This window comes from Dendropsophus ebraccatus, chromosome 12 (genome assembly GCF_027789765.1).
Source record: "Dendropsophus ebraccatus isolate aDenEbr1 chromosome 12, aDenEbr1.pat, whole genome shotgun sequence".
In the NCBI taxonomy this organism is placed as follows: domain Eukaryota; kingdom Metazoa; phylum Chordata; class Amphibia; order Anura; family Hylidae; genus Dendropsophus; species Dendropsophus ebraccatus.
In genome coordinates, this window is record NC_091465.1 from 65,827,208 (window position 1) to 65,899,296 (window position 72,089).

At 42.7% G+C, this 72,089-nt stretch overlaps 1 protein-coding gene across 1 annotated transcript; it reads right to left on the reverse strand.

The window, feature by feature from the left end:
- Nucleotides 1-10,051: 10,051 nt before the first annotated feature.
- Nucleotides 10,052-40,182, reverse strand: LOC138769230 (paired box protein Pax-6-like). Its single transcript, XM_069947557.1, has 7 exons — nt 40,068-40,182; nt 31,168-31,326; nt 13,538-13,620; nt 13,258-13,408; nt 12,396-12,493; nt 11,870-12,017; nt 10,052-10,358 (listed from the first exon to the last, which is right to left on the reverse strand). The coding sequence occupies exons 1-7, from the start codon at nt 40,180-40,182 to the stop codon at nt 10,273-10,275; spliced, it is 840 nt and encodes a 279-aa protein (XP_069803658.1). The 3' UTR covers nt 10,052-10,272.
- Between the last annotated feature and the right edge of the window lie 31,907 nt (nt 40,183-72,089).

The window sequence follows — 72,089 nt, forward strand, 5'->3', positions numbered from 1 at the left end:
AGTCTAATTAATTTATGGAACATGTAGTTCACTTGAAAGGGATACCTTAACATTTTGCGTCAAACAGGGGGGTGCAATTCATGCCAAAATTTTGGAGGACGTTTTGTAAGAGACTGGGAATTACTATGGAGTTTTTTTTGTCTGTCTTCTATCCTTAAAGGAGTTATCCAGGATTAAAAACATGTCCACTTTCTTCCAGACACAGCATGACTTTTGCCTCTAGTTTAGGTGGGGTTATGCAACTAGGGTTATTCACTTCAATGGAACTGATTTGCAAAACCACACCCAAACTGGAGACAAGAGTCATGCTGTGTCTGGAAGAAAGTGGACATGTTTTTCTATAACCCCTTTAAGCTAATGGGCAAACTGAAAGAGTCAATGAATCAGTTGAGCAGTATTTAGTTATGTGTCTGATCTGTTTTGAATAACCATGTTAGCCATTCTACTAAGGTTTAATTTTTTCACTTCAGTTATGGTGTTCCCCATTATTATTGCTGGTTCTCTCACTTTAGGTGTCAAATTCCAGAGGTGGATTTTAACATTATTTGCACCATTAGAACATACAGCACCAGGGATTAATGTCTATTGACCAGACCGACACCCGATTGATATGAATGAGCACTGTGTCATGCTTTATTTTTCCTGTGGGGGCGCTGCAGGAAAATTGAACACTTAGGCCTAGATTAATCAATCTGTTAAAAACAAAAACTGGTCTGATTTGCCCATAGCAACCAATCACAGCTCAGCTTTCAAAACTTAACCAGCTCTGCAATACGTAAAGTGACCTGGGCTGTTATTGGTTGCTATGGGAACCATTGTTTGGTGATAAATTTAGGCCTTACTGGCACAGGTTTCTCTACAGATTATAGCTCCCTCTAACAAGTAGGGAGAACTAGTTTAGAGGGGGCTGTGCTGACATTGGTGGGATTGTTGTTTGCAGACAAGGGATGTGTGGGATACTCTGTCATTAGCTTTATTCTGACGGTGCTGTTATTATATACACTTTGGCTATTGTGAGGAAATAACCTGTACTTTTATATACCACATTTTACTTAGCTTGACAGTAATTCTTAAATAGGCTTTATAGAAATTAAAAAAAATTAACAAAAAGCAAAAAAAATTTTTTTAAAAGTAACAAATACTGCAGCGATGACATCACATATATCATTCATAGGTTTGCCACAGCCAATAAATGGCCTCAGCAGTCTCACGCTATACATGCTGTCACTTCTGAGGCCAGTGATTGGCTGCAGTGGTAACATAATGATGTCAGGGTTGACCAATGGAGGGGCAGCACCGGAGCTGGCGGGGGTGCAAGCTTAGAGGTGACTTATAGGAATTTATTTCATAATATTTTCAGCTATATATGCTATTTTCTTCTCTTTCTATTAATTTAATGACTGAAACAATGATATTAGATCACAAACAAAGAGCAACTTCTTTTCCTTGAAGTCATGTATTAATGCTATAAAGCATGAGTTTAAGTTATGTTTTGATTGTCTTGGAAGAAAGTCTCAGCTGCATACTAGATACTGTCTGTTTATTCTCCGCTGACCCAGCCTCCATGATATGGGAAGAATTGTATATATAGCAAGGACACTGGAGTTTGTGTCTTTAAAACCAACATGAGGGCGGCCTGGGATGGCGAGCCTGGGATGTCGAGGTGATGGTGATTGTCTATGACATCCTTCCTCTCTCTGCCTCGCTCCTACCTCCCCCACTGCTCGCCCTAGGGCCAGGATTCTGCTCCTGTCGCCTAACACCCATTCCGCTGCGCCAGCTCCCTCCGCTGCGGTGTCAGAGGCAGAGCACAGGATGGGTGAAGGGAAGGGAGAGAAACAGAGAGGTTATTTTTATAGAGAACATGACCTTTCAGAAAGGCCCTGGAAGGAAACAGGAGCTTGAAAGAGCAATGAGGAATGTAAATACATATATGCTCTTTAACCCATGGCTACTGGGGGGAGGGGAGGGCATACAGATTCTGGTGCCCAGTAGCTTAGAAAATAATCAAACAAATACCGTAGTAAAAACAACATCTACATTTCACTGTAGCTAAGCTAATAACCATACACAGCTTTATTATGAGTCAATGAACTGCAGCTGTGAAGGGGTTAATGGGGCACTGCATTACACTATATGCTATACTATATATCTTGAGTCTCAATAATAATTACTGTAATGATTTTAAGCAATTAAAGTGAAGAAAGCCGTAAAGGTAAGGTAATTTTTATCTTTATAGTCTATGGGGAAGATTGAACAAATGTGGAACAGCTGCCCATAGATATTAAGATATAAAGATGAAAAAAAAGTTCTTAGTTGTTTCTTTTTAGCACTTTTTTTTCTTGCACTAGTTTTAATAAATGTGCTGAATTGTGTTGCTTACAATTGTTTTTTTTATGGCAATGCTCTATTGGAAAAGAATATGTAAATTAACTCTCTTCCAGAAGGAAGAAACTGTCCCTCTAGTGCCACCTATAGGTAGTTAGCCTGTAAGTCAATGTGAAGCCTAGAAAAGATTTAAAAAAAAAAACACACAACTAAACCACACCTCACACCATGAAACCTGACTGGGAAGAATGTAGAGGATGTAGAGGATTCTGCACATGCCAGGCACAACTCTAGTACATGGCCTTTAGTGCTACACACGTTGCTATACTATAGCCATAAAGAACTTTATTTCAGTCAACGCATTTCTAGATACAACTGATCTCTTTATAAGGTCTATACCAAAATTAAAACATGTTGTCCAAAATAAAGTTCTTACCAGCTATATCATATGGGCAGAGCTTCTGTAGACAGCCATCTCTTGTAGTCCTGGATTATTACAATCCCAGAAAAGATCTTTGAAACATAGAATTTTAAACCAACCCAGATCCCCATCTGTAGACAGTTTTGTGCCTCATCAGTACAGAGTAGGATACAGGTTGGCTGGATAAAATCTTATTTAAACCAATACCACACTCTGTACTGACAAGTGGTAGGAAACATGAATAATATGTCTACAGATCAGTTTCTGATCTTGCTAATATCCATAGTTATGCTACAAGGTGTTCCATTAGCTGGGCATGTAGCCCTGATCCTCAATAGAGATGATCGAACAGCCTTCCAGGCAGTACCCGGGCTGTCTCCTCCTTCACTGCAGATTGGGAAGGCATCAGGAATCAAATGCGGAAGGTCCTGCAAGGTTTGAGTTACAGCTAACCTAAGATTTTCGGTTGTTCAATCATCTCTAGTCTCCTATGTGAGTATAATGATTTCATCCTACCTTGACATTACTTGATTCAGCCAGCTACATAGCAAGAAGTGAGCTCAAGGAAATGTATTACTGATACTATAATACAGGTAATGGTCAACGATGGTCCATGGTCCATATGGGTAGTATGTGAGCCCCCTCAGCTAATGGCCCTTTTAGCAGTATACATTTTCCAAACTACTAAGGAAGAAGTTACATTAAATATTTGCAATGATATACAATTAACTTATATAACAGAGACTTTTTTTAAAAATTACCTTACTTTTTTACTTACTTTACCTTTTTATTTGTTTTACTGTTTAAGGCTGGGTTCACACTACGAATATTTCAGTCAGTATTGTGGTCCCCATATTGCAACCAAAACCAGGAGTGGATTGAAAACACAGAAAGGATCTGTTCACACAATGTTGTAATGAAGTGGATGGCCGCCATTTAATGGCAAATATTTGCTGTTATTTTAAAACAACAGCTGTTATATTGAAATAATGGCCGTTATTTACCGTTATATGACGGCCATCCACTCAATTTCAACATTGTGTGAACAGATCCTTTCTGTGTTTTTAATCCACTCCTGGTTTTGGTTGCAATATGAGGACCACAATACTGACTGAAATATACATAGTGTGAACCCAGCCTAAGGCTGTTCACACAACGTAAGAGGCCGGCCGTTCCGTGACCCCGGGGCACGGAACGGCCGGTCTCTGCACGGATCATCCCGGCCGGTATTTAAGTACCGGCCGGGTGATCTTTCCGGCCGCGGAGCACTGATGCGGGAGCATTAGCGCGCGCCCGCATCAGAGCTTCCCATAGCCCACAGTGAAGCAAGCGGCCCGAGCCGCTCGCTTCACTGTGTGAACTGACAGGTCTTTCTGCGGCCGGAATTCACTGAATTCCGGCGGCAGAAAACTGACATGTCAGTTTTTTCCGGCTCCGCATGGGATCCCGGTTGGAGCGTATACGATGTGTGTACGCTCCGATTGGGATCCCATTGAAAATAAGGCTATGTTCCACCCCTCAAAACTACGGCCGTAGTTCTGTGGCGAGAACTACGGCCTAATGCTGCAACACTTTAAACAATCTGTGGCACCAAATAAAGTGTCCAGGAGGTTGTCTCACTAGCTTCTCACCATCTGGCTCGGCTTGATTGATACGGTAGGTTCCCCTGGCTTTGTGTATAGGTAGACCAACCAAGCCAAGTAGGGAGAATCCAAGGAGATCGCCTCCTGGACACTTCACTTTATGGTACTTCTTGGCTTAAAACTAAGTGAAACTTAGCTGTCAGCAATGAGGGATCCTGCTAGTCCTGATACTGTCTATGTGTCGGGTATCATAATCTGCAAACAGACTCTGCTATAATAGCATACAGCTTTCAAGGATGCCTATGTTGAAAAAACATAGCTCTTTTCATACCTAATGAAATCAGCCCAATGAACTTTTATCCCTCACCGGGTAGATGGAGATTTTCCAGAATATATGCCAAATACAGGGACATCATCCATGATGTTAAGGGAGCATAGTAGTGACAAGGATTGAGCGCCATGTATATCAAACAGTTGCAACTATTTTGCAGACTCCATTTTATTTCCAAATATTGCTTTGTTTGGTAGAGACCTGACTTTATGCTGTTCAAAAGGGATTCCATTCCATTTAAGAGGTCAACTACTACACTATACATTGTGTAAGGGGCATCCACGGGAGAAATCTATGGTTGGTTGCCCACAGTTTCCTTTGCCTTATCAGCGTTTTCCTGGGGGCTGTCTTTGAAGATCTTCTCCCCAATTGAGATGATTCCTTTAATGTCCAGTTATACACAGCTCATTACTGCTCACAGCGCCTAGCAATTTTCTTAAAGAAGTACTCCGGGCAATATATAAAATAGAAAAGGCAGAGGGTGATGGGAACATAACCATCAAGTGATACTTACCCATCCTGGTGCCCCCACAGCGTCACTGCACATGGGTACCTGCTGGTGTCTCACAGTTCTTTTGTCATTACTCCACCACAGGAACTACCCATTTCTGAGCGGAACCATGACACTACAGGACTGGGAGACCAGAGGGTGAAAGAAAGTGGTGGCGCTGCACTGCAGGGGCATTGGGACGGGTTAGTATGACTTGACTCTTATATACCCACATTTGCCTGGAGTTCTTCCTTAAAGCGGTTATCCCAAGATTTAACATTAAACCCTATCTACAGGACAGAGGATAACTAGCTAATCGGTGGCTGTCCAGCCACTGGGGCTCCCATTATGAGAATGGAATACTTGTGTCTCCTATTATCTATGGAACTTAAGACCATTGCAGACCCTAGGGCTACATTCAGCTACCTTAGCCACCGGACTCCATGCTCAAGTTGCATTTATCTCTGTTGTCTTGGCACCATACTGAGTGAAACAGCTTATTAGATATGGTATAGGTATTTCTAACTTGTATGACAATGTAATATCTGTAGGGAGGGCAATATCTGGACCTGGACTACTGCCCCCCCCCCCCTTTTTTTTTCTTTCTTACCTCAGGATACAGCATACGAACCCTCCTGTGCTATTAAGTGATACACACCACACACCCTGTAACATGCGGTTACACTACAGGAAATAAACATGAGTAGTTAGAGATCAGAGTTTAATAGGATCACAGTGCAGAACAGAGAGGGCAGGTCATGCTATACACTAATAATGCACAGCAGGGAGATGATGCATGCCAACCAGACTGTATCTGAAACACAGCATAGGGGCGTGTGAGCGGCACACGGGCAAATCCTACAAAAACAAAGCAGCAAGTTCAGATGCCGAACCCTCTCAGCATCTCTGGTGAGGACCTGGGTGCTGTAAGGGTCGAATTTCCCAAACATTATACTCAAGAACACAAAAAAAAACACATTAAATACAGCTGTATACAACATTATATCAGCATACTGAATGGCACACAATTAGAGATATACCCTGTCACCATAGGGTGCATCGGGGACTAGTTTAAAAACGTATTTTTTGATTTACAACACATATATTTCTGTTGAACTAAGAAAAAAAGTTAATATAAAAAAACATTAAAATCCTTAATAATAGGTGAAGTCTTCGTGAATATTAAAGGGATATTCTTAGCTTCTTATGGCGTCTCACTAGGATACACCATACCATTGACTATAAGAATGCTGTTGGCTCTACAATGCAGCACTGCTATCCATTCACGGTGCAGCACCATTGTAGTTTATAGTAGTAGTAGTGTTGTAGTACCCTGCGTTCTAAGGTGGATGGGAGTGCAGCTATGGTATAAGAAGCTGCAAAGGAGTTGTGGCCTAGTTCTTCTGAGGATCCTCAGAGGCTCAACAGTCAGTCTCCCAACAAACAGGAAGATAGGGCACATCCTAGCAGGAAAAAGTTCATCCTTAGATCACCATGCATTAAAACATCAGTAATATTGCAAATTTGTAGGGGAAAAAAGTCTAATAAAGGAGGACTCAGTTACTGAGACCAATTGATATGTAGAAGAAGACCAAAAATAGGAAATATTAGTAGTGCAAAGAGATTTAAAGGGACAGTCTACTCCTTTTTTTTTATTATTATTATTATTATTATTTTACCCCTCGCAGCAAGATTGGGCATATACAGTCCTTACTCAGGGTATGTACACACTAGGGAATCCAGACAGATCACGCACGGGGGATTATGCCTCTTGCCCCCACTCCATCTGTGCCATAGGTTCCATTCTATGGTAAGGCGGATTTCGCTGTCCACCCGAAGAATGAGCCTTTGGGTAGCTGGTGGGCGCCCCTATAGCACAGAGCGCAGATGCGAGCGGAAGAATCCCCGGCAGGTCATCCACCTGGATTCCATAGTGTGCACATACCCAAAGGCTGGTAAGGATATGCCCAACCTTACTGCCAGGAGTGAAATAAAAAAAAAAAAAAGAAGCAAACTGCTTTAAGCTCTCTTAATAGGGGGAGGTCCCTTGTTCTTTACCTTTATATGTGAGCCAGAGGGGATATGGCTACATAAGATGTCTCTCATTGGAAGACCTATCACATCTCCGCATTGCATGAACAGCTTAGATGTGTAATGTTAACTTTCCCCTATAGTGGTGCTGCATGGGAATTTAAAGAATTTGCTAAATAACTTAAAGAAAAAAAAAAAAAAACTTTTTTATTTTACATTGAATAGTAGCAGTAATTGGCAATATGGCCCCTTGACTGGCACCAATGGCTGAGTCAGGAACTGCAGGGTTGCTTAAGCCCTGGTCCCGAGACAGTAACATATTGCTAGCGATGCCACAGTGCTACTGACACAGACTGATTCCCCAAGTGTAATGTCTATTTTAAAGCCCCTATTACACGGGGCGAGTGAGAGGAGCAAACGAGCTGTGTCAGCGCTCGCTTGCTCCTCTTTCCCCCACTCGCTGCAGGTGCTGTTACACCCGTCAGCAGTGAACGGGGGTGAGTACAGGGGAGGCTGTGGGGAGCTGGCTGCCTGGATGATCGCTAGATTGTCCAAGCAGCCCATAGCATATAGCAGCGATCTGTTGCTGCCGCTCCTATTCCATGGTGCGACGACAGCAGATTGCTGCTATATTTGTTAAAAGACAAACATGTTAAAAGACAAACGACAGCAACAATCAGCCAACATCATTCATGTCATCTGTTTGTTGCCATCTATTACACAGGACGATTATTGGCCATAACGGCTGATATTGGCCGAATACGGCCAATAATCGTTCCGTGTAATAGGGCCTTTAGGCCAACAAGCATTAGAACAGACATCAGTGGAGGCTTAGTATGTAAATGGCTGGAATGAGGGCTTGTGCGGTCCTGCAAATAATGACACAGCCATTGGAGGTAGCCAAGGACCCTTGTTTCCATTTACTACTGCTACTTAATACAAAAATGTAAAAAATTTTATACATTCTGTTTAATAAAGTTATACTACAAAGTTATATAACCTTATTAAAGAAATGTAAAAGCAAACAAAAAAATGTTTCCCGCTAGACTTAAACATTTGCTTTTAAACTTCCATTACACTAAAAACCCTGGAAACAGTTTACCATCGACCATTCTACAAAACAAAGTCATTGTCCAAAGTGGACAACCCCTTCTCCATTTTGTATCTCTTCCCATTGAGAAGTCTCATATTCCATTATTCCCTCCTTTGTCTTATAAGTAGCTTCCATTGTAGTTATTCAAGTTACAGGTAAAAGATGTCGGTAAAGTGACATAACATCATGGGCTTTGTCCACTAATCGTTTCACACATCATCCCCTCAAATCATGTCTTTACAGCATGAAAATAATTTGTGTATACATCTCAGGGGGGAAAAAATCATGAAAAATATGTACATGTATGTGTTATATGTCCACGTGAAGTGAAAAGATCCTTAAAGTGCACCATATACTGGATGATGTCCGAAGAATATCCCTTTTTTGCCATTTGGTAGTTCAGGACATTAGCGGTAGACAGGATGGACGGTGGCTTTATCTAGTTCTGTCATAGAGTAATAGTAATGGATGTATCTATTTCCAATGCTCCAGTTTCTGGTAGTTTAAAAGACGACTCTCATTATTGTATTCATACTGTTCTCTTTCATCCTTTCGTGGTCACAGAAGTTTATATTGCCAACTATAAAAATTAATGGAGACTTTCAAAAGCCTTCTCATGGAATCAGTCCGCTTCTATTGAAGGTGTCCTCCACTATATCATAGCGTTGACCATGGTCCCCCTCAGTAAAGCTATGCCGGAGCAATTTTTTTTAGAGCTGCATAAAAGTAGTTATTCCGTAATTGGAAAAAAAAACACACACACAATATATAAATATATTGAGAGCATCCAGCACTTCATAAATTACTTTGGAACCTGTCTGGGAAAACAATCCAGACATTAGGATAACAGGGTTAATATCGAGAAAATATTAAGAAACAAAATGAAAGGTTATCTCCAGTTCAAGAACTAAAAATTCAGGTTGCAGTGCAGTTAAAGGGGTTATGCAGGCTTGTCCAGAAAACCTAGTCAAACCCAACTTTCTTATGTACCCACAGAATAGTGGACAAATATGAGATTGGGGGGGGGGGGGCTGTGGATAGCAGACAAGTAAATTTAAATCAGCAAACCCCTTTAAGTATTGGCTCTACAGTGTGAAGGATCTAAATTCCCTACCCTTGGAGCGCCACTGAATTCTTAGCCTGGTGGCCACCATGTCAGTTTTAACTTGGTTCCAACGAGATCCCAAAGTATAGTTTGGGAGTGAGAGGACGGAGATATCTGATACTGAAGCCCACATTTTCTAGTGGAGATGAGAAATCAATACTATATTGCCATCCAACATTGCAAACATCTGGATTAGACATATGTAGAAAAAAAAAGTTCAATGCCAACTGAGTGCCATGATGGTGTCATCTTACCGTCCTTATAATAAAACAATGGCCATCAATCCAGATGAAAAATCTCAGTGCAGTACAACATGCCAGTGCAGATCTACTTCATACAGCACTGGGTGGTGCAACGTTAGACGTTCTTTAGGTGTTACATAACTGATTTCCTCTTTTTTTGTAGTAGGGGTTAAATGTTGAAGAAAAAAAAATACTGAAAGCACTGTTCTTCACACCAGGAACATTTCTGACGTCAGACAGCCTTTAAGACAGCCGTGCGGATGTTTAGACCTGAACTTAACAATATCCATTTGTGTAACAGCTCTGTTCAGCTCAATTGGATTCTTTGATCAATTGTAGAAAAAAAAAATCTTCTAGTTCTCGACTGAGTTTTTACCAGGAAATTATATTCTATGGTGACATTAGGGAATAATACATGGGAAGGGGAGTGATTTCAGGTTATGATGAGCAGCCATCTTGGGGATAGTTCAGAGAAGGTCACTATAGACATCATGAGGTTGGGTGTTCTTGTGTTGACAGGATTAAGAAGTCCCATTTAAGAAAGCTGGTGAATATGACAGAGTCTTCCTGCATTTCTGTTGATGACAGTGATTGATGGTTCCATTACACAAGCTGTTGGAGCTGACAGTCTTAATCTATACTTGTCCTTCACTGAAGCCTGGGCCAGTATTGAGTGAGATCCGGGTCTCCTCCCGGTACTTGGACAGGAACAGAAACTCCTGGAGAGATCAGACCTGTATGGAGAAATAGAACATTCAGATTATTCTGTTAATCTCATACTATTTTATAATTGAAAACAGCCAACAGCGTCATATTTGCCTGTAGGCGGCAGTGTTGAGGGTGTAGCACTTAAGTGAGTAAAAAAAAATATGTAAAACTACTTGATATATACAGTGGTAACTTGACCTTAACTTACAGTTTTTCAAGTTTAGGAGCATTGCTTTGGTTTAAGAGCTCCTTGTACTGGGTGGGAGGGGGAGCGGGGGAGGGGCAGGGTCTGCAGCGGTCTACAGGGGTCTACAGCTCTGTACTCTGACACAAAGTCTCCCTCACCTTCCAAATCACAGCAGATCCACTTCAAGCTGGGGCTTGCATTAGGGGACAGGACTGTGACCCCTCTCTCCCCGGACAGAGAGTGCTGCATTTATGTGCCCACATCTGCCCTGTTCATTCCTTCATGCTCCCTGGATTCTCTCTCCGCCTTGTGTTTCCCATCCTCTCCATTACTGTACAGTAACTTATAATATGACATATTCTGCTGTTTCTAAATGGTTGTTTCATTAGTTTTACATGTTATTCAGAATTTTAAAAAATCATTATTTTGAGGGGGTGGTACCAATTGTCTGCAGTTTAATTATTTCTTATGGTAAAATTTGCTTTGGTTTAAGAGTAATTTGGATTACAAGCACAGTCCTGGAACGAATTATGCTCGTAATCCAAGGCATCACTGTATATATATTTATATATATATATATATATATATATATATATATACTGCCATTATACTGTGGTCTGGAGAAAACATCCCATGGTTGAATCCACATGGGACAAGACTGTTTCACTGAAGCCCTCAGCATAACATGTTACATAGTCTTCCATTAATTTGAATGGGCTCCTTGTTATACCACATTTCTCCAACAGTGGCATGAGAAACATGCAGTGTTTTACAGCTCTTCACAGTAATAATAGTTGATCGCTTGGGTCTTTACTTCTATGACCCACAGTGATCAGCAGGCCCTCATTTACAAAAATGGTGTCAAGATAGTAAAACCCCCTTAGAGAGTATTACCACCAAAACTACGTGATCATTACTTTTTATTTCCATTACAGCCTTTACACGGTACAGACCTATAGGATTAATCAATACGTAATTAGCCACCTAATACAGCAATATAATAAGTAGTAACGCTCATTTGGGCAGATTTATCCTTAAAGCAACATGGAACAAAGAAAAAGAAATGGAGAGAACAAAATGTACCTAAAAACAGCAAAAATAGAATAAAATACATAGGGGGAGATGATATGTGAAGGACAGTAGTAAGATCTAGATGCTAAGATCATCATTGGATCATGGTTCACCCATTAAAATCAATGGAAGACCTTACACCCCACCCCCACCCATCCACCCATAAGAGCCAGCATCCCCTCTTATATGTATTTTCCAAGTTATTGTTGAACTGGTTAAAGAAATTTGCCCAACCAACTTCCTATAAAGAGACCCATGTATGTTGTGAGGATTACTTGCCTGTAGAGCCACTAGCGCTGGACCCCAGATTCTGGTTATTCATGTGAGTTTGGAGTTGAGGAGGTGTATAGGCGTCATAATTGCGGACACTGACAGAAGGACTCGTTGGTATCATGCAGGAATAGGAGGAGGTCTGACTGGCTACCGGCTGTGAAGAAAAAGGGAAAAATAAAGGATATATACATATCTATAGAAATAAAGACTGTGAGACTAAACCCCTTTTACGTGGGCCGATTATTGGCGTTGGTAGAAACTCCACTTTGACCAATAATCAGCCCATGTAAAAGTGTCATGATCAGCCGAGGAGCAGGAAAACGTCTGATTGTGCATGCGGCCCGGTCACGTGATTACTCTGCCTTCTGAAGGCACTGCAGACGAGCGCCGATCTCACTCATCAGTGCTCGCTTACGTCCTCGCACAGCCCCATATCAGGCCGTGTAAGAGGACGTTTAGATAGATAAATAATTTAAAGCTGTGACTTTAGAACATCATGGCGGATAAGGTACCGTCTGTAGCATCTGCTCACCTGGATGGGGAGGTTATTCGGCATAGTGAAGCTTGGCAAAGGAGGAAGAGAACCATAGCTGTTGGTTATAGCTGCTTCACTGCGGCTCAGCATGGACCCTAAATAAAAGTAAAGATGTAGATGCGGTGAAGGGAGCCCAAATCTGACCATACAGAAGGTGACTTTAGTATGACGTCACCTAATGCCTGGCTTCTGTTTCTGTCACCAGACTTTCTTCCAAGGAAGAAATATTTCCATATCTGGTAAGGAGTGTAAGGATTCAGTAATGGCATCTGCTGGTGTACACTTAAAGCGGACCTGTCAGCAGCTTTTTGCTAACTAAAGTAAATGCAGTGTATAATAAGGCTTCTTGTCCTGAATCAGGAGATATAACTCTTATTTCAATACGTCGCTCCAGTGCTGAGATACAAGCTTTAGACATTTTATATAAATTGCAAAAGCCCAGCAACGTCTGCTCTAACAAGCACAGCATTTGTAAGTATTGTTTATTAGGGAATCTTTTAAAGACACTTCTAATACATACTAATACAGTATGTATTAGAGTATACAGTACTAATGCTGTTCTTATATCTGATATATTCTATGTATCCTGTGCCACAACTGTTCGTTATTTCTTAAAGAGGTACTCCAGAGTCTCAAGACACCATAGCTGGGCAGTGATAACTACCAGGGGTTATTACCCTACATAATGATGCCTATATTGGGGATATTATTCGCACAGAGATGCCTAACTGCTATATGGGGGGCACATAGGCACCTAACAACTAGATGGGGCACAGTACCTAACTACTATATTAATGCTCAGAGAGGCCTATGGGAGAGAGTAAGCCGCTGCCAGACATTCCCTATTCCTAAATCTTACCTGCGCTGCTGGGCTGTGGTATGGACTGATAGACACTGCTGGAGAATGAACTGTTGATAGAAAGATGGCTGGACGCGTTACCCGCCTGTCGTCTTTGATTTCGTAGTTTCTCTTCTCGTCTCCATTTGGCTCTTCGGTTGGAGAACCAGACCTGTAGTATAATGTTATAGGTCGGTCACTGTATCAATATCTGTGTATGCTCACGTTCTATAGGAAAGCTTCTACAGTGTTAGGTGTTCTATGTTCTATTCAGGGTTATTACGAAGACCAATAGGTGTACCTGGATTCTTGCTTCCGGCAGGTCGATCTTTGCCGCTAATCTCTCTCTAGCAAAGACATCGGGGTAATGTGTCCTCTCAAACTCTTCAAGAAAAAAAGAAAAGATGATAAGAGAGCATTGCCACGGAGGCTTTTCAGTAGATTTGACAGCTTTTGTCTACATCTGTTTCCTGCCATTCTTTACTGACACAATTGGTTTTTGCCCGTGCAGTGGTCTCCAGCCGAGCGGACTACAATGTGAGGGGAGTGTGAATAGGTGTGACGGTACACATCAGAATAATGCACTAGTATTTGTTTTGAGCTTCAACTTGACCTATTCTTTTATATTAAAAAATATATATATATAATGCCTTAATTCTGTAATACAAAATTTAAACAAAATTGGACAAATATATGTTTAGGTGTCCTGATTATCTCTAGAAAGGAAATAAGGCTTAAGCATGTTAGATTTCAACATGTTCAATCCTTTGTTCTAATGGGAGATACACTGTTGTCAGAGGTGCCTGGCAGCAGCTTTTTGCCCTATTTTTATTTATTGTGGTGATTCTTAAGGATTAAACAGTGGGGGGAATCACCCAACCCTGTGGAATGAGCTACTGAGCATGTGTGACCACCAGCACTGAATACAAAAAGTGGACGTTCTGAGAGGGAACCAAAAGAACGCCAGGGGGTGCCATAACAAGTATGTAACAGCACTATCTATACATATGAATATTTTCTATTAAAGGGTTATTCCAGGAAAGATTAGCTTTTTCCTTATGCTCGGGGGGGAAAAGTGGGAGATCGCGGGGGTACAGAGGTCAGACCCCGGGCCCTGGCTTCTGTATTATGAATAGAGCCTTGGGTACAGCACATGACCCTTGGCTGTATTCATTCCTATGGAGCTACGGAAAGAGCCAAGTACATCGGAAAAGCGATTTTTGTTGCTCCATGGGAATGAAAAGAGGCATGGGTCACATGCCGTACCCGCGGCTTTATTCATAATACAGAAGCCGGGGCCTAATACAGAGATCAGCTGGGGGTAAAGAGGTCGGATCCCCGCAATCTCCTTCTTTTCTTTTATCTTGTGGATAGGGAAAAAGTTCATTTTTCCTGGAATACCTCTTACATTCCAGTTGAAAACTTCTAATGTTGTACATGTCATGGTGCAATCCCTTTAATTTTGAGGTGCCACTCATTCATGGAGTCTCTGCTGCATTTAAAGGAGACCTGTCACCCCCCGTGTCGGGGTGACAGGCTCCCGACCCCCCGTTACAGCCCCCTATACTCACCTGATCCCGCCGGGTCCCGCTTCCTGATCCGGTCGGGTCACGGAGATATGAGCGCCCGAAGCCCGGCGCGTGCGCTCACAGGATAGTCTGACGCTCATAGAGAATGAATGGGGAGTCCGATGCTCCGTCATTCTCTACGGGCATCGGACCCTCCTGTGAGCGCGCGCGCCGGGCTTCGGGTGCTCATATCTCCGTGACCTGACCGGATCAGAAAGCGGGACCCGGCGGGATCAGGTGAGTATAGGGGGCTGTAAGGGGGGGTCAGGAGTCTGTCACCCTGGCACGGGGGGTGACAGGTCCTCTTAAAGACTTGAGGCTTCATATGACAGCAGGCTGACCACACCTATGCTGTATTCAGGTCCTAGTCATCCTTGTTGCCTTATCAAAGCTTTATTGACCAAAGTCCTAGAGGCCCACAGTTTATATTCTCTACATAGTCCCTGTAATATATTTTGTGCCATGCAGCATACATGCACACCACATGATGCTGGGCTTTAAAATGAGCTGTAAATATACAGGATTTAAAGTGTACCTGTAGTGTAAATTTTTTGGGGAAAAAACAATGACTCAGGCGATTTTAATAAACTTTGTAATTGGGTTTATTAGCTTAAAAATGCATTTTTATCATGGAAAAGCAGTTTTAAGGTCTCCCCTCTGTCTTCATGGTTCTCTTATGGAGAGGGGAGGAGGGAGATGAGGCACAAAAACAGGACAACAAAGAGTTCATTTACAGCTACTTCAACGAGCTATCTTCTCTGAAGTCACCACTGACCTCTCTGACCTCTGAATACCGTCTTTCACACAGGTCCCGCTTTGTATTCCTTTGTTCTCTACTCTCTGCTGGTGACTGCTCACATCTCCATAGGTTACACAGGGCTCGACTAATGTAAAAGAGTTGCGATTTCCTGATAATGAGCAGTGAATGAGAGAGAGGAGGAGGCGGGGACCAGGGGAAAGTCTTTTTGAATGCAGATAATGGCATATGTGCCTAGTAAACCCAATTACAAAGTTTCTTAAAATCGCCTGGACTATTAATTTCTGCCAAAAAAAATTAGGATAGTGACACTTTAAGCTCCAGCAAACTAGCAGGAGCAGTTTTGGATTCAATTGTTAGATTCAAAATATTGATATTTTACTGTCATATTTTGCTTTTATTTTACTGTGCGAACATAGCCTAAAGTTGCAATTTTTTTTTAAAAAGGAACTATAAATGTAAAAATTATAAATACAATTTTTCACACACATTATCCCCCCCCCCCCCCCCCCAATTTTTTTTTTTTTTTTAAGAATAAATAAAAATGTATAAATAAAAAGTTTAATATTAAAAGTAGCCCAATGGGTCCTAAAAAACACAGCAAAAATTATTATAAAACAGGGCTGTTAAACCATCACTTACAGAAAATCATTTCAAGGTGTCTTACCAAAACTTTAGGCATGCCTCTGCAACATTTCAGTTTTTATCAGCTTTATATTATGTCATTGGAAGTGTTGCCATCATTTTTATACAACTGATACAAATCAAATAATTTACAATGAAGGAAGTCCAACTGAAGTATATAACATAATAAAATCTAATGTAACAATTCTGGAATAACATGTACAACTATACCACAGCATAGAAACCTACTCCTAATCACAAACCCACTGCCACCTATTTCCAATCACAAGCCCAAGATAGGGGATACCCCCACCAATCACAAGCCCAAGATAGGGGATATCCCCACCAATCACAAGAACAGACCTGTTTTTCCAGAGTGAATAAAGTAGCAGCATGCATGCCTTGCCGCTGTTCCATTTAGGGCCCTATTACACGGAGTGGTGATTTGGCCGATTATCACTCCATGTAATAGAGACAACGAACAGGCGATGAAACGTCCTAAAATCATTGGGTGCAACTGTGCATCGCTACGTGTAACAGCAATGCACGGGTGGCGGCTGACGATTCAACAAACAGTTTTAACAGTACCTGCCCACGCTCCTGGTCCCCCACCCACCCCCGCTCCCGTGCCCTGCAGCATCAGCTGAGACAGGCAGGTCCCGTGGAGGTCCCAGCCAGTGATTGGCTGAGCAGCCTGTCAACTCTGACAGGCCACTTTGAAGCAGCAATGTAAAAACTGTTTAGGTTAAGGCTGCATGGACATCGCTAACGATGTCCATGCCGACCTTGCTAAACAATTATCGGGCTGTGTAATAGCCCCAGTAAATTGGCTAGATCGGTGCTTGGTTACAGTATTGATAGGACCGCCATTGGCCCTATAATATAATAGCACTCTAAGGGTCCCAGCAGTCAGACCCAAAAATTGCAGAACGCTGAAGTCAGCTATGTTGGACAAGGGCGGATTAACTTTACCATAGGCTGTTCACCAAGCCTGGGCCCCCCCACCCCACTGTAACTATGGCGGCACTAGCCTGGCGTTCATAGTACAGGACAGATAATGTCATGATGTCCTGATTTGTGCAAAATTGCCATTAAAAAAACTGTGATTTTTTGCAAATCATGGCGGAAGTGTAGCCAGGAGACAGTACACCACTGAAAGTGTAAGTCTTTTTGGGTGGTCATGGGCCCCCCAGGAGCTCAGGGCCCCGGGCTGCCGCCCGGACCGCCCCTGTTATAATCCACTACTGATTTTTGAGATTCCCATGGGTGCTATTATACGGGCTGATGACGACCCGATCAATACTGTAAACAAGCACCGATCTACTCTATAATCGCTGTGGCAAGTGGTTGGCTGAGCAGGCCGTCAGCCGCTTCGGCCGATTACCGCTCCATGTAACAGATGTAACAGAGCCCTTACTGATGCTGAGAATGGGAACAAAATTGTCTCCAGAATGAATGTTGGCCACAACCATCATTCATTTTCCATGGACTTGCCGACATTGCAGCAAGACCTACCAAGTTCAGCATTCAGCAATGTGCATGGAACATTCAGCGACAATATGCAATACGTGACATTCATTCCCGGGACAATTTTGTCCAAATTCTAAATAAATGGAAATAAGTGCATGAGATGGGAATACCCCTAACCTCTACACACAGCCATGAACCTTGCAGTGCTGCCACCCATTGTGGCAGGACACAGAAACAGAGGATTGTAATGTCTGTTTTCTACCACTCCTAGCTGTATTCTCTATAAAAGTATACTGATTAATGATCCACCTGGATGAAACCCCCAAATTTAAGGGAGAGACAAGCTTTCTTGGTAACCATGGCAGCAGTTTCCATATGCCCACCTCCTGTTCAGCTAGGTTCACATCAGGAAATTGCTATTCGTTTAATGTATCCATTCTATGGAGGTAGAAAAAAATTATACAAAATGGATGCCGTTGTATGCCATACATTTTTTTTTTCATCTCTTAACCCCAGAACCCTTCAACCCCCTCCACCCTCATACATTTTGATCCATTTTCCATTGACTTACACTATATAAAAATAAATAAAAAAACGGAACAAAACGGATCCATTTTCTTTTTACATTTTGTAACGTTTGGTTGACTACATTTATCTGTACATTTTCCAAAACGGATATAGTGTGACGGATTGCAAAACCGTGATGTGAGCCTAGCCTTAACTGGCCAATTATACTTTTACCTCTAGTGACAATGTCTTCCAATGCTACTGCAGATGCGTGACTACTCCAAAATGGCGCCGGCTTCTCGGTCGCTTTTGTAGTCATATATGTGGCTGCCAGATTCTTGAAGCCCATACACTTCTGCCTCCAGTGGCAGCTTCTTGATGTTACTGCACATGTGCAGCTCTTCCAAGATGGCGCCGGACATGTTTGAGATGTTTATTCTCCTGCACATGGTATGATTTCTCATCTAATCTGTAATTGCTCTCACATGTTGTATAGGTATATATACTATGCCCCTCACCTTACTGCACACATCCCTGAGGTAGCCGCTAGACGGCGGAACGCGTGGGGTGATTTCTTATCCCATCTGACTCTCATTCTGTTGGACTGTATATGGTGATCTTTTCTTATTTTTTTTCTATTCTCCATCATTTGTGTTTATATTTTGTTTTACTGGGTCTCTGTCTAGGTAGAGATGTTGGATTTCTGTTATTGTACATACAGTCCAGAGTCAGTAGATTAGAGTGGTAGATTAGTCCCGGCTGGAACGCCAGCAGGACTTATGGTGACATTTTAGTGTTTTTAATGTAGAGCAGTATTTGGGGTGTTGTCTCCCTCATTTTACTACTCCTGTACATTCATATATTTATGTGGTATTTTTGTATCTATGTCAGTGTTATAATAAAGATTTTCCTGATGTGCTACCATTTTTTGTGCATATGCAAAGAAAAACTTTAACCCTTAGGCGACCCTGGACGTACCCGTACGTCCAGGGCCGCCTACCTGTGTTCAGAGCGGGGCCGCGCGGCGGCCACGCTCTGAACCGCCGCGATCCCGGGTGCCGCATGTAGCCCGGGATCGCGGCTATTAGCGGGCACGGTCCGATCGCCGTGCCCGCTAATCAGGTAATTGGAGGCAGCTGTCAAAGATGACAGCTGCCTCCGATTACCGGCTGCAGCACTTCCCTGGTGTCTAGTGGGTGAGATCGCTCCTCCGGGACGTTGTCCCGGAGGAGCGATCTCTGTACCTGATGCCGGCCGGGGACCGCTCCAAGATGGCACCATCCCCGACTCGGCACTCGTTTGTTTTCGGCTGCAGCAGCCGAAAGCAAACGAGTGCCGATCTCATTGATCTTTGCTGTATAACTATACAGTAAAGATCTCAATGAGAGATCAAAGTGTATATACTAGAAGTCCCCCAGGGGGAATAACCCTAACCCCAGGGGGAATAACCCTGACCCCAGGGGGGCTTCTAGTATATGTGTAAAAGTAAAAATAAAAGTGATGTTATAAGTAAAAAGCCCCCTCCCCTAATAAAAGTCAGAATCACCCCCCTTTTCCCAGGTTATAAATAAAAATAAACAAATAAATAAATAAACATGTTTGCTATCGCCGCGTGCGTAATCGCCCGCACTATTAATTTATCACATTCCCGATCTCGTACGGTAAATGGCGTAAGAGCAAAAAAATACCAAAGTGCAAAATTGCGCATTTTTGGTCGCATCAAATCCAGAAAAATTGTAATAAAAAGCGATCAAAAAGTCGTATATGGGCAATCAAGGTACCGATAGAAAGATCACATCATGGCGCAAAAAATGACACCTGACACAGCCGCATAGACCAAAGGAAAAAAGTGCTATAAGCCTGGGAAGGGAGCGATTTTAAGTGACATATATTTGTTAACAATGGTTTGAATTTTTTACAGGCCATCAGATACAATAAAAGTTATGTATGTTATATATTGTTTTAATCGTAACGACTTGAGGAACATGCATAACAAGTCAGTTTTACCCCAGGGCGAATGGCGTAAAAACACAAACCCCCCAAATAAAAGAAATGCGTTGGTTTTTTTTCAATTTCACCACACTTTTTTCTGGTTTCGCAGTGTACTTTATGCAAAAATTTAGCCTGTCATTGCAAAGTACAATTAGTGACGCAAAAAATAAGGGCTCATGTGGGTTTCTAGGTGAAAAAATGCAAGTGCTATGGCCTTTTAAACACAAGGAGGAAAAAACGAAAATGCAAAAATTGAAATTGGCCGGGTCCTCTAAGGCAGTGCTTCTCAAACTGTGAGGCGGGCCTAACCAGTGAGGCGCCCCCAGTTGTTGGTGAGGCTCAGCTGGGGAGGGAGTTTCACAGTCCTTTCCCTGACTGCAACAATCTCTGGTTTAGGGACTCTACTGACTTATTTTGTACTTATTTAGTGGTATACAGAGATTAGGAGACACAGGAAGGGTAGACTGAGCAATAGTTTTTTATATTTGCCTGGACTTCCACCACAGATGGTGAGGCCCCAGCATCCTCTTGGTTAGTCTGGTGAGGCGCAGGCATCATTTTATCTGTTGGGTGAGGCTCCATTGGAAAAAGTTTGACAAGCACTGCTCTAAGAGTTAAGAGGTTGAATTATTCAGCCAACACTAATCCCACCTGTAACATTCACAATTGGCTCTGCTGTATAACATCAAATTTGTTGTTTGTTGTTATGCCCCCTTCATTTATGGTGTCCATGGCAGCTGCCTGATCAGCCTTCCCCTTGACTGAGCCTGGCATGTCTTAGGCTGCATTCACACGTTCAGTGTTTTTCCCGGTCCGTGATTGTGGTCCCGCAGCTACCTCCGTGATCCGTGCAAAACAGTCCGTTTTTCATCCGTGTCCGTTTTTTTCACAGATCTGTGTTAAAGCATTTTAAATTACATTGATTACATCACATCCGTGTTTTTCACGAATGAACATGGATGTCACATCCGTGTACATCCGTGAAAAACACGGATCTAATTGATTTCTATAGGGAATCCTTTCCGTGCATCCGTTCCGAGTAATGACATGTCCTATTCTTTAACGGAACGGATCACGGATCCGTGAAATCACGGAACATCTGAATAGCCCAATAGAAAGCAATGGACTGTAAAATTGTCCGTGCGCACGGATCCATGAGCACGGACAACTTCCGGGAACGTGTGAATGCAGCCTTTGTAATAGAGAGGAGCCCCAAGCCTCTTGAGGATACATTTGGGCTTCAACATTTACCTTTATAGAGGTCATTCTACAGGGAGGGGGGATAAGTTGTGAGCAGCATCTATTGTGAGAACCTGTAATATCTATGTACTAGAGTCACCTGTCACTACTCCTGTATGTGTCAGTAAGAAGGATACTGCTGGGATATGATCTCTACAGAGCAGGAAGACTCAGCTTAGTTTAACCCTTTGAGGACCAAGCTCAAAATGACCCAGTGGACCGCGCCAATTTTCATTTTTGTGTTTTAATTTTTTCCTCCCCCCTTCTAAGAGCTCTAGCATTTTCCTTTTTCTATCTACAGGGCCATGTGGGGGCTTGTTTTTTTTCAGTGATAGGTTTACTTTGTAATGGCGTCTTTCATTCTACCATAACATATATGATGGACTCCCAAATATAATATTTATGAAAGTATAAATTGGTGAAATCGTAAAAAAGAATGCAATAGGTAACTTTGGGGGGGGGGGGGGTTGGGTTTCCTGTGTCTACGTAATACACTATATGGTAAAAGCGACATGATACCATTATTCTATATGTCAGTCCGAACACAACCACATGCAGGTTTACACAGATTCTCTTAAGTTATTATTTTTAATTTTTTTATGAAATCCTTCGTGTCGACCCCCGTCCGCCATCTTGAGACAATGATGCCATCTTCGGGCCGCCGGCCAAACCGCTCCATCCGTCCCTCGTGCCGTCCCCCTTCTGCCGCGTCACCAGCTGCTCAGCCGCAATTGGCTGAGCATAACTGTGCTCAGCCAATCGCGGCTGAGCACAGTTATGACGCGGCAGAGGGGGGCCGCACGAGGGGCGGATGGAGCGGTTCGGCCGGCGGCCCGAAGATGGCATCATTGTCTCAAGATGGCGGACGGAGGTCGACACGAATCAGGTGAGTATAGTGCATCACACTTCTGGGGGTGGCGTGGGTGGGGGGAAACATGGGGAAGGGGGCCATTCACATACATAACATACATTACAAAGTTGTATAACTTTGTAATGTGTGTTATTTTGTGAATAATTGTTTAGCGCCGCACTACCCCTTTAATAAAATGGGCCTATTGTGACTCTTATAACCAAGCCCGGATTAAAGGGAGGGCACCAGGGGCAAGTGCCTCCACCACGGGCCTCCACCACTAGGGGGTCTCCACCAGCTCACAACCTGGAAGTAGGGTTTGTGAAAAAAAAGCAAACAGTAGAGCATACACAACCTCACACAGAGTGTTGTGTATCCTCACTGTTTGCTGCTAACCATGGCTAGAGCAGCCTGTGTGTCCTGTGACTCCAGCTTCTCCCTGTGAGGAATGTGATATGAGAGACAGGACACCAGGGCAGCTCCAGGACCGGATACCCTGCTCAGTGTGAGCTAAAGGACCTGTGGTAATGTCAGGCCCATGTGATGAGGGAGGAGCCAGACTCTGCAAGCTGTCGGAGGGGATGTGTATCGAGAGGAGGTCATGTCCATATGAGCAGGTAACCAGCTCTCCAATGTACACACACACACAGCACTGCCTGTTACACACACACACACACACACAGCACTGCCTGTTACACACACACACACACACACAGCACTGCCTGTTACACACACACACACACACAGCACTGCCTGTTACACACACACACACACACACACACACAGCACTGCCTGTTACACACACACACACACACACACACACACACAGCACTGCCTGTTACACACACACACACACACACAGCACTGCCTGTTACACACACACACACACACAGCACTGCCTGTTACACACACACACACACACACACACAGCACTGCCTGTTACACACACACAGCACTGCCTGTTACACACACCTCTGCTTGTTACACATACATATTTTTTTATGAATGCTCACACACATCCAGCTCTGCTATCTACAGTATACTTGCACACTCAGTACTTTCCACATCGCCCCCTTAATGCTATCCCCCCCCAGTTTCCACAACATTGCCAACATTTTGTGTTGAGACCCACTACCAGTACACTGTCCACATCACACTGATAATAGACAGAGAGGGGGGACCCCGCATCACATTGATACTACACAGAGAGGGGGGGCCCCACATCATACTGATAATAGACAGAGAGGGGGGACCCCGCATCACACTGATAATAGACAGAGAGGGGGGACCCCATATCACACTGATAATAGACAGAGAGGGGGGACCCCGTATCACACTGATAATAGACAGAGAGTAGGAACCCCACATTACACTAATAATAGACAGAGAGGGGGGACCCCGCATCACACTGATAATAGACAGAGAGGGGGGATCCCACATCACACTGATAATAGAGAGGGGGGATCCCACATCACACTGATAGTACACAGAGAGGGGCCCTGCATGAAATTAAATGAAAACTGACAGTTTTCAACACGGAATTTAAAAAAGAAATCTACATTTACAAACATTTTCACTACAATTCATGAAGAGCTCGGTGTCACAGCCGTGTATAATGTTCATGAACATTATAAATCCCCTACAGTAAGGCAACCAATTGTATGGATGACTGTATAGTTTTTCTTTTGGATGGGGGGTATGAGAGGCCCCAAACAAAATTGTCGCCCAGGGCCTCCACCAACCTTAATCCGGCCCTGGCTATAGGCATAGCATTGATCAGTGTAATAGGCATTCTGCTTATTTAGCCTGCCTGTGGCAGACTCAATCAGTAGAGCGCCGATTGGACCGCACGGAGGAAGGTAAGAGACCTCCGGCGGTCCATGAAAGCGTTCGGGACACACTGCGGGGGTCCCGATTGGTAAGTGACAAGAGATGCTCTTGTCACTTACACTTAAACGATCGTGGAGCGATTGCGGCGCTTAGGAGTTAATGATACGCTGCAGCGCAATCACTGCATCCTGTCATTAACGGTGATGGCGGTGAATGCAACCGGCCCCCACCTGCTATGAAGAATGCTCCGCTCCGGAAAGTGCTTCATAGCAGGATAAACACCCAGGATGTACAGTTACGTCCAATTACGTCCAGGACAGGCAGCCATGGCATAACTGTGCGTCCAGGGTCGTGTAGTGGTTAAAGCCTAGTGGTGGGAATGGAAATTACAAGGTTTTAGCATTCTTTAATTTAACATAGATAGTAAAATGGAAAATTAGACAAAACATAATCCAAAATGAAAAAGCTCAATTTAAACAAAACATCATATTCTAATGACATATTCCCTTTAAGTGGTAATTCACTTCCTATAGGAGAAACCATAAGCAGTATATTCTTTGTGTGAAGAAATAGGGAATAGCTGCGGTGAAGTGATTTGCCCCTTTAGTCTCCTATTTATAAAGGAAAATGTTTCAGTTCCTTAAATAGTTAATATCATGTATAAAGTCTTTTTATGAGCTATTACTATAGGTTACTTACTTCTCCATTTAATCTGCTGCGCCCGCAGTATTTTTGGGTAACATCGCCCTAGCCGGCTGGGAGGAGGCCTGTATAGACATCCTGTGGCAGGTGCTTCACTCACACTTCCTCTTTCTCATGTAGGTTTTGTGTACTTGTGTATAGGGCTCATTTCCCCTGAGCAGAGGCCTTACAGGTGAGATGCCCTCCTTGCTGGTGTGTGCCAGTCCCGGGTCACTGCGGACCTCTACCATATCTCATTCCTGGTGCTATAGTAAGTGCCGACATAAATTCTAGAGGAGAGAGGGACAAGGAAAGCTATTTGGGAGTCCAGGGAGTGACACGCTGCATTCTTCATGAGTGGGAGCCCCCTACCCTGGCAGAAATCCTAGAATCCGACCTAGACGCAATACGGGTATGGCACTTTGCCAAAGTGAAATATGCTTCTGGACTGGGAGTAACATGTTCTGATTTTGTACATTTTTTGTCTGGGGAAGAGCAGGGTAAAAAGGTGTATCAGAAGACCTGCACGTGGTACATGAGGCAATATGGTTTGGCCAAATTATATACTAACTTCTGATGTTGGTTTTAAATGTAGCTGAATAAGCTTTCGTGTCAGCCATGGGTGCGATGTGCAGCCATTTCTGTCTTTTTGGCTTGTGCATTTTTTATGTATTCTGTCCCTTTTTTCATTGTGGCTAGCACTCGTGCTTTGTAAGACCCATGTGATCCAAATTAGCAGGAAGCACCTGAGTACATAGGGGGAGGATCTCCTAGTATTCTCCCATTCTACCTGCAGAGGAATGGAGAAAGGTAAGAGCTTTTTTACACTTGTGTTGCTTGGCGTCCACTTTTTCCGCCGGTGGCGCCTGCGGGGTCTGGGAGGGCCCTTTAGGGTCTGGTCCTGTGACAATGGGGTTGCAGGGCCATTCCGTGGCCCCCCTTCTCTGCTTGCGTGCGCTTTGTGGGGATTGTGGTCGGTGACAGGCACAGTGATGTTATTTGGTTAGGGACTCATGTGTATCAGAAGACCTGCACGTGGTACATGAGGCAATATGGTTTGACCAAATTATATACTAACTTCTGATGTTGGTTTTAAATGTAGCTGAATAAGCTTTCGTGTCAGCCATGGGTGCGATGTGCAGCCATTTCTGTCTTTTTGGCTTGTGCACATAAAAAGGTCAGCAGATCCTCCATCATCCATAGAAGAGACTGAGCCAGAAATCTGACCTGGGCTCTTTACTCTACTGCTTACCATTACTATATTACGGCAGTTGGATAAGGAATAACAGTGTCTCCCATTATTAGGGGGGGAAACACAAACCTTTTATATGTCTAAGCCCCCTCCCTTCTATGATCTATAGAAGGAACCAGGAGAAGCACACAACTAAGCGCTTAAGGGGGTTATTCACTGAAAATCTTTTTCTTTCAAATTAACTGGTTTCAGAAAGTTATATAGATTTGTAATTTACTTCTATTTAGAAATCTTCCCATACTTATCAGCTGCTGTATGTCCTGCAGGAAGTGTTGTTTTCTTTTTAGTCTGACACAATGCTCTCTGCTGACATTTCTGGCTGAGACAGGAACTGTCCAGAGAAGCAGCAAATCCCCATAGAAAACCTCTCCTGCTCTGGGCAGTTCCTGTCTCGGCCAGAGATGTCAGCAGAGAGCTCTGTGTCAGACTGAAAAGAAAACAACACTTCCTGCAGGACATACAGCAGCTGTTTTTTTTTAAATAGAAGTAAATTATAAATCTATTTAACTTTCTGAAACCAGTTAATTTGAAAGAAAAAGATTTTCGCTGGACAACCCCTTTAATGCCTTGTCTTGCTGTCTGTCTTTGGGGATTGACACTGACTGATCAAAACTTTTTACATAACTCGTAACATGTCAAAAATCCAGTGATGAGACACTTGTGTCTTGAGTTTTGCACACAACAGGTTACTCCTATCTTATAAAGCTATGAGACCTGACTAGGATATAAGATCCTATGAGGTGTGAAATCTAAGACCCCCATCCCCAATCAATCCTAAGAATAAGGGGCCGCAGGGATGATACCAGTGCAGCCATCCTCCATTCACTTATACAGAGCCATACTGAAATTCCTAGTATAGTACGTGGCCAGTGTACAACAATGCAGGGAAAGCCAATGAAAGCAATGCATAGCGAAATCCTTCCTTCTCAGGACCCCCAGTGGTCAACCACACCTGTTATAAAGAAAATTTATTACCACTTTACACTTGATGGTGGAGCTCATAGGCCCCCATGGAAAATCTGTATCTGATTGTAAAGCTGAATGTCTTGTACCACTGGCTGCAGTGATCTGTGTAGTAGGGATAGTCTGAACCGAGTTCGGTTCGGGTTCGTACAAACCCGAACCCTCGGTAATCATTCCCGCTGTCTGCCTGCTCTGTGGAGCGGGCGGATCCAGCGGGAGGACCGCCTGGAAAACTGGGATACAGCCATAGCCATAGGCTGTATCCCAGTTTTCCAGGCGTTCCTCCCGCTGTATCCGCCCGCTCCACGGAGCGGCCAGACAGCGGGAATCTGCTGCTGAGCGTTCGGGTTCATACAAACCCGAACCTCGGCAGGTTCGGACCATCCCTACTGTGTAGGTTTTACATACATGGTCAGGCTATATTCGCACACAGCATTTGTCTACCTGTCCTGTTAATCTAAATATGACCTCTAATGTGTACGGGGCATCCCCACTCTCCCCTGTTGGCAAGTGATGGAGGAGAGAACTGCTGGACATATTGGATTTCAACATGCTTTATCCCTTTGTTCTCTGAAAAATAAGCCGCTGCCATTGGAGTCAAGAATTGCCTTTCTCTCCTCTTCCCTAGATACTTTTATAATATGATATTTAGGAAGATCAGGTCATGTTAGGAATTGTGAAATACTAGGAGACAATGACAGTGGAAAATTCTAGATGTAGTCTGCAAGGCTGCTGAGTAAGTGCAGATCTCCTCTCAGCTCTACTGCTCAGCGGAAACAGCACTGGTTTCACCCCAGCAGGTTTCCCTTGGGTGCTTTGTGGTCTCATCCGCTCTCTGCACTACTGACTCCATCCTTTACCAGCACATGTGCACTTTTCTTACCTTACCTTAGCAAATCTGTTAGTTGTACTGAGATGTCAAGATCTATGTGACATGACATGACTGCAGATTGCTCCTTACAGGGTCAGTCCAGTCATAATAAGACTCTATAGATATAGATACATGAGAGGAAATCTGTGATCTCAGGCCCCCACTGATTCCAATAAATACAAGGCCCCGCTCAGTGATTTCAGTTACTGGAAATCCAATGCCCGAGATATACAAAATGGCTCTCACACCACATTGCGGAGGTGGCTTTCCCTTCAGGTCAGTGTTTCAGCCTTAGAACATGACTAGGGATATAGGCCAAGCCAAAAATGTCTCCAAAAGGAAAGACTGCCCATCTGCAGACGGGTTATTGCCCCTTGTCAGTGCTGGGGTCCTCAGAACGGGTGGCTCAGTGGTTAGCACTGTAGCTGGGGCCCTGGGTTCAAATCCCACTAAGGCTAAAGGCCCTATTCCACGGAACGATTATCGTCCGTATTCGGCCGATATCGGCCGCTACGGCCGATAATCGTCCCATTGAATAGAGTGCAACGATCAGCCGACATCGTTCATGTCGGCTGATCGTTGCAGTCGCTTGTTTTTCAACATGTTGAAAAACAAGCGACTGATATAGCAGCGATCTGCCGCCGTCGCTCCATTGAATAGGAGCGTCGGCAGCAGACGCTGCTATATCCTATGGGCTGCCCGGACGATCAGCGATCCCCCGGGCAGCCCCCCCGCAGCTCCCCGCCGCCCCCTCCCGCACTCACCCGCTCGCTGCAGCCGCGATAAATAGCGGCGGCAGCGAGCAGGGAACGAGCAGCAAACGAGTGCTGAGAGCGCTCGTTTGCTCCTCTAACGACCTGTGGAATAGGGGCATAACATCTGCAAGGAGTTCCTGTGTTTGTGTGGGTTTCCTCCCACACCCAAAACATACAGATAGGCAAATTTAGATTGTGAGCCCTAATGGGAACAGGGACCAAATCGACAAAGCAATGTAAAGTGCTGTGGAATCAGTGGGCACTATACAGTATAGAAGAGTTATTATTATTATAACCCCAATGATCAGCTATTTGAAGGGGCCGTGGTGTGTGTGTGTTTTTTTTCCCCACGTTCATACCTGTTATTAGTGGGGTTGCAGTATTTGCAGCTTTGTCCTATTCAAACAAATGGGCAGTGCTGCAGTACCTTGCACCTCCACTATCAAAAGTACGGCGCTGTAGGTATGAGTGCTGGTAAATATTTAAGAGGCTGCAGCTCTCCCACAAACACCACCACCCCTTCAAACAGCTGATCAATAGGGTTGCAGGATATCGGACCCCCACCAAGGATAGGCCAACAATTTTATTACGCTGGTTACCCCTTTAAACAGTCATCCCATGACTTACATGAGTGAAAACAGATCAGTGTAAGAGGAATCTTATTCTTTGTTATGTTTTTTTTTTTTGCACCAGAGATAAGTGGTGTCAACAATTTCTGGCAGATTCAGGCTGATAACTATCTGTCAGTGATTTTACATGTAATGTGTCATTTCCTAGAATCAGATGACTGATAAGATACCGACTTACGCCCATTCATCGAATATGCCATCTATCATAGGCATCCCCGGGCATCAGTATTTTTGCATACTAGCTCCAGGGGCTCCTTAAGACTTAAGAGGATATCCTTAAAGGGAAAGTGTCCGCCAGAAAAGACATCCCAAACTACTTACATGGCATGTAAAAAGTGAGACTATCCATACGTATGTTGTAGTTGTTCGAGGCTGCAATCACAAAAAAAATGTTTATTATTACTGCTTTAAAGTGTCATTGAGGTGTGTACTTTGTAAATTGTACTTAAGTGCCCTGGCCATACCTCTATGACACTTCAGAGCTGCAATAAAAAGCATGTAGATGATTTTAGCCCCAGACAACTAACATAAAGGTACAGATGGTCTCACAGCCCATAGCTATGTAGCCACGTAAACAGTCCAGGGCCTCTTTTCTAGCTGAATTTCCCTTTAAATCTATCTTCATCACCTGATTTTTGGTATTTGCACACTGGGTAAACCACATGTTAAAATCAGACCTGCTTTTCCCAATGGCACATGCACTTGTGGTCCATAAACCATGTCTGCAGACAGCTTCCTCTGTAGTGTCTTGGTGAATGTGCTCACCTGTAGTATACATGCCCAGTATATATGCGGAGAACAACTGCTCGAGTTATTATTTACTATGCTAGCAAAGCCATAATAAAAGGAGTAGTCTGGCTTAGAAACTCCTCTTTATCAGTTTAGGAACTTCTGCGTTAAAGGGGTTGTCCCACTAGCAACACTTATCTATCCATATGTGTGTGAGTGCTGGGGTTCTCAGCAGTCTCAAGAACAGGTTCCCAGTTTCCCATCTGAATGGAGCCGCCGACATGCATGCTCGCTGCCACTCTGTGCATTGTCTACGGTACTTTTGAAGATATTTTATGTGTCTATCTTCCACATTGCCATAGACAGTGAAGGGAGTGGCAGTGTACTCACATGACAGTCGCTCTATTCTGATGGGAAATAGTTTTCAGTTAAATAGAATTTACCACTTGGTACATTGTTTTGGGTTTTTCACATAAACAGATCTGTGCTGGTTCGGGGATTCCAGTGGCACGGTCCTTTTTGTGAACCGCAGCCTAGATCCTGCGCACGGCGCCGGTCTATTCCCGAGCACGGGCCCGGCATGAAGCACTGGAGGCAGGCCTGCTGGCCCCCAGTGTGACAAAACCCCCTCCCCTCTATTGATTCTAATAGAACCACATCACAAAGGGGAGGAGGTTTCGTCACACTGGGGGTCAGCGGGCCCAGTACTTCATGCTAGGCCGGTGTAACTGGGCCGTGGTTCAAAAAAAGGACTGATTCTACACCGGGAACCCCTGGCTTCATGGACGGGCAGTGAGAGGCATAACTCCAAACAGTGACTGGCGGTGTCGCGCTCGCAGCACGACGGCCAGAGATGAGAGGCATTTCAGCCATTTAAGTCCATGGCTACTCAGCTTACAGTTTCACGCTATGTCTTTCCGATGTCTTTCTACCGTTTTAGTCAGTTTGTTTTTGAGAAATACTTTTTATTCTAAGGGATTTTCCAAAGTATAGTTGAGGTGTTGGGTATTCTGTTACATAAAAGCAAAAAAAAAACAGGCCTACCTTCATCAAAGTTATGATGATCATTCAGAAAATCAGCATAAAAATGTTGAAAAAAAATACTTTTCTTGTCATTATTTAGGAACCATTTTGGTGACCAACCCCCACCAATCCGCTAGTTACCTTTGAGGCACACTGAAGAGTAGATATTTGAGCCAATAAACCCCACTGACCTTTTTCTAACGCCTCGATCTGCTCCTGAGTGAATGAAGTGCGATTACGCTGAAGTTTGCGTTTCAGTTGTAGCCGGATCTGGGAGTCATCCAGGTCATCATTTACTGCTCCTGTCGGATGTTCCGAATCAAGACCGCTGTCCAGCTGCTGACAACTGTCTGTGGAATGAGAGACACGTACAAAGTATATCATCATTCTTTTATTCTTTTAAGTCAACCCATTTGAGGTAATGGTACATATTTCTTCTAGTACAGAGGTATGGTTCACTAGGATCAAGAGCAAAGCTAGAGCGACTGGGCAGATGCTATGGGGCCATCAAGCCGTCCTGTATTGCCATTAGCCACTTCTTCTCCTTGATCCTTCATAAGGCTCTAAAGACCACATTACAGCAAGTGATTAGCGGACGTATATGGCATATTATCGTCCCTTACGGCTGATGATCGCTTGGTGTAATAGGTAATGGTAAAACGGCAACGGTTAGCCGACATGCACAAGGTCGGCAGATTGTTGTCTGTCAACATGTTAAAGGAGAACGATGCTACTAGCGACGGTCTGCTGGCCATCATTACTTGTAATAGGAGCGGCAACAGCAGACTGCCGCTCTCTCCTATGGGCCACTCTAAAGATCTTTAGATCCTTCCCCTCCCGCTACCTCCCCCACCCTGCGCTCTTATCCTCTCACTGTTGGTGCATGTAATAGCACCAGCAGCAAGCGGAGAACGAGGAGCAACCGGACCCGACAAGTTGCTTCTTACTTGCTCCTCAGCATCTGCCTCTGTAATAGAGCGTTAGGCTTTTCAGATAGCTTAATCTATATTTGCATTTCCGCCCATACACCTTGGGGGAGATTTATCAAACAAAGTGAAAAGTGAAAATCCAGTGTTATAGGTTTTGCAGCCAACACATCAGGATTTGTCCACAAAAAGAGAGGTTTTCTATGGGGATTTGCTACTCTGGACAGTTCCTGCCACAGACAGAGGAGGCAGCAGAGAGCACTGTGTCAGACTGGAAAGAATGCACCACTTTCTGCAGGATATACTGCAGCTGATAAGTACTGGGAGACTTGAGTTAAAAAAAAATAGAAGTCATTTACAAATCTGTATAACAACAGAGGTTCAGAAAAATGGAACTAGAGCAGTGTTTCTCAACTCAAGTCCTCAAGAGCCACAACAGGTCAAGTTTTGAGGATATCCCATTCAAAGAACACTTGTGATAATACCCGATAATACCCAAGTATAATTATATACTAAGGAATTCCTCAAACCAGGATTTGTTGGTGGGTCTTGAGGACTGGAGTTGAGAAACACTGTACGAGGAAAAAATAGGAGAGCATTCAATCATTTTGTGTAGTAACAGTGAGGGACGTTATTGTATAAATTATTAAATAACAGCCATTAAGAAAAGCCGCAAAGAAAGCCTGGCTTTATGATGTGACCATGCTTTAAAGTGAATTGCTTTTACATTAACAGACTGGCACCAGCGCAGGGACGCCAAAGGCACGGCCCTTTTTTTTGAACCGCTACCTGGTTTCCACGCATGGCGCCAGTCTATTGCCGAGCACCGGTCTGCCCCGGAGCACTGGGGGCAGGTCCGCCAGCCCCCAGTGTGACGATTTCCTCTTCCCTCTGTGACATGGCTCCAGGGGGCACACTGGGGGCTGAGGCGGACCGGTGCTCAGGAATAGACCAGCACCATGCACGGGAATCGGACCACCTTTCAAAAAAAGGACTGCACCATCGACATCTCCGCGCCAGGTGCCAGTCTGTTAAAAGAAAAAAAAAAAAAAAGCGAGGTACCTCGTGGTACATTCACTTTAAGCTGATCATACACACTCACTAGCTGTGGACACTAAGTATACAGTCTTGTGGAAAAGATTCATTATTTTTGCTCTTTGTTCTTATTACTGTGTACTGTGTTTGTATTACTGCAGTCTAAGTATGAATTCACACATGACAGATTCTGGTGCAGTAGTTTCTACAGGTCATCTATGCTGCAGAAATTTAAAAACAAGTCTGCTGCCTGTGCACAGATTAAAGGGGTATTCTACCCAATATCTTTTTTACATTATGTAATAGCCCACCCATAACTTCACATATTGGTCATAGAAGTAATTATGTGTTTTGCTCCCTTTTGCCCCCTTTTCACCCCCTCTGGATACAAAACATTACCTAAACGGAGTCCTCTCTGTCTCTCCCCTTCCCCCTCGCCCCCCACCTTCTGAGAAGTGGTTTACATGTCCTCCACCCCTTCATTGGGCTAGGTAACAATTATAACCCTGCCCACTGACATCACCTTCAGTAGGTTGTGCCTCCAGTAAACTGAGCAGAATGTTTTGTGACTACATGTTCTCTGTCTCTGTAGTGTGCTGGGTTGTAATGTAACCTGGCTTAGTGCAGAGACGTTAAATACATGATCAATGCATTGGACAGGAAAGAAATTTTTTTGGGGGGGGGGTACGCGAATGGACCAATCAAGAAGAAGCACTGCATGATGGGCGCCATCTTGGATGTAGACCAGCTTTGAGAAAAACATGTAACTCAGGAACAGAGGCAGCTAGAAAGATGGGAGATGGCTCATTACTTGGTAAGTAAAGGCCCATATTACACACACAGATTTATCTGACAGATCACTGAGGCCAAAGGCAGGAACAGACTATAAACAGAGAACAGGAAGATTGGGACTTCTCCTTTTCAAATCCATTCCTGGCTTTGGCTTCAAGAATGTGTCAGTGTAATAGGGCCCTAACACCAGTTAGCTTTGGAAGAATTTTTATTTTTTGGCTTTTGGGTGGAGTACTCCATTAATAAATCAAGTAATGACCTTAGTTAAGTGACATGTGTTAGTGTCAATCAATGTGAATGGGCCCAACCCCAATCGAGTTCCTTGCCATAGATTGCTTTTATCCTATACCTAGTCTCTAGCTGGAAAGTTTTCCTTACAAGCAAATTAAAGATTCCACCGCCAAACACCATGAATAACAAATCTACTTTTGTATCTACAATGTGAGTCACGTCTTAGTGTCGGAGGCAGAAAACATACAGCCCTTGGGCTCAGCAACAGACACCAACAGGATGATACAAGCTGCGCTGCTTAAGCAGAACAGGTTGTTGTAACCCCCGAGCAGCCGGCCCTCCTGGCAGTAACATGCTGGAACCTAAGATACCAGACTAAAGCTCAAGCCCACAGGCAGGAGTAGCCGCTGGATGTCATACATGTTACTATTGTTATCCCAGGCTGCAGGGCATTCAATGCCTCAAACACAAGTGTCATGTCAGACACAAATTTCTTTGGGCGCAAGTCACTCACCAACACAAGATGCTATAAGCTGCAGTCATTTCTGGTGTCAAAACCAGTCAATCAATGGTGACTGCTGCTGACCACATAGCGCTGCAGAACCCCCAGTGACCTGGATGGGATTTAACTATTCACGCATGGGTGGAGTCACCCGACTGTCAAAGTCAATATAAACCTGTATACACTGACTTCAGAACAAACTATACAAACATTCCAAGTATACAAGAATCTGGAACCTAAAGAGATCAATCCTACTAAACTGTGCTCTTTTTCTATTTGAGAAAAAGATGGATATTAAAGCAGGCAAAACACAATGCTATATAACTATTATACTGTATGTCTATATATGCTCACATTATTTTATTTCTATCTATGCATTACAATATAGCAGTTACATTACCCACAGGGGATGATGAGCATTGTGCTGCGGGCTAGCTGGAAGTAGTATTGAGTGACATGGTAGGGTGGTCTTCATTGAGCCCACCGGGTTATTTCCAGGAAGACTGTATCAAAAGGCTTCAGGAGAGTCATCCAAGGTTATACACTTTCACGGTCGACAGCTCCAAATATTCTCACACATATGAATATTTGGTACAGTTCAAAGTTCATGTGTCCTCTATAGAGAGGGGATGTGTAAGCCACAATCAGAGTTGAAATCCAGCATGCCGACCTTCTCTTCCTTGACATCTTCTTTCAGAGGAGATTTGGGTGGCCACCATACTCCTTAGGGCCCTATTCCACCGGACGATTATCGTTCGCATAATCGTTAACGATTAACAATCTCAAACGACTGTTATTGCCAAAGACCTGAAAACGTTCACTCATTTCCATGGAATGATAATCGTTACTTACGATCGTATTTGCGATAGTTTTTTCTTCGCTATTTCTTCGCTATTGCGTTCGTATCTACTGCGAATGACCGAACGACGTTTTGCGAATGAGCAACGATAAAAATAGGTCCAGGTCTTATAAAGCGATCAATGATTTCTCGTTCGGTTGTTAATCATTAACTGCTATTCAAACGAAAGATTATCATTTAGATTCAAATGATTTAACGATAATCTGAACGATAATCGTCCGGTGGAATAGGGCCCTTAAGTAGTAGGCAAAAGCCACCAAAGGTTTCAGGTTTAGACGGCCTCTGTCTAAAGTGTTTAGATGCCTTTAAATAGGAAATATCCTTTTCTAAAGACATGGACTTAAACTGTGTTTGGACCATCTGGTGGTCAGGGAGTGTACTGCACTGGCGGAGAGAGGCTAAGGTAAAAAAAAAAAAAAAAAACTACGTACCTGAAGGTACATTCAATTTAAACAAGATGCTGGGCTAGTTTCAATATTCCTAGGTGAGATAAACTGGAGGGGGAGGGGGGGGGGGATTCCTCCCAGAGACCCACTCTTGGTTCAGGCAAGATGTGTTAGCCATCGTGGGCACAGCTTGACATCTTAGGGGACTCTGGGTCCTGGAAAAAATATTTCTTGTTTGCTGCAAAACTTGTCTAAAAGCGTCGGGCGGGTGCAGCTGTGATACTAGTTTATCATATAGTGATATAACCCAAATCTATGTAAATCTGGGCTGACAGTACCCCTTAGTCAGTGTATCTATATATTGGTTCACATTACCTACAGTAATGTTACAATATAGTCAATTTTGGATTAATAATAGCTTTATTTATAAAATCCCTAGGTAGGGTCTATAGATTCAATGCAATGTAGTCAGTAGACCCTCAACAGAACACCATACTACAATCTCATGTCACTATAGACCTTCACTATAGCACAAAAGCAACATGGCCTATGGGCAAGAATGGTGCTGTATCTGGAAAAGAGAAGCCATGTTTTTCTAATCTCATATAAACCCATAAATGTGGAAGTAAAATACTGTAAAAATGATCTGTAGTCGCTGAAACCTTTGTCCATGGTTTGAAGAATTCAAGTATTGTCAAGTGACAAGGAGGCACCAAAGTAAATGGCTCTTTTTGACTTTACCAATTCTGTGTTGTACAGTAGATGTGGACATTGGCCCATTGTTTCCTTTCTGAATTATACATCTTCTTAAACATCTGAATTATGCACCTTTTTCTACAAGACCTCTGAAGGTGCCCCATGATATAGATCGATGAACAGCAGATCCATTGAGTCCTGTAAGATGCGAGGTGCGGCCTCCATGGTGGATTGGATCTGTATTTGCAGCACATCCTACAGATGATCATATCAATCGGATTGAGATTTGAGGAGTTTGGAGTCAGATTTCTAATGTTCTTCAAATTATTCCTGAATACATTTTCCAATGAGGCTGGAGTAATATTTTGCTCATAGAGGCCACTGCCATCAGGGTATACCACTGCCATGAACTGGGGGACTTAATCTCTACAATGTTTAGGTAAGTGGTCCATGTCGCAGTAACATCCATATGATGCAAGAACCCAAGGTCACCAGAAGAACATTGCCCATCACATAAGCTTGTCTTCCCATAGTGAATCTTGGTATTTTATTTATTTATTTATTTTTACTTCCAATACATCATCTGCCTACAATACCCCACCCTTTGACAGGCGGCATTGTCACCTGATCAATCAATGTTATTCACTAGTTTTAATGTTATGGCTGATCTAGGTATAATGTAGAAAACATCTCATCTTGTTATTCTGAACTCTATCACCCACCTCACCACAAGTTTCATCAAGTTTGTTTTTGCAGAACTAAAAAAAGAAAAAATTATTTTTTTGTGTTTTTGCCCACGCGAAACTAATCATTTGAACATAAAGCGGTAATGTATAAAACACATGTTCTTAGATAGACAAATAGTTCAAGCCCCGTGCAAAAGCAAAATGTGCACATCTGCAGACAGCTCCGAGGACTCTAAGCTTCCTGCCTCGACCACAGCGCAGCACCGCAGAACTGTCTAATGTGACACAGATATCACAGAAATACGGTCATTGCTACTGACTCAGCACTGATAGAGCGAAATAAAGCTACCAGATAAAATATAATCCATAATTTAATCTACGAGGCAACATAAAATGGTCATGGTTTAGTTCTGATGAAATATTACTGTGATTTCATAGTATTTGGCTTGTTTGCGGCTTCATGCAACTTTTACTAAATGCTTTTCCTTATTGGTTTGGTATAATTTCTCTTTTTTTTTCCTCCAGCCGTAAATAAGCAAAAAATAAGCAGAAAACTATGTAAAAGTATTTTGTGTGTCTAGAATATACACTACCGTTCAAAAGTTTGGGGTCACATTGAAATGTCCTTATTTTTGAAGGAAAAGCACTGTACTTTTCAATGAAGATAACTTTAACTAGTCCTAACTTTAAACAAATACACTCTATACATTGCTAATGTGGTAAATGACTATTCTAGCTGCAAATGTCAGGTTTTTGGTGCAAAATCTACATAGGTGTATAGAGGCCCATTTCCAGCAACTATCACTCCAGTGTTCTAATGGTACAATGTGTTTGCTCATTGGCTCAGAAGGCTGATTGATGATTAGAAAACCCTTGTGCAATCATGTTCACACATCTGAAAACAGTCTAGCTTGTTACAGAAGCTACAAAACTGACCTTCCTTTGAGCAGATTGTGTTTCTGGAGCATCACATTTGTGGGGTCATTTAAACGCTCAAAATGGCCAGAAAAAGAGAACTTTCATCTGAAACTCGACAGTCTATTCTTGTTCTTAGAAATGAAGGCTATTCCATGCGAGAAATTGCTAAGAAATTGAAGATTTCCTACAACGGTGTGTACTACTCCTTTCAGAGGACAGCACAAACCAGAGTAGAAAAAGAAGTGGGAGGCCGTGTTCCAAAACTAAGCAAGAAGATAAGCACATTAGAGTCTCTAGTTTGAGAAACAGACGCCTCACAGGTCCCCAACTGGCATCTTCATTAAATAGTACCCGCAAAACACCAGTGTCACCATCTACAGTGAAGAGGCGGCTGCGAGATTTTGGGCTTCAGGGCAGAGTGGCAAAGAAAAAGCCATATCTGAGACTGGCCAATAAAAGAAAAAGATTAAGATGGGCAAAAGAACACAGACATTGGACAGAGGAAGACTGGAAAAAAGTGTTGTGGACGGATGAATCCAAGTTTGAGGTGTTTGGATCATAAAGAAGAACGTTTGTGAGACGCAGAACAAATGAAAAGATGCTGGAAGAATGCCTGACGCCATCTGTTAAGCATGGTGGAGGTAATGTGATGGTCTGGGGTTGCTTTTGTGCTGGTAAGGTGGGAGATTTGTACAGGGTAAAAGGGATTCTGAATAAGGAAGGCTATCACTCTGCACCGCCATGCCATACCCAGTGGGCAGCGCTTGTTTGGAGCCAATTTCATCCTACAACAGGACAATGACCCTAAACACACCTCCAAATTGTGCAAGAACTATTTACAGCAGAAGCAGCAGCTGGGATTCTATCATAGGTAATGGAGTGGCCAGCGCAGTCACCAGATCACCACCCCATTGAGCTGTTGTGGGAGCAGCTTGACCGTATGGTACGCCAGAAGTGCCCATCCAACCAATCCAACTTGTGGGAGCTGCTTCTAGAAGCGTGGGGTGCAATGTCTCCAGCTTACCTCAACAGATTAATAGCTACAATGCCAAAGGTGTGCAATGCTGTATTTGCTGCAAAAGGAGGATTCTTTGACAAAAGCAAAGTTTGATGTAAAAACAATGTTATTTCAAATACAAATCATTATTTCTAACCTTGTCAATGTCTTGACTCTATTTTCTATTCATTTCACAACGTATGGTGGTGAATAAGTGTGACTTTTCATGGAAAACACAAAATTGTTTAGGTGACCCCAAACTTTTGAACGGTAGTGTAAATATACAAAACCTAGGTATAAGTATGCAATCAGGTAATACAATACACACACAAGAAACACTACTAAGCAGGGCCGGCGTCAGCACAGGGCAAGTGCCGGGGCCCACGGCACCTTTAGGGGTCCAGAGAGGGAGAGGGGCCTGGTGTTCTAATGTTCAGCCCCCTCACTGTAGTGCTGGGTGAGGGGCTGAACATCAGACGACACAGGAGATGGAGCAGGACCTGCACAGAGAGAGAAAAGGGTGAAGGACCTGATCACATGACCCGAAGGTCCTCAACCTTACAGTGTGGATAGCAGCCCCACAGAGAGGAAGAGGGAGAAGACAGAGCTGTAAGTACTGTGTGTCAGTGTCAGTCAGTCAGTGTCTGTGTCAATCAGTGTCTGTGTCAGTAATGTGTGTTTGTGTATGTTAGTGGGGATTGCAGTGATTGTGCATTGTGCGCGGATGATGGGTGCATAGTGGTTGGATGAGGGGCCCGCTTAGGCTCTGTCGCCTGAGGGCCCGTAAAAACCTGCAGACGGCCCTGCAACTGTAAAGTAGATAGGATAGGTCCGTCATCTGTAGGAGTAGTATGGGCGGTTTCTTCTCATTGATAGCTCTTAGACACAACTATGGCTCAGGAAGTAAAGCAGTTATGTGTTGTACCCCAGTGCATCATAGAGAAGCAACTCCACATAATAGCTATACATTTAATGATGGTGGAAAACCCCTAAAAATTTCCACGGTTAACATACGGGATGAAAATGCTGTTGTAGTCACTCCCCTAGGAGAGATCATAGGTACCTGGATTGGGTTGGCTAGTCACTAGATTGTCCTGGTACCAGTCCTGACGACTGCCCCAACCTGCGTTCTGTATGTTCAGCATTCTGATCTTCTGATCAGTGCCATCAGCCCCCATGGACCAACCAGCAGTACTTGGAGCAGAAAAGCGTATGGTGGATCAGCAGGACATCCTGTCCTGGGGTCTTCTGGATTTATCTAAAAAATAACAATACAGAAGATGTTGTTCAGTCTATTTGCAGTGATTTTCAGTTTCAATAACAGTGTTATTGGACACAGGACAGACATTGCTTTTATATCTTATATGGAACCCTTGCAGCCTGATTGCTACAGCAATATCAGTCAACTCTTCCAACATGGTTACGTTCCCATTATTACTTATTGTATGTGTCAAAAAAAACCTAGACAGTGAAATCCTATGCACACATACATAATCCAAAGACACTAGGTATGTGCGTGTTGTATACTTGTTTCAAATAACTTTTTAACTTTTTAATAACCTCTCCTGGTCTAAGAATACAACATGGAAAGAAAAAGTAAAAGTAATCCGGAGATTGTTCTACAATGATCAAAGTGTCCGGTAGCCAAAAATACATAAATACATTTTATTCTGTCCAAATAATGTGTTTCAGGGTTGTGGTGCCCCTTCCCCAGATTTCAAGACAGACATGATTTCTCCTCGTCTATAGTACTGTAACTTGTTTTAGAAGTGTGTAACTGTTTAAATATGTGTATTAACACTTCTGGACCATCTTTTTATAGCTTTGTGATGTGCTGTTACTTTGTTATTGTTACATACAGGAAATATTTAAATAAATAGACAACTGGGTGTTACCAGCTGGGGGTGTATCCCTACACTACAATTCAATAAAAACTGACAGTATAAAACAATGTAGAAACACCCCCCCCCCCCAAGTGGTAACACCCAGTTGGCTATTTACTCCTACAATAACACATCACAGAGCTATAAGAAAAGATGTTCAAGAATTGTTATTTCATTGTGGATCCAAGTATTTACTAAAAAAGACAGGTCAGGCGAGTATTATTGTATATTGCTGCTATACATGTACATCTGTCTGACACATGGCATAGGTTTGACCAGTGGTGTCTAATGGCAACCTGTTTGGAGCAGTTTATATGGGGAGAAAAATGGCTGCCTGTATGGGGGGCCCTGTAGGAAGCTGTTTGAAGGGCACGGTAGCCGCTGTCGTCGTAATTAGGAATGGTTTCTGATATGACTACTATGTTACTGCTGTATGGACAATGTGGATGGCATTATAAGAGAATTTTGAGCCCTCTCTATTAACTCTAAATTCCCCAATTATTTACACGAAATTCCTTTAAAAATGTAATCCCTGTAATGTTATATTCAGATTATTTAACTGATAAATGTTGACTTTTACCCAATTATTATATGAAAATAAAAGCTGTAGAAATGTAATTCAGGACCAGGCCACTGTCCTCAGACGACGGAAACCTCGCTTTTCCTGTGACAGGAATAAAAACCCAAGGAAACACAGGAGTGACATAAATACTGCGGTGTCCCCTGTGGCAAGACAACTTGTATTTCTAAGCCTAACCTGCCTCAAATCCTAAAAAACACCATGTTTGTGTCAGTAAATACACATTAATGCAAAGGAGTCCCCAGATATAAGAGATATCAGTGAGGTCTCTGGTGGTTTCTGACTTGTCGTTCTCCAGCTATTGGGAAACTACAACTCCCAACATTCCCTAAAATCTATGGATTCACCATATAGTAGGTGTAAACCCATTTTTTTCTTGAGTAGTGATCATTACACAATTTATCTTGATTCATATATAAAAGAGATTTACATTTTTAAAGGGTTGTCCAACTAAGTAAAATACTATACTCACCTGCCCTGATCCCCCACTGTCCCAATGATGTCCAGTCTTGGCTCCTCCTGCTTGTATATTGACATGATACAGGAAGAACTCGCTCTTCACTATGGTGAGGAACTGGATACCTCCTAAAGCAGGAAGTGCCACTCAACCTGGACTGGGCACCAAAGTGGAGGATCAGGGTTGGTGAGTATAAGGATTGGTACATTTTTAGCCCAGTCTGAGCTTTGACACTACATTTTTTTTTTACTTTTTAGTTTACCTAAAGTTTTTGGTCTATTATTTTATAGGACATGTAAGGCTTTTTTAATATTAAACATTGAAGCTTATCCATTAATTGTGTGAATCTAATTTTTTTAAGGACCATTTACAAAAAAAAAATCGTCTTATTCTTCCATGTTGATTTTTTTTTATATTGATGTCAAATATATAAACATTAACTTCACGTATGACATTACTACAGCACCAAGATCAAACACCCTATTCTAGCTTTAAGTATCACCCTAGTTTTAGATGGAGTCTCTGTACATGGCAAATAATCATCCAGGTACAAAAAAATAAGCAAAGTTGCTAAAGCAGAGACGGCATTGAGTGCATTGAAATGTACATTCTGCCTGTGCTGCTCACATCCATTCAAAATACGTTTTTGACATACAGAATGACTTTTATTATTTTTTTAATGTATAATTTTTTTTTTTTTTACTTTTTTGTAATTATCTATGTGTTCTCTGCAGTCGCTATATACAGAGCACCAATAACAGTGATCTAATGGTAACAGCCTATTAGATTACTATAACCAGTGGCCCCCAAGCTCCTTCTGTCATTACTGACATCACAAAGTTCCCTAACAATCGCCTGGATTAGGAGGCAGTAATTCTGCATATAAGTGCTGTGTTCGCTGTTCTTCTGTGATTATTTTGGTTCCCTGTCACAGCACAGGATCAGGCTGTCGGTGTGACAGTACAATCCTGCCCGTGGCACTGTGTGCGGGAGTGCGCAGGACCATCAAACTCAGCAAGTCAATAAACTTCATTCAGGTAGAGAGGCCATGCTATTAGCCTTTAAATGTACATGGGGCAGATGGTAAAGGGTTAACATTTTCAATATCTCAGCTTTTTCACAATGACCGGGAATAGTTATTTTATGGCCGTCTAGTCTTATTTACCCTGTAATGGTTTTGCCATAGCAACCTCTTTAGATCAGTTCAAATGGTATGTACTGTACTTACTGTAGAGAACCCTTTTCACTATTGATTATCAATGCGCTCTTCTATTAGAAATAAATGTGACCTTTAACAACTCTATCTTAATTACAATAAGAAGTTGACTTTTTTTTCAGACAAAAAGCGTCAATTTATTACCTTGGTAGGACTTTCACCAAGGTAGAAGATTTATTTACATATAGACATTGGTGACATATGCCAGATTTGTAACCGATGGTGACATGCAGCGTTAGCAGACTGCAGTATAAGTCATATAAGGCCAGGTTCATACAAGGACAGTACAGAGGAGAAACACAACAACCATTGCAATAAAGAGAATCTATCAGCAGGTAATATGTATCTAACCCACTGATATGTCCCTTTTGCACATGGAGCGCTGAGGATTAAGATTAGTTTCCTACCTTCATCCTTGGCGCCATTTTTATAGCGTTTTGTAGTTTAATCCTGTATCTAGTAAGACCGTTTTGAGCACTGGGGGCGGGGCTACAGCCACCAGAGCACTGATCTGCCCCGTCCCCTGCCGACCCGCTCCAATGATAATCATTAGAAGGGCCAGACCAACCCCAGTGATCCAAACAGCCTTACTACAATCAGTATTAAGCCAGGTTCACATTATGTATGACACCGGTCATTTTGTGACACGGCCGTGTCACAGAATGGCCGGTGTCAGTAAAGTTCGTCCCAGACGATACTGCAGTACCCACCGAATAAACTTTATTTCTTTTCAATTAGGATGCGGGCGCATTTGGGTGTGCCCGCACTCCAATTAACCATAGCCGACAATGTAAAGTGCTGCCGGAGCCGCACTTTACATTGTTTGCTCTGTCAGTCTTATGCGGCCATTATTCAATGAATAGTGGCCACACAAAACTGACATGTCAGTTTTTGGTTCGGCTGCAAGGAATCCCGGCCAGAGTGTATACAGTGTGTATACACTCCAGCTGGGATTCCATAGCAATGAATGTGCTAGTTAAATTCATTAAATAATGACCACGGTTGTAAACCTGCAACTATGGCCATTGTTTAATGAATTTATACATAGTGTAAACTTAGCCTTAAACTTCAAACTGCACAGGAACAACATCAAGGATGAAGGTTAAAGACCTAACTTCATCCTTAGCGCCCCTTGCACAATAGGGAGCTATCATCAGGTTAGATTCGTCCCTTTAAAGGGACTCTGTCACCCCCAACCTACCCTCCTCAAAACCCTAACATAAAGTCATCTGTAAGTAGAATAAAGGATGCTGATTCCAAATCTGTAATTTTTAGCTTTCTACTATTTCACTGTTGTAAGCCTACAAACTGGGCGTGTAAAGATAAAAATTGCAGATATAGAATCAGCGTTGTATACTCTACTGATGTATAATCTATTGATGACTTAAGTTTAGTGGGTGTTTTGGAGGTGGCAGAGTCCCTTTAAGTACATGCATTTTATGGTAAGATCACAGTTTGTCTGCTTCCTATTGGACAATCCAAGCCGTTCCAAGCAATCACACTGTAATGTATATATCATAAATATCTATTCACAGAAGAGGGACTCTAATAAAAATACATCAAGTAAACTTTTAAGTGAGTACACAAAGTCTGAGCCATGTGACAAGAGGCATGAAGGAATCTGTAATAGACACTTATCTAAGCAAGCTGGAGACTGATGGCTATGACCGTCCAGAACACATGCCAAGATCAGATCATCAACCTCAATGTCTGATTCTAATTAACATCTCAAGCATATGCGCCATCCCCTGTATCCCATCCGCAGAAATCGGAAGCCTGTCTGAGAGCACAATCCAGTGGTGAAGACGACAGACTGAAAAAGTGCAAGCCACTTATACAATATGACAGGCCCATCTTATAGAATGATTACGCCATGCATTGTCACTGAGAAGAACAGACAGGGATTGACACAGCCCTGTATATATCCTGCATGTGGTGTTGACTAAAATACTATTTTTTTCTGACCAAATGATGAATCCAGGACAAATACAGGAAAAATGTCTTATTCTCTAAAATATTTAAGAATCCCGCTGCATTAAACTAATAATATAGGAAATATGGCACATAAATAGGGATCTGGTGCCTGTCAGCTCAGGCCCCAACTCAAATTTTATTTCTCATGCTACTCTGGTACAATAAGAGCTGGGCACTTACTGGTTGGGATTGGCAACTAAGAGTCTGTTACCATAAGATAAATCTTGTTAACCAAAGCCTTGTATGAAATTTCTTGTAATTTATTTGAAGACTAAAGCTCAAGTGCTTTAACTGTAAAGAATCCAATCCTATATCTATTTCTAGGATATTCGCATTGTCCTCATACTATGCGTTTACTAGTGGATCATAACCTTGAAGAAACAATGTAATTTATTGGAGTTTAGCTTTAAAGAACCCTTTCCTATATCTATATCTTGGAGGTATTCGCATTATCCTGTTACTTTAATTTGCTTTTACTTGCTGATCACTGCCCAGAGAAAATGTTGATGTAATTTAAGAAGATTCACTGCTTTAACTGTTGAGAGCCCTTTCTATATCTATCTGTAGAAGGTATTTACATTGTCCTCATGCTTTGCTTTCACTTACAGATCAATACCTAGAGAAAACTTTGCCCCATACCGTTAGACTAGGAAGCTGAACCCGCTGATTTCAAGTTGCCCAGCTGGCAATCTAATTTAGATATTTAGACATCCTTTTTCTCCTGACAGATGATGTTGGAGGGAAGAGAGATCAGGCATGTTGAAATTCAAATGCCTGATTCCTTTTTTTTTCTCTCCAGATGTTGGCCAAGCCAAGACTTCATGGTGTATGAATGGATCAAAAGAGATAGCTGTCAGCCAACATGTGTCTGGCCAGCCTTAGAAGATTAACTGCTGTAACATTAGAGAACCCTTTCCCAAGGTACTAACATTGCCCCCATCCTATAATTCTGCTGTTAGATCACATACTTTACTAAATCTGTAAAATTCATCTGATATTCTACAACTATGTTTACTATGGAACTAATGTCCATATTTACCAATATTTAGGATTTTGATGCTTGAATTCTGCAAAGCAGATGGCAAATGAGGAGGGGTTTCTATAAGCCCCACCCACTTCTGGACATTCTGGGGATTAATGTGTTGATTAAGGCAATTTAAATGTTGACAAGCATGTGTAATTATTGACTGCCACACATAAAAGAGTCCATAATATCACAAAAAGGTTAAAATTGCCAGAAGGTTCTGCCTTATGATTTCATATAACATATATTATTTTTACTGGTTAAGGCCACATCCTCACACAGTAGTTTTGCTCAGTATTTTGCAACCAAAACCAGGAGTGGATAGAAAACACAGAAAGGCTCTGTTCACACACTGTTTAAATTAAGTGAATGGCTGCCATTTATCAGCAAATAATTGCTGTTATTTTAAACCAATGGACGTTATTTCCCATTAAATGGCGGCCATCCACTAAATTTCAACAGTGTGTGCCCATAGCTTTTCTGTGTTTTCTCTGTTCCTTTAAGAAAGCTGCAAGTAAACTGTTCAACTGTTTAAAGGGAATGTCACCTACATTTTCTTTTATTGATTAGAATCCACTCCTGGTTTTGGTTGTAAAATACAGAGCAAAAATTCTGCGTTGGAACATAGCCTAAAACTGGATGTAACATTAGTTCAGTGCAGATATGATCACCATATGATCGCCATAGTCCTGGAAGCTGAAAGGGGAGCCGTTATAACTAGAGATGAGCGAAGTCGAGTCGATCCGAACCCGAACGTTCGGCATTTGATTAGCTGGGGCTGCTAAAACTTGGATAAAGCTCTAAGGTTGTCTGGAAAACATGGATACGGCCAATGACTATATCCATCATTTCCACATAGCCTTAGGGCTTTATCCAACTTCAGCAGCCACCGCTAATCAAATGCCAAAAGTTCGGGTTCGGATGGACCCGAGCATGCGCAAGGTTCGCTCATCTCTAGTTATAACCTCACATTTGTCCTATAGCGGCCACTAGAGGCGAAATGTAGTAGTACGCTGCATCCTATAGAACAATATAATAAATGAGTCCTCCAAGGTGGGGGGGGGCACACTTTTGCACATATCCTTGCCCTGGCTAAGACGCTACAGTCATGTGCCTGATCTCTATATAATATTTCCTTCATCTGACCTCCTTTTTCTAATCTTTTACTGTTTTAATATGGAATATAAATATTCCTATATATTCTGCTTCACACACAAAAGACAAAAGTCAAATGAACAAATTGATGTTTGTAGTTGGGCATACAGATGTCACCAACCTATTACTCCGAAGGCATGGTAAAACTACAACCCCCAACATGCCCCGGCAGCCCAAGCTAGCGGTTATGGTTTCACCACCCAGGTTGCTAAACCACTGATATACAGAACAACCTCCATTCCCTTATGTAAAAGCTTCCATACAGAACAAAACACTTGCTATCTCCCCCTTAGCACTGCACAGAACGCTTCCAGACATACGGCCCTCGGGATTCATTGTGTGTGTTTATTATACTGAAGTAAACTGTGACTATAAACCACTTAATCCGCCTGAACGCATCCACGCAGCCTTGTTTTACCATCCAGTCCATGTTCCACATTAGAGGAAACATCTCAGTGGGAGATCATTAGTAACATTCATCTATGAAATTATTCCTAAGTGACCTATTGTGGCGTCAGCACTACAATAACACAAAAAGCCATATATCTGTATAAACACAGATCTATATCAATGCAGCCCCCATTGCCCAAGATACCGCATATTATGGCTGCATAATAGAAAACTCACCAATTCACAGGTTAACTTATTCCTGATTGTGACTGTGCTCATATACATTATACATCATTATTAATCTTATTACCCCCATTTAAGACCTATTTGTAACTCTATATTACTTACATACTTATATCTGTATACAACATATCTGTATATAATATACAGCATGGATGATATATTATAAATATATTATATTATATATTATAATAACAATCCTCCATTTGCCAAAACAGTAAGGCCGCCTATGTATATATCTATCTACAGACTAGTTTTACTCCTAAAAAAAATGGTATTATATATTGGAATAATAGTGGTGTGTCTGCAGTGTGTGAATATACTATATGTGCTTTACCGCACTGTAATAGAGCGAAAGGGGTCAGGTGTAGCAGAGCTGTGTTTGTGATATACAACACAGCTCATCATCCTGCACTTATTAAATAGAATTACACAATAATTTGCGGTTATTGTAAATCACAATAAGCAGCAATGAAACAACTGACAGATCCAGCTCTGCTACAACTGACAGATCCAGCTCTGCTACAACTGACAGATCCAGCTCTGCTACAACTGACAGATCCAGCTCTGCTACAACTGACAGATCCAGCTCTGCTACAACTGACAGATCCAGCTCTGCTACATTGCAGTTAATAATGCTTTATAAATTTATCTCTCCAAAAGACCAGACTGCACGTGACGGATTTACGTCCGCCATACATTATCCATACTGACCAGTTTCTTTGTAGAGACCACTTTGCCTTTTAATCAAGAAATCCAGATATTTTCTTTTCATTTGCGCTACTGATACTGGTGTAATATATATTGTAACAGTATGGGATATGTCACTATTATGGGGAAAAGTATATGGCTATACAGGGGCAGAGTATAGTTTAACACTACAATGTGTTATATAGAGAACTGTAGGTGCAATCATACAGAAATAATGAACACATGATAAATTTAGCGAAAGAAAGAAAATAGAATTGTTATATAGATATTACTAGACATTAGACAGATAACAGATTTGGATAGACAGATTAATAGAATTTAGATACAGTGATAGACAATAGAAGATAGATAGATAGATTAAGTGATAGATAGATAGATAGATAGATAGATAGATAGATAGATAGATAGATAGATAGATAGGAGATAGATAGATAGATAGATAGATAGATAGATAGGAGATAGATAGATAGATAGATAGATAGATAGATAGATAGATAGATAGGAGATAGATAGATAGATAGATAGATAGATAGATAGATAGATAGGAGATAGATAGATAGATAGATAGATAGGAGATAGATAGATAGATAGATAGATAGATAGATAGATAGATAGATAGATAAGAGAGATAGATAGATAGATAGATAGATAGATAGATAGATAGATAGATAAATAGATAGATAGGACATAGATAGATAGGAGATAGATAGATAGATAGATAGATAGATAGATAGATAGGAGATAGATAGATAGATAGATAGATTTTAGATACAGTGATAGACAATAGATATTGGATAGATAATAGATAGATAGATAGATAGATGATAAATAGATAGATAGATAGATAGATAGATAGATAGATAGATAGATAGGAGATAGATAGATAGGTAGATGATACATAGTTAACAGATAGCTGTATGGAGGATATAGTGATTGATATATATATATATATATATATATAATATAATATAATATAGGATATAATATATAGACATAGATGATCTTAGAACAATCCATATAACATGCTATTGACTTGGTAATAATTGGTGTCCTCCATAGATGATTATGAGGCCAGCAGAGCTCTGTGCATTACCTGCCTCATCCATCCTGGCAGCTGAGGCTCAGGGCACAGGACATATTACCACTGGCCTCTGGTCAGACTCCAGCCAGGCTCATCAGCAGCACCCACATGGCCACTGGGCAGCAACAACAATCACTTCATCCCATCCCTCTCTGCAGATCAGTGCAATTTAGAGCAAGCATCTCATGGCCACCATAAGTAGCAGCCAATTACTGTATCAGGTGGGATGAGCAAGCTCCAGGCTGCCACAAACTTCTGTACAGCACCTCACCTGCCCTACTCCAGCATCAGCTTTGTGACATGACAATTTAGCACGACCTGATGACTGTTTGTTCTTATCACAATGGAATGGCAAAATTGGAATAATAACACAGAACAATATTTCTAAACTATTATATAACGTAAACTACCATAATAATACATGAAGACATAGTTATATATTGAACATAGATTGGTTTTCTGTGGCAGTTTGAATTTGTTTTCAGAAATATTCTACAAGAATAGAACATTTCCATCAATATTCAAGTTACTACATTGTGAAATGAATGTACATAGGTACCAGATAGAGAAGTAGAGAGAGATATGAGATAGATAAGTATTACATAGATTATAGATGGTTGGTTGATAGATAGATAGATAGATAGATAGATAGATAGATAGATAGAGGTGATATATATATATATATATATATATATATATATATATATATATATATTAGGTAGGAGATAGATAGATAGATAGATAGATAGATAAATAGATATGAGATGGATAGATAGATAGATAGATAGATAGATAGATAGATACATAAATATTAGATATAGATTAATGATAGATATTGAATATATAATGGGGATGATATATAGATATATTTAGATATAGATTAATGATAGATAGATAGATAGATAGATAGATAGATAGACAGACAGACATTGGATATAAAATAGGTGTGAAACAGATACATATGTCATAACATAGATATTAGCTATAGATTAATGAAAGATATTGGATAGATGTGAAAGAGATAGATGAATAAACTACAGATAGATAGATAGAAAAATAGATGAATGACAGAAACATTAATGGTAAATAGATAAATATTTTGATCTTAGACATAAAGCGATATTAGATAATAAATAGATAGATAGATAGGAGATAGATAGATAGATAGATAGGAGATAGATAGATAGATAGATAGATAGATAGATAGATAGATAGATAGGAGATAGATAGATAGGAGATAGATAGATAGATAGATAGGAGATAGATAGATAGATAGATAGATAGGTAGATAGATGATAATAGACTGACATAAACTGTATATATGGGCCAACAAACAAATATTTGATGAATTAGCTTCCATAATGTTAGACAAATCTCCAGACCGCAGTTACAAGTACCTAGTGGGAAGAAAATAGTTGATAACAGGACAAGAAGGACACTAGAAGCAGCTAGACTGTGTGGCACAACACCCACTGAGCCCCGGGTTGATGCAGGGTAAGTATCACCTTTCAGCGGCTGGAGTTCTGCACTTGGACCTGGCTTGCTCTCCACACACATATGGGTCTTCCTCACCCACAGCTGGCAGTCGCTCCAAATGACTGTGCCACTCTGAAGCAGTAATGAATAAATAAGTTCTGGGAGCTATGAAAAACCAACAGGATGGTTCATCTTGGTGACACTTGTACTAACCATTAATGTCATGTTTGAACTTAATTCTACAGAATGGTTGGGGGATGGGTGGGAGAGGGGAAAAAAAAGAGAGAGACAAAAAGGGAGGTAGTAGGGGAATGCATGCGGAAGGGAGGGCAAAGGAAAGCGTAATAAAGAGATAGAAGATGAGGAAGGAATACAGCAGTCCTCGAATATCAGCCATGGTCTGTTGGGTGAAGAGAGAGCCACTAAGGTTTCTGGCAGGGCCTGTCAACTCTCGTCAAGGTCCAAACCCGGCTGCAAATACATAATCACTAAACGCGGTCTTGTATTTGACACACAGCAGTATTGGGCAAAATGCCTCTGCCAGCCAACGGTGTTAGAAGCACAGGATGGAGACATACCTGCTCTGTGACAGCAGTTTACCATGGTCGGCCGTCAATGTTTTTGTTATCTATCCTATTCACTTCCATTATCTGCTGCCAGATACAAAAAGTTGTTATTCCACGATCTGTTGGCGATACCCGGTTTCTTAAAAAGAACAAAAAATTAAGCAGAACAAAAAATCTTAATTTTGGCAATAAATTCAATATCCCATCTGCCGTAACCAAACTTACCTGTTTGATTCTCGGCCTTATTCCTGTCCGTTATGTAGATGGGGGGAAACAAAAACCCTCATCATGCCCAGGCCATGCTAAAATTTGTAGCTTTGGAGGTGGGATGAGGGGAAACCCCTTTTCTTTTTTGTTTATGCAAAAGTTCTTTTAAAAAACTTTCAATGAAAAATTGTTAATTTATTAAAAATAAAAAATAAAAAGTTTCACCATGGCTGGAAAGCCTGAAGTTGTAGACCACTGCTATAATTCATTTCTGGCAGGTAGCTTATCTTCCCTGAAAACACAAGTATCACCCTGCTTTGCCCTAAAATGTATGGTTGAAGTACCCAAAGACACATAAAGGTCGGCCACCTTGAGTCTTGGTAAAAAAAAAGAAAATGAAACTAAATTTATTGCAAATTTTAAGTGCGATTTTTAAACAATTTCTATCATGGAGGAAAAAAGTAGCTGCTATTTTTGAAAAATATTCAGAATTTTAGTTATTTAACGAGAAGAAATTCCTTGAGACTGGAGAGATTTTTAACAGAGTTTCAAGCTACTAATATATTCCTATGGACAGTTATATTTTTGTGATTTTTTTTGTTTTAGTTTTTGAGAGCGACAGAACGTCTAGGTGTAGCCCTGACCTATAGATGTCCGGCTGGTCACATAAACAACGTGTGATCAGTCCTGACCCAGATTTATTAATTAGCTCTACAATTCTACTTCTCCCTGAATAAGCATTTGCAATAATAAGGGACCCATGAATTTCTGACATCTGCTGCTGTGACCCTGGAGAACAGCTGACCTGCATTAACTGTTTCACTGACAGACTATGTCACCTAATTGAGCTGGGGGGGGGGACTTACTTTGTATATTAGACAACATCACCGTTTTTTATGAAGGTTTGTTAAGGGGATATTTATCTGAGTTATAATACCAAAATATGGTTGTAATTTTGGGTGAAAATAAAATAATCTTTGAAGAAGATTCACCTCCTTCCCCCAAGTATGTGAAGTTTTTGTAATAAATTGACTCATATTTGCAGCTGGACCAGTGAGTGCCGACTGCCCTTATTACCTGCATATACAGATATGTATATATCCATGCTGTCAGGTTCCAGATCACATCCAGCATTGTATACTTACTATCCACACTGCTTGTGATCCGGTCTCCAGTCTTCCCGACACTGGCTGTATCTTCAGGCCCTGCCTCCCCCAGCTGTCAATCACTCTGGAGAAGGTGGGGCCTGAAGATACAGTTGGTGGCCGCAAGACTGGAGAGACATGCCAGATTACAAGCAATGTGGATGGTAAGTATACACTGCTTGTGATCTGGAAACTGACAGCACAGATATATACATCTGTTTATATCTGTGCTGTCAGTTTCCTTTTATCGTTATCGGCCAATCATAACCCTGTGTTCAAAGGGAGATGTGTGGACAACAATAAATTTTAAATCCTCAAAAGACCCAATCAGCTGAGGATTGGGCCTTTTTTCTGCTCCTTGGCTGATTACATGGGACGATTATCAGCAGCAGGAGCAATGTTCCTGGCCAATAATTGACCCTTGTAAAAGGCCCTTTAGTTGCCCTGGCTGTGTGTTTCAGGTCACTGTCATGCCAAAATCCATCTTCAATGCTCTTTCTGAGAGAAGGAGGTTGTTGGCCAAAATTTTGCGATGCATGGCCCCATCCATCTCCCCCCCCCCCCCCTAATATGGTGCAGCCCCCTTTGCAGAAAACCACAACCAAAGTATGATGTTTCTACCCCTATGCTTCGCTGTTGGGAAGGAGTTCTTGAGGTTGTATTCATCCTTCTTCCTCTAAACACAGCAAGTGAAGTAGATACAAAAAGTTCTATTTTGGTCTCATCTGGTCCCAGCACTCCAGGTCATTGATCAGGTCCTCTCCTATACTTCTTGGCTGATTCCTGACTTTTTTCAGAATGATCCTTACCCCACAAGGCGAGATTTTCCATGGAGCACCAGACCAAGGAAGATTAACAATCATCTTGTGTTTCTTCCATTTTCTAATAATTGCAATAACAGTTGTTGCCTTTTCACCAAGCTGCTTGCCTATTGTCTTGTAGCCCATCCCAGCCTTGTGCAGATCTACATTTTTGTTTCTGGTGACAGCTGTTTGGTCTTGGAGTGTGATTGATTAAGTGTGTGCACAGTTGTTTTTTATACAGGTAACAAGATCAAACAGGTACAGTTAACAGGTAATGAGTGCAGAGTAGGAGGAGCTTCTAAAAAACAAACAAATTGGTCTGTGAGATCCAGAATTTTGCTGATTGGTCAGTAATCAAATACGTATTTCATGCAATAAAATGCAAATTAATTATATAAAAATCATAGAATGTGATTTTCTGGAATTTTTTTTAAAGATTCTGTCTCTTACAGGTGAAGTGTATCTAGGATAAAAATTACACAACTCTCTATTCTTTGTAGGTGGGAAAACTTGCAAAATTGGCAGTGTTCCAAATACTTATTTTCCTCACTGTATATGTTATTTGTGGAATAAATTCTTGTATATGATGCCGAGGTTGTCCTTGCTCCCTGGCTTAGCACCTATTGGGCCCAGAACCCTGTTTTCCAACAGTCATGAAAATAATCAAATTTGATGAAATGCAGATGTTTTAAACCCATTTTGACATGATTTTTGTTAACCTCCTTTGCCTCTTTTCACAGATAAGGTCCTCTGGTACCAGGCTGTAACCATGTGATAAGACTGTATCACTAAGTGTAAGGCTTTGTTTACACCTACCAGAGCGGGAATCAGTTTCTTCTTACTTAAAAGAAAAAAATGGTTTGAAGGTTAATTCAAAAGTGGCAGCCAATACGGCGCCTGCAATTCACAGGAAAAATATCACATAAAAGATTTAGTGAGAAAGTAAAAGCACCATTTAATACCACTTATATGGAGAGCTCAAACATAGTATAACAACTAAAAAATAATAATTAGAGATGAGCGAATCGGGTTCGGGTTCAAATCCATCCAAACCTGAACGTTCGGCATTTGATTAGCGGGGGCTGCTGAAGTTGGATAAAGCTTTAAGGTTGTCTGGAAAACATGGATACAGCCAATGACTATATCCATGTTTTCCACATAGCCTTAGGGCTTTATCCAACTTCAGCAGCCACCGCTAATCAAATGCCGAAAGTTCGGGTTCGGATGGACTCCAGCATGCTCGAGGTTCGCTCATCTCTAATAATAATATGATATAATTAAAAAAAAAACATTGCTAAATCCCCCGCCACTCCACATCCATTAGGCCACTGGCTACATAGATACACATGATGCTGAAACAGTAGACAATGAGTGGCGGAGACCACAGCTGTGTTGGTGCTAAGGTAACTGGGGATTTAAAGGAGAATTCTGGACAAAATCAATTTTAAGGTATGTTATTACCCAACAAAAGTTATGAAACTTACTAGTAGGCGCTTATTATGGGAAATGCACCTATAGTGCATTTTCCCTGCGCTTACTACAGCATGGAGTAGTCAATTCTCTGTAAAGTTGGTGACGTCACGTCACATAAACAGCCAGCTCCTTCTGCTCCAGTCCGTCCCACCGCTGCTGCAGTCCATCTGTACATTCTATCCTCCCCCAGCTTCCTGCACCTCTCTCCATGTCGGCGGCCCTTGGCGCCACTAGTACAGCAGCTGCCAGCTGGAGAAGGGTGCTGGGAGGTGCTCCAGGCCAACGGGGGAAATCCCCACAGTAAGGACAGCAGGCAGAGGTAGCGGGGAGCAACGGGAGACCGCGGCTTCTGGACTAGCTGGGTCGCTAACGCTGAGACACGGATGCTGGTGGCCTGGGGAAGGGTGCAGGGAGCTGGGGGGGGGTGGCGGGTGTGATCCGCACTAAGGGGGAAACTGTCAATGCTAGCTGGGAGCAGCAGGAGCCGACGGTTGGTGGACTAGCGGAGCCGAGGGCCGTCGGCATGGAGAGAGGTGCAGGGAACTGGGGGAGGGTGCAGAAGGTGATGCCTTTGGCGGATGGATGGACTGCAGCAGCGGCAGAAAAGACTGGAGCAGCAGGTGTAGGCAGTTTATGTGACGTGACGTCACCAACTTTGCAGAGACCTGAACACGCCATGCTGTAGTAAGTGCAGCGAAAATGCCCTATATGTGCATTTCCCATAATAAGTGTCTATTATAAATTTTTATAACTTTGTTGGGGAATAACATATCACAAGTAATGGTTTTTCTTTTATTTTATTACAACATCCCCTGGTACCGTGGAACAGATTTAAAATCTATAGTATAGCAATATACAGTATGTTGCAGATTTCCCAGAAAAGTTAAAATCCTCAATACATCTACGGTAAATTTTGCTGTGGGTCTGCTCTGTAATCTTAGCACTGCTGTGTACTGCAGAGGTGCTGCTCCAGGACATAAAGCTATTTCTACTGGTTCTTCTACAGTGAATGGTGAACTATGCGATCACTATATAGACTTGGCTCTGTGCACAATGACTGAAAAAAGGAAAAATTGGCAGCACCTCTATGCCTCTGTTCATACTGCACGTTGCACAGTGCATGTGAATTAAGTACAGACAAAAAAACAAAAAGTGCAACAGCAACCTACAGGTTTAAATGCTTACTGTACATGTTCTCCTGATAAAAAAACTGCTCTATAGATATAAAAAATAAGAATCTTTGCAAACTATTTGTGCAGAATGACTAAGCTTGTGTCCTTCATCATTCGGCTCATAAGGAGGACATCCAAAATGATACACACTGTGAGCACCAAGTGGCGCCATACTATGTTAGTAAACACCATAACTCTTCACTGGCTCATATTTCAACAGCATGTAAATAGCAAACATTGTTAATATTTAATGATCTGTACAGTGAATATGATATTGTATAGTGGGGCAGCCCCTGTAAGTCAGGAGATTTCAGCTGAGGATTTCTCTTATGCTGTTCAGAGATGTCCACCTCAGGACCAGCGTCATCACCCAGCTTACTAGAGCAAGTGTCAGGGCCTATAGCGCCTCTAGGGGCCCAGTCCCGCCCAGCGAAAACTGTCAGTCAAAATAATAATGGCTTGCCCAAAATGTTTTTGGGCCCTGCTGGCATGTTCTTTTCTCTCTTCTTCCGGCAGCATGGTGCAGAGACACTGCCTGTGCTGGATGTCCACTGCAGACCCTCTATCATTCATCTGCATGTGTGCATCTTATCAGATAAATGATAGACACTGCAGGGGACATCCAGCACAGGCAGTTTCTCTGTATGCTTGTTCCTTGTACACTGGATATGGTCAGTATGACGGTACTAGTATTTGTACACAACAATGGAGGCCTTGCCCCCATTCACATTCGTCTTGTTATAGGTGTGTTTCTTATGAAACCCTTGTTCTCTGAGCCGGCGGATCATACAGCGGGGGGTTGTTTGTGAAACTGACAGCATATAACTTCTAATCTCCATGTGACTCACTGCTAACCACAACCACCATCATCCTCACTATAACCACCACTAACATCACTCCACATCATTTGCTCCACAAAGGGGCCCACTGAGATTCTGTCACCTGAGAGCCCACAAAAACCTGGAACCGGCCCTGTGTCTATCTTTATCTGTTGTATTGGATCTGCCCAGCCATAAAAGATAGGGGGTTCCATATCAAAAATCATAAGTATGCTTACACCCTCACCCCCTACTAGTTTTTGCTTGTGTGTAACCGTTTTTCCCTAAAGTTTTCCTTTTTTCTGACAATTCAGGACCTTTTGGCATAATGAGCCCATCTGCAGATAAGTGGCCATGTTTTTGTAGCGCTGGATAACCCCTTTAAGTCAGTCCACTCAGAACAGTGTTCCTAAGGGCCTTATTGGTTGGACGATTATCGATATCACTCCATGTAATAGGGCTGGCGATCAGCTGATGAATTAGCAAACACTTGTGTTTTGCCCAGTCAAAAAAAAAATCATTGACCATCATGTACTAGGGAATGTGCGGCCAATGGCTGTCTGCAGCAAAGGGCTGCATGAACGGTCCTGTGATTGTTGGTACAGTCCTCCCTGCCCTGATAGTCTCTGTAAGTCTGCGCCAATTTACAAGATGGAGACCATTTACAGTGTGACTTGGGCCAACACATGAGAATAACAAGTTGGTGTCTTTCTGCAGTCAAGCATTACTATATAGGATGCTATTATTTCTTGCTGCTTATGCTGTTGCTTCAGTTTCTTATTACATGGGGGGGGCTATCTCATTCCGCTATGGGGCCTGATGATTTCTAGTTATCATATACACAAGACCACTGTGTACAGAGCAGGTAGAGAAGTGATAATGTTCCTGAGCTGGAATCATAGCTTCGGAGTAGTGTTCTCTTTTCTAACCCATTGTCTTCCTCTTGTCAGACAGGGATTGCCATTACAGATGTGGCAGCTTCCTCTTCTCCTACATAAGTACACTTGCTCAGTGCTTGAGTAGTTCTTAATTTATAATGTATAGAGCACTCAGGTTACAGCTGGATGGTCACAATCTGTGTCAGCACAAATCTGTTCTCCTCGTTGTGTGTGGGCCTCCTCGTTCTGCCAGTCACCTGGGATGCCCCACCAGAGACCATGATATAAAGCACAGCTTCTGGGATGGGGATCTGACATTCAGGATGTAAAATATTAACACTAAAGTACCTATGAGAGCAGCAGGGGCCTCTTTGTCATCTGCGGAGCATGCAGGCCCGGGCACAATACTATTTTGTTTTGTTTTTTCACCTTCAGGCGTTGAAAATCCCAGTCAGATAGATGCATGGAGCTTTAGCACAACACAACATAACATCACCTGCACCACTGAAGCCACTTACTCGGAATACAAGGCTTTATAGACGGAAGTCGCAGTTTCTGTATCTTTTTTTTTTTTTAACAAATGGTTTCGTTTTAATAGTTCAACTACTGTGACTTAAAAGAAAATGTGATCTATTAATAAATAAGTTTTCCTATCATGATATCACATCAAAGGAAAGATATAATGTGTGCAAGAAAGCCTCACCAATACAGGTCACAGATGGCCAAATCACAGGGGCAACTAAATCTCCTGGGCCCCAGCAACAGGGCCTCCCAGCTATCATGTGCCACATACCTTAAAGGGGTATTCTCACAATAGTATAAGCATAGAAAACATTCCACTAATACAGAAGGTTACATAGACAACAGTGTTTAAACAGTCAAACTATGAAACCGTTGGTACATGTAATTACAGATGAAATCCCACTTTAGGCTAGGTTCACACTAGGTACGTTTCCGGCAGTAGTGCGAACCGCGAATATACGCACGTAGTTTTGAGGTTGATGCGTTCACTTGAAAGTATACGATATACGGCCGCACAATGCACACTACGTATGAACTTACGACCGGATCGTATACGGCGCCGTGAAAAATGAACAAGACCATTGTTTGAGGACGGAAATGTTCGAACTCACGGCCGTGGATTTCCATGCGGTCTAGTACGGAGTACTTACTTCAGTCAAATTGAACTTGATTTTTCGATCCAAAAGGTTCTGTGTGTTTTATTGGGCTGGGCTAAGATTTTCAGATCGCTTCAAAACAAGATAGGGAAGCAGAACTGTACTACGGGCGTATGTTCACGGTGTGTACGCATCCGGCCGCATGCCGATTTTTCCCACGCCCGTAGTTTCAGCCGCACATGTACGGCGGCGTAAGAACTACGGCCGAAATCATACGTAGTGTGAACATAGCCGTAATGTATGTGAGCAAAAATTTTGTAGGTTCCTATCTGCATATTCCATTTAGAAAACTACGGAGGAGGGGGAATTACAATAAATCATTTCAAACATGCCAAAAATTCTCGGACACCCCCTATTTTGGTATACTACTTTATCAAAAGGTTGACCAACCATTTCCATGTTGGCAGATCATCCGCCATCTACTTTAGAACGATTATATTTACATGCCAAAAATAGTGTTTCCCATAAAAGTATGCAGGTGTAGGGCAGCCAGTGTTCCCACGCCAGTAGGCCAAGTAAGGATATCGCTAAACTCAACAGGAACGGCATTCCTGGTAGCCATTTTAGGAAGTTAGTAACCTCCAGCCAGAAAGCTTTAATTGGGGGGCATGACCATATCATATAAAGCAAATCAGCATCTGCTGTCCGACATAGTAGACATCCCAAGAATGGAAGTCATACTGTATTCCCCAACCCACTCCCCCAAACCGTTAGTACCGTTTGTTTGATGAGAGTCGTGTCTTTTAAAATGCGCCCAGTGCCTTGGTTAGGGTAAAAAATTATCTTTTAATCTGCAGCAGCTGAGTCAATGCGCCCTAGGCCTGCAACACCTCTCCTTTCTTTCTCCCCATCATTAGGAACGCCCCTGAGCAGGATTTCTCCTATTCATCACAACAGTGCACATGTACCTTACCGATCTGAAGTGGCACATGTGCACTGTTTAGACAAGCAATGAATAGGGGAAATCCCGCTACAGGAGGGGCTGCCCGGACGATCTTTATATTGTCCAGGTAATCCAAATGAGATAGGATCGGTTTTCTGCCACTGTTAGTGGCTAGTGCCATTGCTATTCAAAGACAATAATCAGCTAACAACTTTTTAACATTACCTATTACACCAAGCGATTATCAGCCAAATACAGCTAATAATCGCTCAGTGTAATAGGGTCTTTAGTCAAAACAGAGTCTCCTCCAGAAGGAAGGGATACCCATCTGTAGAAAGCTACAGGAGTTCTTGACTCTCCTAAGAACACAGTAGGGTACAGGTGGCCTAATGAGATTCCTTTAAGGGTACAGATTCAGCCATTCAAAAATGTGTGCAGCCACAACTACATGAAACAGCTGTGTACATATGGATGTCTCTTCATTTTGGAGTCTCTAGTTTGGCTAATGATCACTGGTCATGTTTCAAGGCTCAGACACTGGCTTACAGAGTAACAACCGATACTGTAGGTGGCATTAGAGAGACACCCTTCCCCTTTTGAAGTAGAGCTACAGTGAAGGTATCTTCTGCAGATACCTTCACTGTCACTTTCAACGAGATTACTCGCAGCGGAATTGTCATGCTGGCTTGCATCAGGGGTACCCAGCGTCTGGATGGCCTGCTTGGCCAATAAGTGCGATACCCTGAACGTGACGCTCAGCCAATTAGTGTGCTGCCCGCCTTGGCTGAGTGCGACATCCGGACACTAGGAACCCCAGAAGCAAGCCGAAGCGCAGACCAGTAATGCATGCATCAGGTGGGATTAAGGGGGCTGCCTGTTACATACTTGCAGCAGGATGACAATTCCACTGTGAGTATGTAATCTCATTGAAAGTGACAGTGAAGGTATCCACAGCAGATTTCGCTCTGATCTAGCAGTGTGAAATCCGCTGCAAATACGCTATGTGTAAACCCACCCTTGCAAAATAATCCCACAAGGATGTTCTATACAGATGAAGGGTGGGCTCTCAGAATCATTTCCTCTGGTGAGCCCAACAGTCTAACATGACGTCCACAGATACCAGTATATAGTGGGACCTTCACGAGAAAAACTACTCAGGATCGGTTGAACTACTTCCTTAAAAACTTGCCTTGGGTCACATTTCTATATACTGTGGGACTGACCAACCTGACCACTGAGCTACCTGGCAAAAAACAGTGTGCCGTACCATTGGTAATAAACTATTTTCTTTATTAGGTTGTACAAACATGGCAACATTTTTATGTTTTCTGTTGCCTCCCAAAAGATGAGATAGCCACACTTCATGATAGGTCTTCAATATCTTTTCTGGCCATAAGAGTTTTCTTCAATAACCTGTCTGCTTGGTGACACTGTATCTCCTGTCTGCCACCCCTCCTTTCCTTCTCTCCCCTGTACAACGTGTAAATGTTTAATTCATGTACAGTGTGCGCCTGAAGCTCCATCTCAGCTCGGTGACACCAGATCCTTAGTGACAGACCCTCCTGCTCTCTGCAGACATCTCAATCCCAGATTCCATAACCGCAGGGTGAGAGATTTGCACAGCACTGAAGGCACCCATCACATGCTTTGATTTCTGTACCTTACCAAACTCCAATACAGGACAAAGCATATCTATAACGCCGCAGTGACAGAAGTGTCTACCAATCATCGCACACCCAACACGCCAAGCTCACTTCTTCCCTGTCCCTGCCGTCGTCCATTGTTCTAATGCCACTAGATTGCCAGGTAACGTTTTATGTACATTTGAAGAAATTTTGGACAACATAGAAAAGTCTAAATTTACAGAAATAAAAATGCATTGCATCTTAATAAACATAACAAAATAGACAAAAAACAACTCAAATGCAACGTCGTAGAACTTCGAAACATTTTAGAAGCAGGAATATGGACAATGTACATACAGGTATGTTTACTATAACACCACAAAATGCAATGAAAATGTTATGTTAGTCGTTCCATGTCAAAAATATGACTGAAAGAAAGACTTCAATTAAGGTTTATAGGGGCTTATCCGACTGAACGGCCAGAATTGAATGGGGCTGACTTGCAATACCAGATACAGCCGTAGACAAGGATGGTGCTATTCTTAAAAATTAAAAAAGAGACAGTAAATATGCAAACTGTAATCTCCAAATACACTAGGCATACATTTTTAGAGAGATGTTTGACCACTCTTTCCCCTTGGCAGCAGAGAGCATGGTACTGGTAGGCTGAGGAGATTCCTTCGACAATGCCACTGTTAGACCTGACGATCATATCATAGCCAGATAACTCTTGGCATGTCAGAGTTGCTGGGTCTAAGTAGACACAGATCAGCCCAGTTCCCATAACAGGGCTATTCCTTGTAACAGGAGATCCACATGTAGTCTTCCATGTAGTCCACCTTATGATGGACATACAATGTTTAAAAAAAAATTATATATGCACAGCGTCGGACTGGCCCACAGGGCAACTGGAGGACCCAGTGGCTGTCAGGCTGTCCCAGGACATTCGGGTGAACATACCATTCAATTGTTTGTGCGTCTTCAGGACACTGAAGCGACGCTGGCAAGATGTTGGATACGTCCGGAATATTTTCATAGGGCCTGCACAGATGGGCTTATTACAATATAGGGTCTGCACTGAGGGGCCTAGTACTATATGGGGCCTGCACCAAGGAGTCTGTAATTGTATGAGGACTGCACAGAGGGGCCAAATACTATATGGGGTCTGCAGAGAGTGGCCTATTACAATATGGGAGCTGCACAGAGAGGCCTAATACTATATGGGTGCTGCACAGAAGGCTGTGTTGCAATACCACACACAAACTGAAGACAAGAGTGTCATTGTTTCTAATATTTACTCTGTGGACAAACAATTATTTGTTTCATCCTGAACAACCCCTGGCATATAAATTCCCTCCATTATACATTAAATTGGCTAAATCAAAATAGGAGCCATACTCATACTTTTATTAAGTATAAATTTTCAAATCTAAAGAACTACACAGCCTATTTTTAAAAAGCTGTTTTGTTTTGTGTTTTTTTTTTTCATTTTTTATTACCCCTAAGAAAATTTAAAAAAAAAAAACATTTTTTTCTATAAAGAGGAATAAAAACGTGTGTCACAAGAATTATTTGGATTGCACAAAAGTGTACAATGCTAGGGCTGTTAAACCATGTGTGAAAAATCCGTAAAAAGTGTTTGTTCGTTTAGGATGCTAAGGGGCTGAGGCGGGGGACCTAATTTCACAACTCAGCCGTGCACTCTATAGCTACAGATGTATACAGATCGTAGAGATGCACTGGCGCTGTGCCCATACATAGTATCTATAAAAAAAAGACAAATAAATGGTGGCACATAGGAAGCTTGTAACACATGTAGCACATGTAACACAAAAACTTTCCTCAAGAAGTTGCTGCCATCTATTGGTCGAGATATGCACAAAATGGAAATTTACCTGTGAGTAATGTTAACATGCTCTGCTCCTGTGACACACTGAAAGGCCAGCATAGTAAAGGCCCTATTACATCAAGCGATTATCGGCTGTATTTGGCCGATAATCACTTGGTGTAATAGCTCCAATTAAAAGGCACGATGTCAACTGATCCTTGTCTTTCAATATGTTGAAAATCTAAAGATTTTCCGTGGAGCCCCCTACTACTAGCTGCTTGCTGTCAGTGTGTGTAATAGCGCCAGCAGCGAGTGGGGAACAAGGAGCAAGTGAGCACTGATCTGACAGGTCGGCACTCGCTTGCTCCTCACCCTCGAACCGTGTAATAGGGGCTTAAGATACCGTATTTTCCCGCGTATAAGATGACTTTTTAACCCATACGGTGGGGGAGCTAAAAAATGGCCGCATACCCACTGTATGGGGTGACCACTATTGAAAAAACAAACAGTTAACTCACCTGTTACCCGTTCCGGCAGATGCGCGTCTTGTCCCTTTCCTGGCGCAGGCAGTGTGATGTACACTGCCTGCGCTGGAGATCCTCGAAGCTCTCCCGGGCAGCCGACGAGCGTCTCATCAGAGAAGCTCGGAGACGCTCGGCTGCCGGGAGAGCCTCGGGAGAATGACAGAGGCGCCGGAAGTTTCTGAAGCCTCTGTCATTCTCCCAAAGCTCTCCCAGCAGCTGAGTGTCTCAGAGCTTCTCCGATGAGACGCTCGGCTGCCTAGGAGAGCTTCGAGGATCTCTGGCGCAGGCAGTGTACGTCACACTGCCTGCGCTGGGAACGGTACAGAAGACACGTGGCTGCCAGAACAGGTCACAGGTGAGGTAACTTTTTTTTTTTTAGCTGCAGTTAGGGCTGCAGTCAGGCAGGGGTTAACATTTTCCGGCGTAAAAGGCGAACCCCTGACAATCTTCTTAAAAGTCAGGGTTCGTCTTAAACTCTAAGTCGCCTTATACGCCCGAAAATACAGTATATGGAAATGTTTGGTGGGATCCTCTAATTGTAGCCCACATTATACCTGTGCACGTGGGAGGTCATCACTTGTCATTATGTCTTCTTGATCAGCAGATATCAGCTCTGCAGTGCATCCTAAGGATACATACACACTGAGGAATTCTCTCAGATAGCTTCCCGCGGATTCCGCTGCTTGCACCCCTCGCGCTCCTGCTTGATTCTCTGCCTGTCCCACAGACTCCATTCTAAGCTCAGGCGGATTCCGACATCCTCCCAAAGTATTGATATGTCAATTCATTGGGGCGACAGCCGAATCGGCCTGACCATAAAATGGAGTCTGTGGGACGGGCGGAGAGTCAAGCAGGAGCACGCGGGGGTGAGCGGCGGTCTTCACAGGGAGGTATCTGCGAGAATTCCTCAGTGTGCACATTATGGACAAAAAGCTCCAAATCTGACTAATTAGTCCAAAAGTCAACTTAAAACCTATGCTCAACCCCTATACTGTATGCGAGCTAAATGGGCAACTGTAATATTTGTTACTTTTAGTCCAATATCTGCACCTGGGTGTAGAGTATAATATTAGTACAAAAAGGGATGGCTCTTGGATTACTGCTTACTTGGCCGCAGGCATCTCATGATGGAGGAGGATTTGCTCAGCAGATTAATATATATTTTTAAGGGTAAGGGTTCAGAATAATTTATTCATTTAAATTCCTGCGTTTTCTGAGCTTAGGAGTCCAGTGGGCGGTCTGTGTGTACTTGTCAGCCAGTTCAGATCATCACTTTCCATAAACTCTTTCCATTGAGTCCCCAGTTAAAGGTCCTTTGACATGGGTGCATTTTTGGGCAGGTGATTGTTCCTAGCAACACTCCTTCCCGATAATCGGTCTGTTTGTCGGCCTATTGCATCTTTTGTTTGACCATTTAGTTTATCACTATTATTTGCATATCAGTCTACGTAAACAGTGGATGTGTGGCTGACTGTGCCGCCGACTGATCAAGTCTTCTCGTGATTGGCACTTCTCATCTGCAGCCCATCAGCCTATCTACAGAACTATAGTTGCTGCTTGAAAACAATTGTTACTATGTAAGGTTATAATGAGTCCCACTAAATTCTGGTGTTTAACACTGACCTAAGATATGGTCTGCTATTTTAAAGGTGTTTTCCCTGGTTAAAATGCCATGCCGACTGATAACACTTGGCATATTACATTGATGGCCTATCCATTAATGAATAACTAGTGCATTAACCACCGCTGGAAATTCTACTGAAGAAAGGAGCGGTGGAGCTTACTTGAGGGGTGCAGTCCCCTTACTGCACTACCTGGCACAGTGACGTTACTCAGAGTGTGGCCATGCCTGGTATTGCAGCTCTGCCCTGTAGTACCAGGCACAGGCACCTTATTATGGATAAGGCCAAAAGCTTTCATTGTAGGAGTTTCCAGCAGAGAAGCCCAACTATCTCACCCTGCCCCTTTAAATGATTGCAGACATTCTGCAGCATCCGTATGTTCCATCCTCACAAGCTTTGGGTCTGGGGTCAGAGTGCTTGCCGTCCCTTCCCACTGATGCTGTGCTTTCTATAAATATCCTTTTGCATTATGTTAATATTAAGATTTTGATTAAATTTTCGCCATACTGAGGGACAACATGAAGTCGCTGCCCCAGAAAGAAGTTTGCAGCATGGGAAGTTTTAGTGGCATTTGTGTATGCTGTACAATGTTTACCCCCAGGGCACAGAATACTGAATAAAAATGACTGCCAGATCTCCAGTCCTTGTAGGCCCAGTAAAGCAGGACCGTTCGCCCTCCCTCTCAAGCACTGACATGAAGCTGGCAGATGTATTGAGCGTGACAGAGTGTCCTGATCCCCCCAGGACCCCTTCACACATGAGTCAATCTGCTTTGCATTTTTAATTGACGCCATCCACGGTACAAAGGAATCTACTTATCTCCGTACGCCCCCGTGAGCATCCGGCTGCGGTGAGCCAGGGTGACAGCCTAGACAACGCCATCCCCCCCTTTTCCCATCTCCTTACTCTCATTGTGTCCCTTCGAGTTATGGCTACTTACAGCCTCCCTGCCTGGCACTTCATAGCCCCTGAAGCCTATCGCTATATTGCTGGGGATATGAGACAGAATGTTCTCTGCATATATACTATAGGTTGGCAAATTAGATTGTCAGCCTTGTGGGACAGGAGCTCCTCGCAGTCGATCCCCATGATGAATCCACAATAATTACTTTACCATCCTAATGGTTCCAGGATTAAGGACAGGGCTGAGTTCCATTGATGAAGTTTTTATTAGTTTTCTGGTCAACTGCAACAATAATAATAATAATAATAATAATAATAATAATAATAATAATAATAATAAGTTAGAACATCATGGTAATTTAGGGATGTCTGGGGACCCCATCAGTAACAGGACTCTCACCTAACATGTAGCATTTATAATACTGATAGCACTTCTATTTAGGGGCCTGGACCCAATTTAGGTGCCACATCCCTTTTTGAAACAAAGTTCCTGCCCACCAGACCATTCAGTGAAAAGGACAGATAGTCAACTTAAGAGTAACAAGAAAGTAAAAACACTGTTGCATTTGGGGCACCAGTGGCTACAATTTAATATTTTTTTTTTAAATCCTTTTTTTATAACTTATTAATAGCTAATACAATAGCAAATTTTGTTATATGGCCTCCTGTTTTGTAACACCTTTCAGTACTTATCAGCTGCTATATCCCCTGCAGGAAGTGGTGTATTCTTCCAGTCTGACACAATGCTCTCTGCTGCCACCTCTGTTAGTGACAGGAGTTTACCAAAGCAGGAGAGGTTTTCTATGGGGATTTTCTACTACTCTGGACAGTTCCTGTTATGGACAGAGGTGGCAGCAGAGAACACTGTGTCAGACCGGAAAGAATTCACCACTTCCTGCAGGACATACAGCAGCTGGAAGACTTGAGATTTTTTAAAAATAGAAATAATTTCCAAATCTGTATAACTTTCTAACACCAGTTGATTTAAAATCAATTTATTTTCCTTCCGAGTACCCCTTTAAGGGCAAATACAAGAAGACAATCTAATATAGAAACAATCCTATACAGTATATTGTATCCTATACTGTATATCTTATGTCATATACTGTATTTTTCCAGTGCTGATCTCAAGGCCAGTAAACCTGGTCACTGTGGACAGTAAGTTCGGCCATCGGTAGTAGGATAGTCCTATTTATGTCTTTGCACGTAAAGTGCTCAGCTTGGTTTGTAGCCTTGGGTTATATATAACCTTAATCCAATATTGCACATAATTTCCTTTGTTTTCTTTACATAAGTTTCCTCACACCAGCACTATCATCTCCTATTAGATTACACTGGTGACAGGCTCTTCATTTTACTAATTGTAGTTTCCGAGCGAACGCTTCTGCCTGACACCCAGGATCGGAGCACGGACCTCTCCCGGCCGCTGTCTGGATGAAACACACACAGCCATTTTATTTTATGCATTATTTTCCAGAACTTTTTGATAACACCTTAAAGGGGTTTTCCTATCTTATCCTATCAAAATACAGCACTGATCTGTCGTCTCCATTTTCTTGGATGTTAATACATTTTCAATAGACAAGAAAGGAACTTCATTGCTAAAAGTCAGCATCCAGGAGACCTGATCCAATCTATAAGGTAATGTTAGATCTGATTCTTCCACATCTGCATACCTAGTTGTATTTATTCTGATTACTCTTGGAGCTTTAGGTGGTGTTTATACATTGCAGTACAAGGCTATGTTCACACTGCGTACAAATCCATATGCAGTTCTTACGCCGCCGTACATGTGCGGCAGAAACTACTGGCGTGCGAAAAATCGACATGCGCCGGATGCATACGCACTGCGAATATACGCCCGTAGTACAGTTATGCTTCCCTAGCTTGTTTCGAAGCGATCTGAAGCGAGTGATTTACTTGGAAATCTGCGCCCAGCCCAATAAAACACACAGAACCTTTTGGATCGAAAAATCAAGTTAAATTTGACTGAAATAAGTACTTCATACGGGACCGCATTTAAATCCACGGCCGTGAGTTCGAACATTTTCATCCTCAAACAATGGTCTTGTTCATTTTTCACGGCGCCGTATACAATCCGTTCGTAAGTTCATACGTAGTGTGAACTGTGCAGCCGTATATCGTATACTTTCAAGCAAACGCACAAACCTCAAAACTACGTGCATATATTCGCGGTTCGCACTACGGACAGATTCATACGCAGTGTGAACATAGCCTTAATGCGTTTTTTCCCATTGTGGTTTGATGGTTTTAAAAATGTGAATGGGGCAGCCCAAATGAAACACAAATTGAATAATAGGGAGGAGGAGTGTGGGAAAGCTAAGGCTTGTAGTCCTCACAGGTCACTATAGCTTGAGGACTTCCACATGGACTTCTTGTATCATGCTTCAAAGGCTGGCAAAGTGAAAGAGGAGTTGTACTTGTAGTACTCCCAGGGCACACCCTCTGTCAAAGTGCTGATGCCGTTTTGGGGTGCACTTGACAATTGTGTGTACTGATGAAGCCAGACACATGGAAAATCAGGACAATTTACAGATTCTTTATGGAGAGCAGCAATAGCATCCACATAGGAGGTACAACTGTAAAACAATAAAATAGGCAGGTTTTGGCTGGGGCAGAGTAGTCCATAAAACTGGTTTGTGCTAGGGAACCTGGAGCCTGTTCTCTTTACTCCAGCTCTTTCCTGTTCTGTTCTTGCTCACAACTAAAGTCTTTACTCAGAATTTACTGCAATTCCTAATGGTGGAGTGCAGGTTTTAGTGTTTGTAAGCTTAGAAAGTACACAGTACCATTCCTGGCCAAAAGCCCACTGAGGTCCTAGTGTCTTGCCATGGGGCCCTTATGCAGCTTGTCGCAAAAGACTTATCTTCTCTTCTCCTTCCTCCTCTCCTCTTTCCCTATTCTCAGTTGGAACCAGACAGGTGATGACCAGGAATATGTTCTTAGCAAGAGTGGGTACTGCACCAAGCTGTTCTGGAAGGTCCTACAGGGAGAGAAGCTAGTCCACTCCTATCTCCTCCACACTCTACGCCATGGGTCTCCAAACTGCGGCCCTCCAGCTGTTGGGAAACTACAACTCCCATCATGCCTGGACAGCTAAAGCTTTGGATTTGGCTGTCCAGGCATGATGGGAAATGTAGTTTTGCAGCAGCTGGAGGGCTGCAGTTTGGAGACCCATGCTCTACGCTAAGCTACTACTAGCCTCCTGTTCCTCTCAGTAGAGTGGCTGTCATTATACCTAGTTGGATAACACTAAACTAAAGATCCTGCAGGGGTCCTAGTGAGACACTACACAAAGAACAAATGTCAATTCTATTACTTAGATACTACAAAAAGTAGCTTAAGGGGGACATTTAAGAAGTGCCAAAAGTTGCATTTTGTGCTCACGCATCTTTTCCGAATAAGTTTTCGCATCTGGCCCCTCTACGCCAGTCACAGCGAAGGAGTGGGGGTGGAGAGGGGGCAGAACGGGGTGCGCTACCTTTGCATCCACTCAGAGCTGGAGTAGGCTTCACTATGGGCGCCTCTACATAAATCTGGGGGGCATCAGCACTGCAGGGACTTTTTTAAGCCCGGCGCGGTGTCTTGATCCTATTGACATGAATGAGAATAACCACAGCCACAGCAGAAACACTACTGTATATATGCATACACATTGTCAACAATCTTTCTTTGCAGTTCTGTAATAAAAGAGAATACAGAACCGAATAAGGAAAACAGCAACTGAAATGGAACAAAAAAGGAATAAAAATGGCAAGGGGAAAGAAACAGCTTCTTCTTCCATTAGCTCTTTACTGTGCGCTTTCACTGTGTGGTTTTCTGCCACCAAGTATGACTGTACCAGCTTGACTCCAAGATGGCCTCTGTACACATGCATGCATGCTGACTCTGGATTCTTAAAGGGGTTATCCAGCACTATGAAACCCCTGGATAACCCCTTTAAAGGGCTTCTCTGAAGGGGGGGAAATTAAATCAACTGGTTTCAAAAGCTTATACAGATTTTTAAATGACATATTTAAAAAACAAACAAAGAAACAAAAAACTCAAGCAGGAAGTGGTATATTCTTTACAGTCTGACACAGTTCGTTACAGTTTCAGCTCCATAACATGTGCCACCCTGCTTCTAAAGCAGGGGTGGGGAACCTTTTCCATGTCGAGGGCCGGTCGGGCATTTATAAAATCATTCGAGGGCCGCATACCGTGCGCGGCAGTTAGTAGCGGGGGTTTGCAGCACCCAGGGCAAGGCAAAGTATTGTTCGCCTAGTGCCCCTGCTATTGTAGTTAACCCCCAGCCATGTCCCTGGTAGCCTAGTTAACCCCCATCAGGCATGTCCCTGGTAGCCTAGTTAACCCCCATCAGGCATGTCCCTGGTAGCCTAGTTAACCCCCATCAGGCATGTCCCTGGTAGCCTAGTTAACCCCCATCAGGCATGTCCCTGGTAGCCTAGTTAACCCCCATCAGTCATGTCCCTGGTGGACTAGTTAACCCCCATCAGTCATGTCCCTGGTAGCCTAGTTAACCCGCATCAGTCTTGTCCCTGGTGGACTAGTTAACCCCCATCAGGCATGTCCCTGGTAGCCTAGTTAACCCCCATCAGTCTTGTCCCTGGTAGCCTAGTTACCCCCCATCAGGCATGTCCCTGGTAGCCTAGTTAAACCCCATCAGGCATGTCCCTGGTGGCCTAGTTAACCCCCATCAGGCATGTCCCTGGTAGCCTAATTAACCCCCATTAGTCATGTCCCTGGTGGCCTAGTTAACCCCCAACAGTCATGTCCCTGGTGGCCTAGCTAACCCCCATCAGGCCTGTCCCTGGTGGACCAGTTAACCCCCATCAGGCATGTCCCTGGTAGCCTAGTTAACCCACATCAGTCATGTCCCTGGTAGCCTAGTTAACCCACATCAGTCATGTCCCTGGTAGCCTAGTTAATCCCTCAGTCATGTCCCTGGTAGCCTAGTTAACCCCCCATCAGGCATGTCCCTGGTAGCCTAGTTAACCCCCCATCAGGCCTGTCCCTGGTGGCCTAGTTAACCCCCATTAGTCATGTCCCTGGTGGCCTAGTTAACCCCCAACAGTCATGTCCCTGGTGGCCTAGTTAACCCCCATTAGTCATGTCCCTGGTGGCCTAGTTAACCCCCAACAGTCATGTCCCTGGTGGCCTAGTTAACCCCCAACAGTCATGTCCCTGGTAGCCTAGTTAACCCCCAACAGTCATGTCCCTGGTGGACCAGTTAACCCCCAACAGTCATATGC

Bases quoted from the DNA above. Each gene is read 5' to 3' on its own strand.
- LOC138769230 (XM_069947557.1), bottom strand. From the start codon at position 40,182: ATGGGGGCTGATGGCACTGATCAGAAGATCAGAATGCTGAACATACAG. The intron at 13,621-31,167 runs GTCAGTGGGGTT...TTTTTCTTGAAG, and splicing joins GATCGAGGCGTTAGAAAAAG to AGTTTGAGAGGACACATTAC. The intron at 13,409-13,537 runs GTACACCTATTG...ATTATACTACAG, and splicing joins TGCCGGAAGCAAGAATCCAG to GTCTGGTTCTCCAACCGAAG.